This window comes from Solanum verrucosum, unplaced genomic scaffold, assembly GCF_900185275.1.
Source record: "Solanum verrucosum unplaced genomic scaffold, falcon-dt-bn FXZP01000231.1, whole genome shotgun sequence".
Classification (NCBI taxonomy): Eukaryota; Viridiplantae; Streptophyta; class Magnoliopsida; order Solanales; family Solanaceae; genus Solanum; species Solanum verrucosum.
The window spans coordinates 793,825-865,913 of NW_026020176.1; the positions used below are offsets into that span (position 1 = coordinate 793,825).

Here is a 72,089-nt window from a genome sequence, read left to right on the forward strand (position 1 = left end):
TAAAATTTAATATATTTAATACCAATCTCCTTATTTCTTTTGTTGTTACCGAATCTTGTATTTTTCTTGTTAGCCACCATTTTACTTGTGTATTATCTGTCCTTATAATAAATTTGTTATATACAATATATGGTTCAAATGATAATAAACACTTATACACTGAATATAATTCTTTTCTATTTATTTCCCATTTTATTTCTGTATTATTAAATGTTCCTGAATAATACCTGCAATGATGTTCTATCGTAGTGTCATCATACCTGTATTTTAATATTCCTCCATAACTTTTTTCACTCGCATCTGATTCTATTATATAAGTAAATTTTTTGTTTTCATCTGGAAAATATAACTTAGGTAAGTTTTTACATAATGATTTTACCTTTTGTATTTGTATTTGGTCTTTTTTATCAAACTGATATTCTATATCTTTCTTTAATTTTTGTTGTAATGGTTTTAAATTCTCTGCTAATTTTGGTATGTATTCTCTTACTTGATTTACTAGTCCTAAGAACGATTGTAATTTCTTTTTTGTGTCTAGTTGTTCATTTGAGTTAATTATTTTTTGTACTATATGTGTTTGCATTTTTATTCCGTTTTTATCAATTTGTATTCCTAAGAATTCTATTTGATTTTTCATTATATCAGCTTTCTTTTTACTTAGACTTATACCTGAATATTCTATTATGTGTATAAATTTTTCTAATAATCTTATATGTTCATCTTGTGTTTTGGAATATAATAATATATCATCAATGTACACTACACAATTTTCTATTTGTTTAAAGTAATTGTCCATAAAGTGTTGATATCTACCTGGTGCGTTTTTATATCCAAATGGTAATACATTCCATTCATAAAATCCTTGTGGTACAGTGAATGTTGTTAGTTTTTTAGACTCTTCTTCTAGTTTTAAGTGATAAAATCCTGATTTACAATCAAATTTGCTAAAATAATTATATCCTTGTATTTGTCTTATCTTTAGTATTTTATTTGGTATTGGATAATTATATGTTTTAGTTTTTGCATTTAAATTTCTATAATCAATAACCATTCTACTTTTTCCTCTTTTTTGTTCACTATGTTTATTTACGATAAATGCCGGGCTTGTATGCTTACTATTGCTTTCTTGTATATATCCTTTTTCTAGTAATTCATCTATATGTATCTTAAATTCAGTTAAATCATTAAAATTGTACTTTAATGGTTTTTGGGTTATTATACTGTTATTATCAATTAGCTCAATTTTTACTTTTGTTTTATGTTTTTCCCATCCTTGTAAAGGATCCTCAATATATAATAATTCTAACTTATCTTGAATTATTTTTACTTTATCTATAGAGAATATAATTAATTCTATTTTAGGGTCTTCTTCTTTTATATTTTCTAATTTTTGTGTAATTTTTTCACTTCCTTTTATCCATTCTGTTGTTTTTCGTTTTTTATTATTTACTCTTTTTGCTCCTATTTTTTGTTTACACGGTGTTGTAAACCACCAGTGTGTTTTTGTTATTACATGTGGGTATAATTTTTCTAAAAATGGCATTCCTAATAGCATATCTTTTGTAGTTAATTCAAAGTTATATATTTCTTCTATAGTTAATATTTTATCCCATATTTGTACTTTTATATTTTTTGCCTTATATGTGATCATGCTTCCTTCATTATTAAATCCTGTTACTACTATCGGTGTTTTTAATTTTTCCCATTTATCTTCTGGTAAACAATTGTATTTACATATATTAGCTTCTGCTCCCGTATCTATCATTGGTGTATAATATTGGTTGTAGTATCCTTCTATTATTATCTTTGCAAGTATATATATTTTCATTTTTTTATTATACTAAAGTCCTTTTTATTATTACTCTTTTATTTTCATAATTTATTGTTAACTGTTTGTCTTCTAGATTATATGGTTTTACTTGTTCCAACCATTTTATTCCTAAAATGATATTTTCATTTCCTTGATATATTTTGAATTTTATCACTATTGGTACTCCTCCGATGATTATTTCCTTTTCCGTAGTTTCTTCGATATACATTAATGCTTTTGGTAGTTCGGAGCATGATTGCTCAATAGTTATTATTTCATCTTCCGTTACTAATTCTCTTGTAATATAGTTTTCTTCTCGTCCTGTATCTATTAATATTAAATATTTTCGTTGTTCCATTATTCCCGTTATGTAGTAATGATGTGGTTTTATATCTTCTTCTATTGATTTTTGTGGGGTTTTATCTATTCTCCTTGAGGTACTCATTTTTGATGATGTTTGGGGTATCTCATCGTTTATTCTTTTCGATGTGCTTAGTCTTTCTTTTACTATTTCTAAATCTTCTTCTATATCAATTTCATTATAACTATAATCGTTTTTATCTATGACTGTAACTATTCTTTCAAAGGGATCTTCTATTTTTATTTTATCTATTTTATTTTTTGCTGTTATTTTGTGTTTTGTTGTTAGAACATATAAGTTTTTACATCTAGCTGTAAATATTTTACTTCCTGGGGCTAGTTCTATTCCTGACATTCTCCAATATAATACTAATGATTTATCTATATTTCTGTCATTTATTGCTACTGAGTAATTAGCACTTATTATAAATTTAAATTTTTGGTATATGAGGTTACCTCTTACTGCACTTATTACACTTTTTTCTATGGGTTGTATAATTCTATCATCCGCTAAGTATATTTCTATGGGCGTATCTATTCCTTCTCTAAAACATGCTTTTATTAATATTTCCGTTCCTCCTAAATGTACATATTTAATTGGATTTTTAGCCTTAATATCTTGTATTTCTTTATTTATTATTCGTTTATTTATTATTGGTATTTTGGCCTTTCCTTTAGTATATTTGCAATCTATGATATGTTCTCTTTGACTTACTACATAATATTCTTCTTTTTGTCGTTTAAACCAGTTTCTTACTGTTGGTATTTCGAATATTTTTGCTACGCTTAGGTCTAATTCTTTTCCTTTTATTTGTTCAAATATACTATTATCAAATATTATTTTTTGTTCTAAATATTCTTCGTCTTGATGCTTTTCTTTATTTATTGTTTGTATATCTGCTTCAGTCATTTGTTATATTATAGGATTCATTATCTGATTCTATTTCTATGTCATTATCTATTTCATTTTCCGATAATTCATATATACTATCATTGCTTTCTAATTCATAATCTACATATTCTATTTGTGTATATTTTTCATCGTCTATTATTATTTCTGATATTTGTTTTTTCTTTGGGTTTTTTGGTAATTTACAATCTCTAGCTATATGTCCTAATTTTCCACAATTATAACAAGTACATTCCGTTAGTTTTCTTTTTGGTCTATATGGTCTTTTGGTTTTGTAATTTTTTACGTAGTACCTTCTTCTTGGTTTTTTATATTTGTATTTTGATCTATATTTTTTAGTATATTTCTTTCTATTTTTATAATACCTATCCGTACAACCAAATTGGGGTGCTGTTTTGTTTTTGCAACATGCTAAGTTTTTTACTAATATTTTTTCCATTTTTATTTCTTCTTTATGTTTTTCACATAGTTCCATAAACCATCGTTGCAAGAATTTTATTCTAGCTCCTAAGGTATCTGTTAATTCTGCTTCATTCCAACTTTTTATTACTTTTGAATTAAAAGGTTCTGGTAATTTTGTAAAATATAATTTTCTTATTTCTTTACTTTCTTCTATGCTATATGTTCCTTTATAATAATATTCTCTAAATGCACATGTATATTCATCTATGTAACACATATTACATATTGCTAATTTTGTCATTAGATTTCGATTTATGATTTTTTCTTTATTTTGTTCTTCTACCTCTGTTGTCATACTGCTAAATTCATTTCTTATAGCTATTTCATATTTATATAGTATTTCCATGGTTGTAGTGGCTATTCCACCATCAAATTTTTATTATTTCTTAAAGTTGTTAAGCTTTTATTTGTTAAATTTTGTAGCCATAATTTTACTGTTCCTATAAGTGTTCTTTCTATGTATCCTGGTGCCTCTGCTATTACTATCTTGTTATCTATTAATTGTTTTGATACGTATCCTACCCATAATTGGATTGTTTTATTTATGTCTGCTACACAGTCTAAATCTAAAAATTCATGTTGTCCAGTTATTGGTTTAGGCGTCCATTTTTTATTTAATCTTTTATCCCATGTAGTTTTTTCTTTATCATATTGTTCATAATTTTCATTATAATATTTTGGATTAAAATTTTTTGGGTTTTTCACTCCTGATGTGCTAGGTTTTTCGCCTATGTCTACGTCTTCTGTATTTACTTCTAAATTCTTTGTATTATCTATGTTTGCTAAAAGTTCCGTATATGTTTCGCTTGTTTCCGAATGTTGTTCTAGATCATCATCGTTTATTTCATCAATTCTTATTTCGGGTAGATTATCTTGGTTATTCTCTTCTTTTTCTCCTAATTCATCTCGTAATTGCAATTTTTCTTTAAATTCAATTATCTCATTTTTTAATTTCGTTTTTTGTTCTTTTTCTTTTTGTTTAATTTCATACATTTCTTTTAATATTGCTAGCTCTTTTTCTAGCTCTATTATTTTAGTATTTTTTACTTCTTCTAATTGTTGTACTTCCTTTTTTGCTTGTTGTTTTATTTTTTCAATTTCCGTTCTTCTATCTATTTCTTCATTTTCTTTTGTTATTCTTACCATAGCAGTTAGACTATCTTCTAGTTTTACCGTTTCTTTTTCTAACATTAAACTTATATTGTCACCTATTTTCTTATATCTTCTTCCTAGATTAGAAAATATTATCTTTATTTTTAATCCGTCATAATTTTCATATGTTTTTTCATCTATTGCGTATTCTTCTTTATTCATTTATAAATTATGTTGTAGTTTATATTCTAAGTTATTTATTTGTATTTCTAGATAAAAAATAGTCTTTCTTTGTGCTACTATAGATTTGTGACAAATTCCTGCAAATATATTACTATTAAGTCTATTTTGCCTATGTTCTAATTCTTGTCGTTTTTCTATAATTACTTCATTAAGTTTTTGTCTATATTCACTATTCTTGTTATTCATTGTATTTTTAAGTATTTAATATATTTATATTCTATTTTAGATATATTATTTATTAATTGATCTAATTTTTCATTATCAGTCTTTGTGATATTAAGTTGTTTATATTCCGGATATAATTTATTTAATTTTCTTCTTATTTTTCTTAATTTTCTACTTGTATGTTTCTTACCGTGTTTCTTATTATCCATAGCTCTTGGTCAAGGTAGATAATTGTCAGACAATGTTATTTTTTTATGACCTTCTAACTAGCTAGGTGAAGAACATTTTTGTTGTCACGATTGCTATTTTTTCACTTGAATTATTTGAGGATAAATAATGTCATTTTAATAAATTTAGCACTCACAAAATGACATTTTTTTGAATTTGAAAAAGATAAATCATCTACTTTTAAAACTGAAAAGACGGTAAACAATACTTAGTAAAATTGAGTAAACTATCTACATTTACACATAAAATTGCAAGTTATAGTTTTAATATGTATGCAATTTTATAAATTGTTCAAAATATAAATAATTAGAAAACCACACACACAGAGAATTAAGAAGCATCATGTGGTGATATATTTACCTTTTTAATTAGTAAATGATAAATTCACATTTCAAAAATTGTATTGAATTTACTTAGTAACAAACAACTCTCTCTAAATAATTTATAAGCTAATTTATTTAAATTAATTTACTAATACAAATATAAAACATAAAATCAAAAAAATAAACAAAATGATTAAAATGATTTGAAGGATATTTTTGTCTTTACGTAGACTTATCCCATGGTATTAAATCCTATGTATTACTAATACCTCCAAATAGAAGGTATTAGTAATACATTACCATGTAGGGTGGATAACTAATCCATGGATTAATTATACATAGGCCCAAATTCTTACCAAACATAGTACTATATGATATCATACATAATACATGGACTATTTCTCCTAATACTTCCTACCAAACGACCCCTAAGTGTTAAAACATTATCTTGAACTTTGATATTTGAGTCTTGGAGTAAATTAATTTTTAAAAAAGATACTAAATTATTAAGAAATTATATTTTTAGCTCCATAAATGAATTTTTTTAAAAATACTTATTAGCTCCATTTATTTAATAAGAACACATATGATGATATAATATATAATTATTATTTTTTTAATAAAAGTTCAATTCTTCGGTGCACCGAAGTTCTGAGACCCTTACACTGACACCAAACCGAAGAACCAAACTTTTGAAAAAATAATACCGACATTGAACTAAAAAACTGAAGAATCGAATTAATTCAATTTGGTTCGATTTTTCAATTTTCTGGTATTTATGCCCATCTCTATTCCTAAATATCGATGTATGGTTTTGTTTTGACCTCTCATAGGACCAAGGTTGGAGGTCATATCAGAAAATTAAGGTACTTTGAAAAACATGGCCAGTAAGATGAATGAGGTCTTGTTTTTTTTTTTTTTGTGGTCTATTTTGCTCCTTCTATATTATGGATATTAATGATGATCCAATCTATGGAGAAGTTAAAACGGCAAGTCCCTCCGATTGATGAGATTGTGTCTAAGGTCAGAAAATCTTATCGTAATTACTTAAGTCAATTTAATGGAAAGAGTTCAAAACTTGTGCTAATTTGCTTTAATTTGTGGACAGATTTGTTAGGGTTTTTGCCTTAATTTTTTTCTTTATTTAAATTTTATTTTTTTCCTTAAAGAAAAGTTAAAATATTGTCATAAATGCTTGAACTTTTTCTAAAAGGAAAATACAATTTTCTTCCATATTTGGTTTATTATTTCCTTAGATGAAAAGTTTGGAACTCTATAAATTGAAGACCCCTCTTCTCATATCAAAAACACAATATCATCCACAATGTAGTCATTTAGAAAGTTTTGTTTATGGGAGATTTTCCCTCAATAGTTTTAATATTTTCTTTTTATTAGTTTTTCATAGGTAGACCGATTGGCTAAACCATATAATAATACTTTGATTTTTAGTATAAGCTTTTGTTATCTGATTTATCATGTCTATGATTTGCAATTGTAAGTTTCTGAATGACGCCCTAATCACCTTTCATAACCCAACAAGATCGACAAGGCTACATGTGACCTTGAAATATGAATGTTAGGCTTAAGGACACGGTTAACCAGGTAAACTAAGCTTCCACTATATTATGTCATTCTCTGTAAGTTTAGGCGGTCTGTGAGGTTGTACTTCTATCTTTTGGTGCACCAAATTAAACGAGACTCTTCCTTTTTCAGCTGAGATCAAATCGAAACTTTTGTAATTACATCATTTTGTTGTGCATAATTCTTAGAATTGTAGCCTATTTGTATAAGTTCTCATTCTAACAATATGTTAGAAACGAATGGTTTATTTCATCCTGGTTACGTTTAAGAATATTCAATTATTATATCCACGAACAACATTATGCCACAAATGTGAGGTATTGGTCAAGGAACCAAGACAGTATAATTTTGAGGCTTGCATGTCACAAATTTTATTTGTATTTGATACTGTGAAATCTAACACTCTAAGAATCAATATGATTGCTTATTGATGAATGTTGTACAATTGCAGAGTATTGAAGAAGTAAATTCTTATCGTGGGCATACCCACTTTCCTATTTGAAGGTATTAATTGGTTGACTCTAGTTGTATATTTGTTTGTGTACCTTGATAAAGTCTCTTTCCTATGATGAGGCATCAGGTATGTTTCTGGGTACTATCTATTGTATTTCTTCCTGTATTATTGAGAATGAACTTATTCTTTTCTTGTCTCCTAAACTTTGTATACTCATCCTACCCCTAAAAGGACAAGTTTTATATATTTCACAAACAATGATCAACGATTTCCAGTTGTATTTGTGGTAGCTTTTAGATGTACTACAGTATCCTTTCAACTATTATGGACTTTTCAGATTTGAGTTGGCTTACAGCATGTATTAGGCAGAAAATTCCCATTAGTTCAATCAATCATCATATATCTTATTCATTTCATATATATATTACTAAAAGTGAAAGATCTTAACCTCAAAGTTGGATTACTATTTTACACCTACAATAAATTAAAATTTTATAAAAAAATTTAATTAATTATAAATTAGATAAAAATTATACTATATCCTTCTATTTAATTTTCTAAAGTATTTAAAGCTAGGGAGAAAGTTTTAATTTATGTAGTCAATGTCTTTCAATTACATAAGGCAAATGATCAGATTTTTTAAAGTCTTTCTATTACTCCTATTTATTCATGCATCACTTAATTACTGAAGTTGAAAGGTTTTTTCAGCTTTAAATTTTGAACACACTACTTAACTTACATTCGATTACAATGACTACGGTAAATGAAAAGATCACTCTTTTGAACTTTCATATGTCACTTCAACCTTTCTAATTAACTTGAATTATTTTCATCCTCCACATATTATTGAAATGTATAGATATTTAAGACATGTAGAAAGAAATTAACAACACAAATCAAGAGCACTCAAAAGTACAAGAATTCATATTCCAACCTTTTTTTCTTGGAATGAAAATTTTCTTGGTCTTCTCTATTGCATGAAACTATATGATGGCACAGAAAGGTTCTAATACATTTGAAAGTGTTATTTGATATTTAGATGTACGTACAATAAATCTATTGAAAGAGTAAGTCACAATTTAGCTATCAATTTTTTCCTTGTTACTTTCCGTTTTTGCTTTGTTATTTATATAATTCTTCCTTCTATATTTAATGATTTGATTGTTATATTTAGATAATATATTGGTATATTAATAGAAAAGAGTAAGGTGGACTACAATTTTGGGTTATGTTGTTCATAATGTTTTTTATATTTCTTTGATTGTTTGTCATTGTATAAAAATGAATTTCATTGAGTATGTTCTGTTTGGCTATGATACAATCCTAATGCCTAATTTTTCTTTCTGATATGGTGTCCTCTCTTCAATCGTTTTGTGCTATATTACATTTGTGCGGTAAGTTTTGAAAGTAAAGAGGAGGGGAGGGGGGTGAATTAAAATTAATTCTCTAGTCGACTTCCTTATTGATCCAGTCGACTCACCTGCAGGTTAGTAACACAAAGTAAAAGAGAGTAAAAACAGAAAGTAAATACACACAAGAGTTTTATACTGGTTCAGAACACCGGTGTGGTGCCTACGTCCAGTTCCCTTGGGTTTCAAGGATTTCCTTAAGAGCAGCGTGGAACTTTTGGGATTATAGAAGGTTGAGAAAAAGTTCCCTATCTGATGTGAAAATCAGATATTCTATTTGACACAACCTCTACCTATATAACCTACACTCAGATCTTTCTTTTTCTTTTCTTTTTCAGTTGTATACTCTCAAGAATACAATGCTTTTATGAAAGATAATAGAAGACAATAGTATAAGTTCAAGTGAAGTGCGTAAGTACAACTATGCCTGAAAGAGGTTTATATAGCTTTGCTCTTTTGTGGAAACCCAAGGGTATTTGAATTAAGGATCATTGGTGCTATCCTTGATTTGATCCTGATTGATTTGATGAGTCATGTCCAAATTATATATGTGCATGAGTAAATCAAATCATTCCTGGAGAGGTGATCTCTTTCTTAATTTATGCAGATCTTGATTTCTTCCTTCGAATCCTTCCTTGTATCATGATCTTCTTCTTGATTCTTGGCTGATCTTTTTCTTGATTATGTCCTTGAATGATGCATATTGTACTCCTAGATTGATTTACTTGAAGTCTTCTCCTTATGCTGATTTTGGTTCCTTGTATATGTCCTTTGATATACGCAAGCTTGTCATGATTTATTTAAGCAAATATTCCCTTTCCTTTCTTGTGTGTTGTGTGATTGACTTCAATTAGCAGAATTCTTCCCTTAGTCGTTTGATGCTTGACTTGGTTCTTCTCTTTCTTTTCATGCAATAGTTAGTAAGTCAATTTAGTGTTTTCATTATTAAAACTTCTTCGATTTCAAGGGGCTAACAATTTCCCCCTTTTTGATAATGACAACTGACTTAATAAGAAGATTAATAAAGAGACAAGGAGACTTCCCTGATAAGCTGAAGCTCCCCTGTCTATAGCTCCCCCTGACTTTATGTTCTCCTTGGTAAGGTGAATCCATTCTCCCCCTTTGGCATAATAAAAATGAAAATGCAGGAGAGAAAGCACAAGCTAGAATATGCATTTTCAGAGCTAAAAGTAAAGCATAGTAGGAAGGCAAAACGCCTTCATAGTATAGTCCAAAGGAGACAGGGACATATCCCTGTTAGAAACTGTTCAAAAGATGCAGAGAAAAACATATCTAACGATTTTTACCCCAAAAGCATTCCATGGTGTTAATAACCTTTTCACTGAAGGAGTTGTAGGAGCTCTCCACAGTCATGGATAAGCTGGAGTATGAGTTCTGAACAGAGATAGCAAGTTGGAAGAGTTGACTCCAATTTTGAGAGAGTCGACTTGCCTGATCAGCTTGTTAACAGTTGAGATACCTTCTTGTTTAATTCCAGTCATGGCAATGAGAAGCTTACCTATATTTGTATTGGTATCCTTCTGAAGCCAGAATACTTTCTCAACAGCATCATGAAAGGTCTCCAGACCTCGTTCGACAGCAATGATGCAAGTTTTGAGTTCATCAGAATCTTGAAGTAGTAGAGCAGTTGACTCTGTAGAGATCTTAGTTGGTTTGGGAGTATCAGCCCTTTCTTGTACAGAATCCTTCTTAACCCACCTATCACCTACCTCCACATACCCCATACTAGAAAAGGTACGAGAATCATAGGTCGCATTGATTTCAATGGGTTTGAACATGGAGAGGTCCACTAGTCTGTCCACCAGGATTTGAGATATGAGCAGCCCATAAAGTAAGCTGGCAGAGGGGTTAGATTCCTCAGCACTTTCCCACGTGTATTCCTTAAACCAGACAACCCAATTTATTCGATATTTCTTAAGTAGGCAATAGAGCACAAACACATCTCTGTTTGAGATGTTGCTCAGAGAACCTTTCCTGGGCAAGAGAGTAGTAGCAATAATATGCGCTAAAATGCGATGCTCAAAACAGAGAGAAAAAGGACCAAAATCAGACATATTTGAACCGTTTTCAGCCACGGCTGACTTAGCACCTTCAAGGGTCACTTCAAAATCATCAGGCCAAGAGCCGTTCATTTACGGAATCACACCAAAGAACTTAGTGACAAACACATCTACAAATAATAAGTCATTAACGATAATACGAGTACCTAACACAAGGGTTTCCAACTCACCACTATCGCTTGACACACGAAGATTTGCATAAAATAAACGAACAGCTTCCTCAAATAATTCGAGTCCACACAGGCTAAAAAACAGAGAGAGTTTTTTAGCCTTAAGGAACGAACTTACCAGACAATGAGAGTCGCACAGCTGACTGAGATTAATCACCCTGCCAGGGACAATGGGTCGAGACTTAAACCTGTCATACCTGATTTTTTGCTCCATGCGCCAAAAACAATGCATGCCCATGGGTGAGAGAGTTCCAGAAGGGTTCAGTTTGGATCTCTTCTAAACCTTCTTCTTTGTCGCAGGGGCTTTTCGCTTTAGAGACTAGGAACGATTAGTAAGAGAACCAATATATGAGTCTGAGGTCAAGGAGAGAATGTTCGGAGAGTTTACAGATAGACGATCAGAGCTTTTTAGAGAAGCCATTGATCTAGTTTAGGCATACTGATAATGAAGAGAGAAAGAAGAGTAAGTAGGAAAGAGAGAGAGAGGGGAGAGGGAGGGTTTTATTCAAGAAAATTCAGAAGAGGAAGAGTGAAAAGATGGAAGGAAAAGATTTTATGGAGAAGAATAAAAGGCAAGAAGTAATGATGGACACACTGAACAAGGAAAGAAATAATTAGTCACAGTTTATAAAAAAAAAGGAAATAATTAACTATACTAAGAGTAATAATTAATCTTAAAAACAAAGAAACAACAATAAAAGGCAAAAAAATTATAAGGTAATTACTAAAATACCCAGGCGATTTCGAAGTACACAAAATCTTTCTTCCAGAAGGGATTTTGTGAAAATATCAGCTAATTGATTTTCAAAATCAACAAATTCCAACGAAAAATCACCATTTTCAACATGATCTCGAATAAAATGATGTTTGATATCGATATGCTTAGCCCTGGAATGATGCACAGTATATTTAGACAGACTAATAGCACTAGTATTATCGCAAAAAATAGGAACAACTTCAAAAGACAAATCATAATCAAGTAATTGATGTATCATCCATAATAATTGGGTACAACAGCTACCCACTGCTAGATATTCTGACTCCATGGTAGAAAGAGCAACAGAGGTCTGTTTTTTGTTGTGCCAAGAAATTAGGGATTGTCCCAAAAGTTGGCATGTACCACTTGCACTTTTTCGATCATTTTTATCACCTGCAAAGTCAGCATCTGAATAGCCAATAAGATCAAAGTGAGAAGAGTGAGGATACCATAGGCCCAATTCAGTGGTGCCAATTAGATAGCGAATAATTCGCTTTACTGCAGTGAGATGCGATTCTTTCGGAGCAGCTTGAAAACATGCACATTTGCATACATTGAACATGATGTTTGGTTGACTTGCAGTAAGATATAGTAGAGATCCAACCATTCCTCGATACATTTTTCATCTACTTCCTTTCTCGGTGCATCTGTTTCAAGACATGTGGAAGGGCTCATGGGAATCCCAAAAGTTTTTCCCTTTTCTAGACCAAATTTCTTTATTAGCTCTTTGGTATACTTTGTTTGACTAATGAAAGTTCCATTAGTTGACTTCTTGATTTGTAATCCAAGGAAGAAAGTGAGTTCTCCCATTAAGCTCATTCTGAATTCTCCTTTCATAAGATTTGCAAAATTATCACACAAAGAGGGATTAGAGCTACCAAAAATAATATCATCAACATAAATTTGAATGATGAGAATATATAAACCAGATCTATGAGTAAAAAGGGTTGTATAAATTTTCCCTCTTTGAAAATTATTTTGGAGTAAAAAGGTACTTAGTCTCTCATACCAGGTTTTTGGAGCCTGTTTGAGGCCATAAAGTGCTTTTGAAAGCTTGTAAACAAAATCAGGGCAAAAGGGAATTTCAAACCCGGGGGTTGTTTGACAAAAACTTCTTCTTTTATGAAACCGTTTAAAAAGGCGCTTTTTACATCCATTTGAAAAAGTTTAAAACGCTTAAAAGAAGCATAGGCAAGTAAAATATGAATCAATTCTAACCTTGCTACAGGAGCAAAAGTTTCATCGTAGTCAATACCTTCCTATTGAGAGTAACCTTGAGCAACCAGTCTCGCTTTGTTTCGAATAACTTTTCCATTCTCATCCAACTTATTTCGAAATACCCATTTGGTTTCGATTACTGAACAATTTTTCGGTCTCTATAAGGGTCCATACTTGATTTCTTTCGAATTGATCAAGTTCTTCTTTCATTTCCTGTATCCATGACTCATCTTCCATGGCTTCATTTATTTGCTTTGGTTCCATTTGAGATATAAGAGCTACAGAGGCCTGTTTCTTGAGTGAAGACCTTGTTTGAATTTTGTTATCAGGCTTCCCAAGAATGAAATTTTTTGGATAGCTGGCGTTATGTCTCCATTCTCTAGGAATGTTGGTTTTATCAGCTGGAGTAGTCGAATCCATCTCTGTAGCAGCTGATTCGTTAGTATTAGGCTCAAAAGTGATATTTGGGATATCTTCAGTTGGTTTGACAGCAGTAACCTCATCATCCCTAGTTTCATTTTCCTGTACTTTTACATTTGTGTCATCAAATACTACATGAACAGATTCTTCAACACTTGAAGTTCTTTTATTAAAAACTCGAAAAGCTCTGCTAGTAGGTGCATATCCTAAGAAAATACCTTCATGGCTTCTTGGATCGAACTTACCGAGATTGTTCTTACCATTATTATGAATGAAACATTTACATCCAAAAGGATGTAAGTAGCTAATATTTGGTTTCTTTCCTCTCCAGAGTTCATAAGGAGTTTTCTTTAGAATTGGTCTAATTAGACACCTGTTGAGAATATGGCAAGCAGTACTTACAACTTCTGCCCAAAAGTGATCAGGGAGATTTCGATCTAACAACATTGTTCTTATCGTATCCTGTAATGAAAGATTTTTCCTTTCCACAACTCCATTTTGCCGTGGTGATCTGGGTGAAGAGAAGTTTTGAGTGAATCCATTTTGAGCGCAAAAGTCTTCAAATGCTTTGTTTTCAAATTCGCCACCATGATCACTATGAATGGTTGTAATGAAATAACATGCTTCTCTTTGAACTTTTCTACAGAATACTTCAAAGTTAGTAAAAGCTTCATTTTTATGAGTGAGAAAAATTAGCCATGTAAACCTTGAGAAGTCATCAACAATTACAAATGCATACCGTTTACCTCCAATGTTGGCAGTTCGAGTAGGACCGAACAGATCCATGTGAAGAAGTTGAAGGGGTTTAGAGGTACTTACAATATCTTTCCCTTTAAAGGATGAACGAGTCTGCTTACCCAGCTGACATGCGTCACAAACATGATCTTTTTCAAACTTTAGTTTTGGCAGGCCGATAACTAGTTCAAGTCTAGATAGTTTTTCGAGGGCATGCATACTTGCGTGTCCAAGCTTTCGATGCCATAACCAAGGATCACTTGAAACTACAGTAAGACATGTAAGAGATGGAAAATCAACATTATTTAAAACATATATATTATTAACTCGATCTCCGATAAGGGTGAGCTTCTTCTCAGGATGTTTGATGATGCAACTAGTTGTATTGAAGTTGACTTGAAATCCAGCATCACATAGTTGACTAATGCTCAGGAGATTGTGTTTAAGTCCTTCAACCAGATACACTTCGATTAGATCACATGATGAGCTGAGAGTGATAGTCCCGACTCCGGTTACTTCTTTTTTAGCATTGTCTCCAAATCTAACACATCCTCCATCAATCTTTTTTATAGTTTTGAATTTTTCTTTCTTTCCGCACATATGTCTGGAGCATCCACTATCAAGTACCCATATTCCTTTTCTTTAGGTTTCTTTAGATTGCTCCTGCAAGACAACAAGATTAGTTTTTTTTAGGTACCCAAGTATTTTTGGGTCCTTGATGATTAGTAACTTTTGGTCTCCAAATCCATTTTTCAGAAGAATATTTTCTGCAGTTAAAAGATTTGTGACCAAATTCTCCACAAGTATAACAAGTAACTTTAACAACATTATCAGGAGAGTGAGAATTTAGTATAGATCTATTTGAACTGTTGGAGCTTTGATTAGGAGATCTTCTCCTATTGAGAATAGATCTGTTAGATCTGATAGAACTATGACTGGAAGATTTCCTGATATTGTTTAGCTGCATTTTTACTTCTTCCATTTCTTTCGTCAGTAAGTCGACTTCAATCTGACTTGCTTCAAGAAGAACCTGCCAATCTTTCTTTTCTTGAGCAACTTTGTAAATCATTAAAATTAGGACAGTTAAAGAGTCTTACCTCACTTGTTTCACCTAGTGCCATGAAACATAGATTTTCCATTTCATCATGATCATCATCGGTAGTTTCTCCTTGATCCCATGCTTCGAGACTTTTTGGATCTTCGTTTCTTTGATTGTTTCTTCTTCTCCATTCTGGGCAGTTTTGTTTGATATGACCTGGTTTTCCACAGTAGTAGCATCAATCTTCATTTCTTTTTGAAATCATAGCTTTTAAAGTCCTGTTGAGGTCTCTGTCTTCTCTGTCTAAGCATTTGTCTTACTCCTCGATTTATAAGAGCCATTCCTTCATCTTGATTTTCATCAGCCTCATCCCCAATTTCAAATGTCTCAGCAGTGAATGCCACTGTTTTCTTTTTGTCATCTTTGTTGTACCTGTTAATATGATTTTATTCGTAGGACATTAAGTTGCCTCGAAGTTCATTGTATGTCAGTTTATGTAGATCTCTATCTTCAAGAATAACAGCTTTAGTTTCCCAAGCTTTGGGAAGACTTCTCACAAGTTTTCTAACTTGTAGTCCATTTGAATGCACCATTCCAAGTGATTTGAGTTCGCAGGCAATTTTACTGAATCTTGAGAACATAGTTTCTATGTTTTCATCTTCGGCCATTTTGAACAATCCATACTCATTTACCAGTGAACTGATCCGAGCCTTTTTAACCTTGGTGGTTCCTTCATAAGTCACTTCTAGTTTGTCCCACATTTCTTTCGCAGTTTCACATGTCTATATCTTGTCATATTCAGCTCCACTTACTGCACAATATAACAAATTTATAGCCCTAGCATTAGTTTGGATTACCTCTTGTTGTTTTTTGTGATATCGAATGATTCAGGGTCAAATGGATTCTCAGTGCCATCTTTGTCAGTTAGTCCAGGAATAGGCATTGGGCCCTTCTTAATCACTATCCATGCCTGATGATCATTTGAAGAAACAAAAATTCTAAACTTGTCTTTCCAGTGAGAGTAATGTTGTCCATTGAAGTATGGTGGTCGGTGCGAAGAGTGTCCATCTTGAAGTGGAGCGTCAGGGATCTGATAGTGTGCCATTGGATCTTTGCTCACGTGTGGTTAAACACTTCAGAAGGTGAGACCTTCTCTGATACCAATTGAAAGTAAAGAAGGGGGGAGGGTGAATTAAAATTAATTCTCTAGTCAACTTCCTTATTGATCCAGTCGACTCACCTGCAGGTTAGTAACACAAAGTAGAAGAGAGTAAAAACAGAAAGTAAATAGACACAAAAGTTTTATACTGGTTCGGAACACTGGTGTGGTGCCTACGTACAGTTCCCTTGGGTTTCCTTAAAAGTAGTGTGGAACTTTTGGGATTACAGAAGGTTGAGAGAAAGTTCCCTGTCTAATGTGCAAATCAGATATTCTATTTGACACAACCTCTACCTATATAACCTATACTCAGATCTTTCTTTTTCTTTTCTTTTTCAGTTGTATACTCTCAAGAATACAATGCTTTTATGAAAGATAATAGAAGACAATAGTATAAGCTCAAGTGAAGTGCGTAAGTACAACTATGGCTGAAAGAGGTTTATATAGCTTTGCTCTTTTGTGGAAACCCAAGGGTATTTGAATCAAGGATCATTGGTGCTATCCTTGATTCAATCCTGATTGATTTGCTGAGTCATGTCCATATCAGATATGTGCATGAGTAAATCAAATCATTCCTGGAGAGGTGATCTCTTTCTTAATTTATGCAGATCTTGATTTCTTCCTTCGAATCCTTCCTTGTATCATGATCTTCTTCTTGATTCTTGGCTGATCTTGCTTTCTTGATTATGTCCTTGACTGATGCATAATGTACTCCTAGATTGATTTACTTGAAGTGATCTTCTCCTTATGCTGATCGTGTTTCCTTGTATATGTCCTTTGATGTATGCAGGCTTGTCATGATCTATTTAAGCAAATATTTCCTTTCCTTTCTTCTGTGTTGTGTGATTGACTTCAATTAGCAGAATTCTTTCCTTAGTCGTTTGATGCTTGACTTGGTTCTTCTCTTTCTTTTCCTGCAATAGTTAGTAAGTCAATTTAGTGTTTTCATTATTAAAAGTTCTTCGATTTCAAGGGGCTAACAAGTTTCCTTTAAGTTTTCATTGTATTTGTCCCTTTTTTTCCTACTAAGGTTGTTTTTGGTTGAAGGATAAAAAAGATTTAAATAGTAGAGTATAAAGTTAGATTATCATTTTATCTCTATGTTAAATCAAAACATTATAAAATATTTACTTAATTAAAGAGCACCATATCTTGACCCTTTTCTCGAATTGGTCCATTTCGAGTTGGCCCAATATTCCCCTTCGACCGGTCGTAAAAGGAGAAGAACTGAGAGAGTATGCTTATTAAATAGTAATCATTCTATATGCTACACTAAATATTAAAATTAAATCTGAAAATGTTAAGTCAAAAGTTGAAAGACAAAATATTCATAAAAAAATATTAGGCATTTCTGCCCTTTTAAAGACTAAATTAGTTCCATTTTTTAAATCTTTTTCTTTACACTAAAAAGTAAATTATTTTATTATGAGACCATTGAGTTAAATCAATATATAAAGACCATAATGCCCACTAAAGATTCAATGTTTATTTTAATCTCTAAGTGTAAATTATTCCTTCATTTTATTAAAGGAATGCTGATCGAAAAGAAGGAGGATCTTGCAATGTTTCATCGATAATAATTTAGACAAATTACTTGGTGCAGCTTTAATTGCTATTATTAATTTGAATAATAATTGCAGTCATTGTATTCTTTCTTTTCAATGTGATAAGGAATAATATATTCATCTTTCATAACTTATACTATCTAATTACTCTATTTTTATTCATATAAATTCATCATTATTTGTTTCATGAGGACCCGTTATTCTTTTCATTCTATAGTTTAAACAGTGAGTTAATATCTTAAAATGTCACTCAACTTTGAGAAATTATCTTGTAAAGTCATTAAACTTTGTTTTGTATCAATAAAATCACTCAACTTAGGTATTTGTATCAATAAAATCACTCAACTTAGATATTTGTATCAATAAAATCACTTAACTAAATTTTATTATTTAAATCAATTTAACATGACAAAATAAATTATTTTTTTATGCCACGTTCATTATTACAATAATAAAAAACCATCGATTCCAACGTTCACATTGAGGATCAATCGAAATTTATCCCGAACCTCACTAATTTGCACATTGAGGTTTTCAGTCAAAACTCACATGAAAGTTGAAACGTCCAAAAACCACAACTATGCATGTGGATTGTTATTGCAGTAATTATTTTTTTCATTTGCATATATGGGAAAACGCAAACAGAAAAATGAAATAATCCCTACGGCAGTTTGACGTCGGTGCAGAATGCAGATAAAAAAAGCATATAAAATGCATAAGTAGTAACATAATAGGTATAATTAAAAAAAAAATGGAAACAAACAAAGTTGAGGTGGTGGGGTTTTAATTTTTGATCTTAGAAATGAGAGTTGTAGAGCGATTAAAAATATGTAGAGTTGAGCCATTTATTTATTATTTTAATAATGAATATGTGATAAAAATAATTTATTTTGTTATATTAAATTTATTAATAATAAGAGTTCTGGTTTATTTACGTATTATTTTAATAAACATGATATAATAAAATAATTTATTTTATCATGTCAAATTTAATTATTTTAATAATAAATTTAGGTGAGTGATTTTATTGATATAAATGTCTAAGTTGAGTGATTTTATTGATACAAAACAAAGTTCAATAACTTTAGATAAATTCTCCAAGTTGAGTGACCTTTTGAGATATTAACTCTTTAAATAGTGTACCACTTATATCATTATTGTTCTATTTGATTCATACTTTAACTAAATGAAGAAGACTCTTGAATTATAATTGCTTATGGGAGAAGTGCCAACAAAAACTCGAAAAAATATATAGTGATTCTGTATTTCTTTTTCCATATACATATTGTTATGATCAAAGTCTTAAAAAGAATGTATATGTTGTTGCATGTTTTTTTCTTTGTTTATTTTTTGTATGTGATTTCTCTCTATTAATTTTCCTTAATTTGATTTTCTATAAATTTCTGATTGTTCTAAGTGTATTTTTATTTAAGCTAAAATTAATCTTTTGTGACTATAATGAAAATTGGCTAATTACTATCTAAAGTTCTAAATTTACAGTTTGTTACTTAAAATAAATTTTAAACATTAAAATAAGATTTCTCATTTGATGTTTCTTGTCACAATTTTAAAATTTTATTTATAATTGTTGCATTTTATTATTCGTTACATGCATGTACACGTAGAATTCTAATAGTTCTAACAATTATATAAAAATTAGCATGGGACACACGTGCAACGCACGTGTCCCCTGAAACTAGTACAATGATAAGAGGCAATACAATAGGTAATAATATGCAAAAAAAATGCAATGGCCAATGATCCTACTAGTATACATTACCTCCATAGAACTTTGTTGTGAGGTTGGGGACTCGCGAGGTTCATATATCTCGCCCAAAATCCTTTGCTAGTGGCAAACATCAATGACTTTCTCAATATAAACATGCTCGAACTTAATCAAGCAAAAATCAGTGTTTTCTTTTCAAAGAAATGTCTCTTTCATAGTATCATATTTGTGATCCATGAAAATGAATGAGTACGCATGATAACAATAAATACTCAAAGTTTTAAATACCAGTAAGATATAAATTTATTTTGCAACTGTGCCCCTGGCGATAATTCACCATTGTAGTAAGATTTATTTACATACGATGCCCATTTTGGTCTAATTACTCCTCTTATGTGATATAACATATGAAACTAAATACAACTAAACATTGATACAATTTCCAAGTCCCAAGCCATTAATAACTAACATTTTATTAAATTGAAAGAATCTTTCTGAAGTTTTATAATAAAGTATTGACTTTTTTCATATAGAATTACAAATCCTAAATGCATACAAAATGACTAGTTACTCGATAAAAACCAAATATTTGAGAGCATTTGGCGTTTAAGTGGCCTAATTGGGCTTGAGCAATCATAATCTCTATTATACCAAACTATCGAATGAGTCGAGAGAGTTGTATTATCACAATAACTATTTTTCTAAAATTTTGTTATGAAAATCAACAAAATAATTTTTCCGCAGTCTTAAACCAATTAAAATTTTAATACTATTTCAAAAAATATTATTACAAAATAAACAAACATATCGAGAGCCTATTGTTGTTGGTAAAGAGTTCGAGATACCTTTCATTGCACTACATCAAGTGAAGTGGTGCAATGCATTATGCATTGGGAGTTTTGCTTAATTGTATTATGTTTTATTCTATGCACCATTGAGATTGTATGCATTACCAGTTGTACTTAACGTTAATAGTAGGAGTTGGGTATGTATTTAGCATGGATATGTTGATGAGGTCGGTATCTACGTATATGGGTCTACATTATTCCTTTTCTAGCATCTTTATGGGCATGTCGTTTAGGACTTTGGTCTTGGATATCCTACACGGATAATTTTAGTTGTGTATGTATTCTTCGTTATTGTAAGGGTCCATTTGAGAGTAAAATTGTTTGTGTGGTTGTTATTTTTTTGAAACGGGTAACCTTTACCGTGTATATCCATAGGTATACTACAACCAAACAATATAGCTCCCCTTCAAAAGTATTACAATCTATCAAAAGCTCAAAATAAATCTATTTTGCCTACAAACAATCTAAAACATCAAAGATGTCTTCTGTTTGAGCTAATAAATTATGTTTACACCAAAAGTAAAATAGAGCTAGACACTTCATTTCGACATCCTGAAGACTATTTTGTACATTTTCAAATCTCCTATTGTTTCTCTCTTTCCAGATTGACCACCAAATGCATGCTGGGACAATCTTCCATCTCTCCTCTTTTGTAAAATCTTCAATCAAGTAAAATCTTCATGGTCTTGCCCTCAAAGTATGAGGACTCACCAATCCAAAGCAATAGGGAGCAATCGGAATCTAGCCACGAGCGGGAGGAAAGGAAGCGTTGAACCCTACATTATTAAATAATATAAGCACATGTATGCATTAGTACATGGAATGTACAAAGTATAAGGGATATGCATAAAAACATGAAGCATGATCATAATGGGACATGAAGGAAAACATGGTATGTATGACCAAGCTAAAACATATTGAAAAGCCTTTAAAGAGGAATCATAAATCTACTTCCCACGAGACACTTTTACGAGTCGTCGACCTTACTACGGCCCGTAGACCCTATCCATTTTGAAAAATAACCGACCCAAACCATCCTGTGAACACCCCTGGGCAGGACTTAGGGGCAGCAAAGTGCAGTTGAGGGTCTCCATGATTCTGTCTCTTTGTACAGTTTCTGGTAGGGTCTCCATGATTCTGTCTCTTTACCTCTTTTGTGTGAGTTAGCCATTCTCTGAAAGAATTGTGTGTTCTTATTAGCCTCCTTCAACCATAGGCATCTTGATTTTATTCTCCAACATACTTCTTCTGCAATTGCTTTCTCTTCAATTCTGGATTTTGTTTCTCTCATTAATTTCCCCTTTTTCATTGTCATGCTTTCTTTGAAAAGGGATATTGCATATATCGGCAAAATAAATTGGAGGCTTTAGAGTCCTTGAATGGGCAAGAAGGAAGTACTGAGTCAATGTTGTTGGAATCTCAGATTTTGTATCATTTAGGAAAGATGAGTGCATCTGTCGATATTTATCAAAAGCGCTCCCGAAATCTACTATAGATTCCTTGGAGATAAATCTTGTTGCTGGTCTGGTTTCTGATTGGAAGGTCTTCTGAAGTGCAGGGAACCTTGGATTTACTGAGAGTTAAAGCAACTAGCAGTTTTGAATTGGCTTACAATACTGCCTGCTCTTTAATTGAAAGGGAGAAATACAAAGATGCAGAACAACTGTTATTGTCAACTCGAAGGCAAGTTTGACTCTAATAAGCTCTTCATAACATCATGAAAAAATTAGATTCAGTTAGTCCTGACTTGCTTTATTTGTATGACTTTTATCCATTTTCTTAACACTTGATGAAGCATAATCTATGACTAGTAAAAAAGTATCAGATATTTCCTCGCTTGGAAGTTATTTTGGAGGGTTTAAGTTGGCATCAAGATGTGCTTAGTTTAGCAATTGATATATTCTTGTCTCTATGAACTTAAGGAGAATCTTAAGCATCTTTTATTTTCTTATTTGGGTTTAACTTTTTGTTGGTTTGTTAACTCTTTAGTAATGATAGACTGACAATTTAGAACTAGTCTAATTGAAAAGATGTGCCATTACAGTCAAAAGTGCTTGTATGTTGGGGGTTAAAATATCTGCAAAGCTGCTATATCTTCTAATTTGTTGTATGTAAAATGGAGTTTACGGTTCTTTATACAAGAAAGAAAGTTTTTTTAGCCATTCCAATTTTCAGGATCATGCAAATAATGCTTCTGTGTCTTTGATTGGTTATAATTGTTACTTGCCTTTTTCTTTTAAGTCTTAATGTCTTCTCTTTGATTTAGTTTGGGGGGGGGGGGGGGGGGGGGTTATTAAATAGGGGCCATGTTTATATAAGGCTGTAAATTATAAGTTGCGTTTTGTAGGATGATTTCCTCTTTATATCTTGTAGACAATTGTATGCAGTTTGTTATTTGATGCCAGAGATCATAGGGAGATGTCACAAGGGACAAACTGCATTCTGCATGTATTCATTTGGAACTATTGTATAATGATATTCTCTCCTTTGTCTTTTTAAACTTTATGCACTTTTAGAAGTGTCAAATCAAATGTGGTAAAATCTTCCACTTCTTTGCAATTCTCTGTCCAGTCAAATGTGGTAAGATGAATATATTATTGTGGACAATGGAATTACAGAATTTGTCAGGAAACACTAATGGAAGAGAATTTAGCTGATGATGATGTTGAAATTGAATTGGCACCTATAGCTGTTCAAATTACATATGTACAACAGGTAAATTATCTTATGACACAAGTTTGAGTAGTCTTCTTTTACTTTGATAAGTTGCAATGATGCAAGTTGTTTTTTTTCTCTCCAGATTCTAGGGACACCCAAGAGGCCGTTGCATCTTATACTGATTTTGACAAAAGAAATTTGGCCAACGAGTCTTCACTTGCAGTGGCAGTAAATAATCTCATTGCTTTAAAGGGTCCAAAAGATGTCTTTGATGGCCTAAGGAAACTTGATAAGCTAATAGAGAAAAGTGATGGACCAGAGAAGTTCCAGCTTGCTCGTGGACTGGACTTGAAGCTCTCACAGAAGCAAAGGGAAGCAATATATACGAATATGGTGCTGCTGCTACTTCATTCTAATAAGATGGATCAGGTATATTATCTGTAAGATTACATGTGTTTGTAATGGTTCTCCTTTGAACATTTGATGCATTAGAACAAGGGGACCCATTAATAGACATACAATTGCTACTGTTTATTCCCCGAGTCTTTTTCCAATGTTTATTTTTGTCATTGGATTGTTACAGGCTAGAGAACTTGTTGGCGCTCTACCTGGGATGTTCCCAGGTAGCCTGATGCTTGTACTTCTTCAAGCTGCTGTACATGTGAGAGAGAACAAGGCTGCTAAAGCTGAAGAAATACTTGGACAGTATGCAGATAAGTTCCTGACAGGTCCAAGGTTATCCTGCTTGCAAGGGCTCAGGTTGCTGCAGCTGCTGGCCATCCACAGATTGCAGCTGATTCCTTGGCGAAAATACCTGACATTCAACACAAGCCTGCAACTATTGCCACTATTGTCTCTCTCAAGGAACGGGCTGGAGATACTGATGGTGCCGATGCTGTGTTTGATTCCGCAATCAAGTGGTGGTCAAATGCCATGACTGAAGACAATAAGCTCAATACCATCATGCAGGAGGCTGCTGCTTTCAAGCTCAGGCATGGAAGGAAAGAGGAGGCAGCACACCTTTATGAACAGCTAGTGAAAAGCCATGGAAGTATTTAGGCTTTAGTTGGATTAATCCAGACTGCAGCCCATGCTGACATTGAGAAAGCAGAAGCTTATGAAAAGGAGTTAAAACCACTACCTGGTTTGAAAGCAATAGACGTCGACAGTTTGGAGAAAACTTCTGGTGCCAAGCAAGCCGAGAAAGGTCCAAATGCTGGTGCCACTGAAACATACGGAGGGAGAGTAAGGATAAGGCGAAGAAAAAGAGGAAGAGAAAGCCAAAATATCCAAAGGGCTTTGACCCAGCTAATCCAGGACCTCCACCTGATCCAGAGAGGTGGCTTCCCAAGAGGGAGAGGTCTAGTTACAGACCAAAGAGAAAGGATAAGAGAGCAGCTCAAATTAGAGGTTCTCAAGGTGCAGTGGCTAAAGAGGCAGCGCGCAGTAGTGATACGAAGTCAAACCAGCCAGCTAATCCAAAAGGAGCCTCTCAGAATGCAGTGCAATCAAAGGCTTCATCCAAATCAAGGAAGTAATCCAACAACAGATAACTGATGCTTCTTTGTTATTGTTTCCCTCGATTCATTTAGCATTTCTGTTGTACAACATGAGTTAGTCTCGGAGATGTCCATTTATATATTGTTAACTTTTTCATACATAAGGTTGTAGGGCAGGCATCTAAAGTTAACCTACCTTGATCACTTTTGGAAAGGCCTCATTTACTGAGTTCTCTTAGGTCTAGAGTCTAAATTATTAGGATTATGTCATCAATCTTTTTTTAAATTTCTTCTCTCCCTTTATATCTTCTATATTCTAAATTATATTTATATATTTACTTATTATTTATATTATATTAAAATCAGACACTTTTTGCATTGAAGAGTCGTGACTTCTCCGAAGATTTGTGACTTTTCCAAAGAGTTGTTACTTTTCCAACGAGTTATGATATATTCAAAGGATTGTGATTTTTCTGAAGGGTTATGATTTTTCAAATAAGTTACGACATTTTCGAATGATTGTGACTTTCTTTAGCGGTTGTGATTTTTCTGATAAGGCACAATAAACACATGTTCATAATACCCTTTGTTGGCACATGCTCATACTACCCTGTGTTGACTAAAAATAAAGAAGTTTCTCCACATTTTTAAACAATGGATTTTATTAAAAGTTATATATTCTTCTCCTTTTTAAACACTCAATTTAGTATATCTTCTATATTTTTAAATTTTATTTATTTATATTATACTATATTAAAAACAAACACATTTTCAAATTCAAGGGTTGTGATATTTTGATAAGTTATGGCTTTTTCGTGACCTTTTTTTGAAAGGATGAATTTCTTCAAAAAGGCTTTCTCCTGAACTCCTTTCTTTGTGGGAGGATTAGGAATATAATTAAGAACTTATAAATAATTGTGGAGAAAAGTTACTAGATGTTTAATGATGAACAATAAGCAAAAATGCTAAGCAACAGTAAGTCACAACTGTTTAACGATCTTTTTCTTTATTTTTAAGAAGACGTATTTTTCTTAAGCAGGACACATTTAATACATTCATGTGCATTATTGTTGATCATTCCTTGATTTTAAAGTTAATAAAAGAAATGATCAACAATAACTCCTTCGATGCTATTTTGTGATTTGAAGCAATGTAATAAATTTTATGTTTTTATGGTATTATTGTTGAACTTCAGAACCAATGATCATACTAGCAAATGTGTTTCCTTCTTCGGTTAGAAAACATTGAGAAATTAAAAAAATTCTTATTTTATTAGGAAAACGAATTTATCGTTATTCAAAGAAAAAATAATGATTGATTATTTTGATCTTTTATATTAAAATTAATGATGAGTTATAATATTTTTATAAGAAAAAAGAATATTTATATAAAAAAACAATATATTTATTAGGAAAAAACATGTTTAATCTAAAGATAGACAGCGGTATTTTATTTTCAAAAACCCTATTTTTGTAACCTCGACCGTCGTCAATGGATTTTCCGGCCACTGGCCAGTCCCCTCAGATGACTGGTCAGTTCTCTATAACCTCACCAGACCAATTTCCACATCTGTACCATCCTAAGAGTGCCAGCAAGTTAGATATTAATTTGCCTAGCGTACTTATGGAGATAAATAAGAGTGATTACAACCGACCAGATGACAAGGAGACTGATGCAGTGAAGTCGACTATAAACAATTCTGAGGAGAATAATACCAAAGTTAAATATTCTGATATGCTGAAAGGCGACAATTCATACATTGACAAAAGAAACACGTTGGAGCCGATCGCTATAAAGCCTGTTTCTTTCGTAAATGGAATACCTCGTGTTACTTGGACAGAGGAGGAGGTAGAGAAGATGAATATCATGGAAAATCTGCAGTTAGCCATAGTTGGGAAATTTTCATATGGTTGGCCCGAACTAGAAGAATTGAGAATTCAAATTCCCAAACAATGTGGTATAAAAGGGGATTGTCGGATTGGGCTTTTGAGGAACAGACACATTCTGATAAGATTAAATAGAATGGAGGATTTTGTGAATATCATGGCTAAAAATGTTTATTATATTATGGCAAAGGACGGGTATGCCTATCAAATGAGGCCTCTAATCTATGACTCCAAATTTAAGCCGGAGGAGGAAACAACTCAAGCAATGGCCTGGATTTCCTTCCCAGATTTATTGCCTACTTTCTTTGGAAAGGAATCTTTGTTTTCTATTGCAGCGGCTGTGGGTAAGCCAATCCACCTTGATAAAGCCACGATCAACAAGACTCGACCTAGTTGTGCGAGAGTGAAAGTACAAGTTGACTTAGCAGCAGATTTACCTAGGTAGGTGGAGATTGAAGTGGTGGACAATAAGCATAACATGGTTAGAATGGTAGCTATCACTGTTCAGTATGATGTTTTACCCAAATACTGTAAAACATGCAAACTTCAAGGTCACTCAGAGGTGGAATGTAGAGTAATTCACCCAGAATTAAGAGAATTGTTTGAATCAAAGCAGATTAAGGAAGATCAGAATGCAGATGAGGAGGAACCTGGAGAAGGGAAACAAAAGAAGGTTAGAAGAGGGAAGTTTCAATACATGAGGTGGAATCCCACAAAAAGAAGATTTAAAAAGGATATGAACACTGGAGAATATTTGCTTGATGTTGGGCAGGATCAACCAGAAGCAGCAAAAGGCATTCATCTAAACAATAATTTTAGCACTCTGCAGGAACAAGGAGAAGAAGGAACAATGATAGACAGTGATGATCAATATAACACGAGAGAAGAAAATCATACAAAAGGGAATGAAGAATTTACAACTATACAGGAGTCTCACATTAATAATAAATCGCAAATGATTATTTACAAATCTCAGGAGATGATTTCAGTAGTGGAGCAGCAGTTGAGGTCAACTGTAGTAAGAGATCAGCAGGTCCCTGTAGTGGTAAACAGTGAGTTAATTGATAAAGCTGTAAATGATGTAGAAGATGTTATGAGTAATACATTGAGAGCACAGGCTGATATAGTTGAAAGATCAGTAACATTGGGGACAGAAAATGAGCAACAAAGACGAGAGTTGATATTGTCTTTGGCAAATGCAAAGTATCCTGAACCTATTCAAATGTATGATGAAATGGATGGTAATGAGAATTTGGGGATATCCTCTTACCCTTCAAGAAGCATTGCTCATCACGTACTTCAACAGGGGGATAATATGCACACATTGACTAAGCCTCAAACATTAATTCCCTGCACAAAAACAAGGCCAATTAGCAATTTACATGAGTTAGTCTCTCACCAGATGCAACAAACTGAAATCAGTGATGACAAGGAACATGAGAGTATGAAGAAGGTGAAGGATAGGGAGGAACAAGCAAATCATGGGATAGAGATGCAGGTGCATCAGGAAGCAGACTTAGCACCTCAATCTTCCACAAAGAACAACAATTCAAGGAATAAGGTGGAGAACAAACCTACTAGGGTGAATCCTAAGAGGTCAGGAAAAGCAACATTTAAATGATAATGAAGGCTCTGTTTTGGAATGTGAGGTCTGTTAGAACTCAACATTCATTCCATAGAATTCAAATGTTGCACAAATATCATAAGTTTTCTATAATTGCTTTAATGGAACCATTTCAAGAAGCCAGGAATATTCACAAGTACAAGAGAAGACTGGGCATGCAGTATGCAAACTACAATATAAATGGAAAAATATGGGTGTTTATTAAGGAACACATTCAGGTTGGAGTACTATCAGATACAGAACAGCAGCTGACATTACAATTGACTTTCCAGGAGTCCAGTGAATCTTTGATTACTACCATTGTCTATGCCAAATGTGACAATCAAGAAAGGCTCAGCCTCTGGAATGATATCTACTCTATTTATCACAACATGAATCACCCATGGATTGTTGGTGGTGATTTTAATGTAATCTTGTCTGATGAAGAAAAGATAGGGGGGCTTCCAGTGACATCTAATGAAGTTGAAGACTTTTCTTTTTGTGTTAACTCTTGTGACTTACTGGACATCAACTTCAAAGGGAGCCCATTCACCTGGTGGAATGGCAGAGCTAATAGTGATTGCATCTTTAAAAGGCTGGACAGAATTCTGATGAATCAAGAGTGCATAGGCATGGCTGGTCATGTGGAAGTGGAGCATCTAGCTAGAACAGGGTCAGATCATGCCCCTTTATTACTATCTTGTGGAGGGCAGCAACTTCATATAAGAAAACCATTCAAATTTTTAAAATTTTGGGTGGAAGAGGATGACTTTATGAAGGTGGTGAAAAGAAGTTGGGTTTCTCAAGAAGAGTCAGATATTTTTATTGCTATTAAGCAGAAAATGAAGAATACTAAGTCTGCTCTTGCTCGTTGGAGCAAAGTAAGATTTGGAGATATATTCAAACAGCTGCTCATTAGAGAGGAAATTGTGAGACTCAAAGAAGAACTATTTGAAGAACATCCTACAACTAGTAATAGAATAGTTCTTCAAAAGGCTCAGGCTGAACTGAAGAGATATTTGCACTTTGAAGAGGAGTTTTGGAGACAAAAGGCAGGGATTCAGTGGTTCTCTGAAGGAGACAAAAATACTAGATTTTTCCATAGTCTAGTAAAAGGGAGGAGAAGGAGAATGTCACTATTCAGAATTATCAAAGAAGATGGGCAATGGGCAGAAGGGAATGAGCAGGTGGCTGATGAAGCTGTCTCCTATTTTCAGAAGCAATTTACTTGTGAAAATGACCTTGCAGACATGTTTCTCCTTAATCATGTGCCTACACTAGTTACTGAGGAGATGAACATGGGTATTACTAAGGAACCAGTAGAGGAGGAAGTGAAGAGGGTAGTTTTTGAATTGAAGGGAGAAAGTGCCAGTGGACCTGATGGGTTTACTGGTATATTTTTCCAGAGCTGCTGGGATATTGTTGGTGGAGATGTTGTTAAAATGATCCAGGCTTTCTTTGCAGGGAGCACTTTACCTAAGTCTATTACCCACACCAATTTGGTCTTACTGCCTAAAAAAGAATTTGTTCAATCTTTCTCTGACATGAGGCCAATTAGTTTAAGTAATTTTCTTAATAAGGTAATCTCAAGAGTGCTTCATGACAGAATTGAGGCATATCTACCTATTCTAGTGTCTAAGAATCAGTCTGGGTTTGTGAAGGGCAGAAATATCACAAAAAATATCTTATTGGCTCAAGAAATCATTACAGATATTCAGAAAAGGCCCAAACCTGCAAATGTAGTGATCAAACTGGACTTTGCCAAAGCTTATGACAGAGTGGATTGGAGATACGATGTCATTGAAGTTAGTGATGAAAACATTGGAGGACTATGAGCAACAGTCAGGGCAGAAAATCAATAAGGAGAAGAGCTTATTTTATGTTCATGATAAAGCTGCTAGAGCTGTGATCCAGGATGTGGAAAGTTGTATTGGATTCCCCAGAGGAAAATTTCCTTTGATGTACTTAGGGTGTCCAATTGGACATGCCAGAAAGAGAAAGATTCACTATTCTGATCTCATTAAAAAGGTGCACAACAAATTGCAGACCTGGAAAGGAAAGATTCTTTCTTTTGGAGGTAAACATGTATTGATAAATAATGTTCTGAATAGCATCCCTATATATCTATTGTCTGCTATAATTCCTCCTAATTGTGTGATTCATGAGTTGCATAGAATTTTTGCAAGATTTCTATGGAATTTCAAGGAGGTTGGCAGAAACAAGCATTGGGTTGCTTGGGATGTCATTTGCAGGCCTAAAGAAGAAGGGGGTTTAGGCATTAGATCACTTTTTGATGTATCCAAAGCATTATTTGCTAAGTTGTGGTGGATTTTTAGGACTCAAAAGTCAATGTGGACAATCTTCATGTGGAATAAGTACTGCAAGAGACATGCTCCTCAGGTGGTTGAATGGAAAGGGGGCTCTCAAACTTGGAAGTATATGATTGAAGCCGGAAATTATGTTGATCAAGAAATTTGGTGGGAGCCAAGGTGTGGAAATGCTAACATTTGGTATGACAACTGGACAATGCTTAGTGCTCTACAGTATTACCTACCAGTGTCTACCAATAGGGTTCATCAATTGGAGGATGTCAATCAGTTAGTTAATAATGGGAGGTGGAATCCTAATTTACTAAATATGTTGTTTACAGAGGAGGTTGGTAATCACATCCAACATAATCTTATGGTTGAAGAAGGGTCAACAGAATGGGACAAACCCTGGTGGATGCTTAATCCTTCTGGTAAATTCACAGTCAAGTCTGGGAAATACTAAGACAACCAGGTGAAGTTCTAGAGGATTACAAGAAACTGTGGATAAAAGGAATGCCTTTCAAAGTGTCTTTTTTGAGTTGGAGGTTGTGGAAGAAAAGAATTCCTATTGGAGAAGTGCTTGTAAGAAATCAGTTGTGTGATGAAGTGTTATGCAAATGTTGTGATGAGAATGAGAGGGAAACAATAGAACATTTATTCATTAAGTGTCCAATTGCTAATAGGCTATGGGGTAAATTTGCAGCTGCAGGGGGAATTAATGGTCCTGTTTTGCAACTAAGAGATTCTGTAATGAAATGGTGGAATGCAGAAAGAACACCGAAGTTGCAAATACTCTTCAATGCAGTTCCTTTGTTTATCATATGGCAGATTTGGAAGAGGAGAAACACTATTAATCATGGAGGAAGAATGACATATGTGGGTATGGAAATAGAAATGAACAGAAACTTGTTTTCGTTAGCTAAGTATAACTTCCCTTGGCTCAGAAATTTACCAACATCTTGGCCTGGGTTGGTAAAAATTTTTGAGGAGTACACTCCCACTCTTGGTTGCAGAATAGTAGTGTGGAATCCTCCACAGATGGGGTCCTTTATATGCAACTCGGATGGTGCATCTAAAGGAAATCCAGGCCCAAGTTCTGGGCCTTTTTGTATCAGGAATGGAGAAGGAAAGTTAATTTATGCTGAAGTCAGGAGATTATTTGATGGTACGAATCTAGTGGCAGAAGTGGTGGCATTAAGACTGGGTCTGGAGTACTGTGTACAGCATAATCTGCTCCCTGTTACACTTGAAACTGATTCCTTTTCACTGAAGAATATTTTGGATGGAATTTGGGAAATCCCTTGGAGCATAGTGATGGAGATCAAGAGGATAAGGATGCTTATGAAGGACAAGGAAGTGACAGTGGAACATATTCTCAGAGAAGGAAATCAGCTGGCTGACTTTTTCACTAACCACATTTTTTGTTTTGCAGGTACTCAAAAATTATCGTACTCAAATTTTCAAGATATTCCAAGTGAGGCAAGAGGTATCATCAATACAGAGAAAGCAAAACTTCCTAGCCTAAGGATAAGAAGATATCAAAATGGAAATTTTGATAACCATGATCATACGCAGAGAAGATAGCATGACAATAAACAGTATGATAGGGAATTCACATTACAGGCATTCAAAATTACAAACAGATGCAGCAATGACAATAAGGTGGAATCTTTTTTTTAGAATAATAAAGTACCTATCTTTCTTGAATTTCAAGCAGTGGTATCAGCTTTTAAGCTCAATCTGCTGAGAGGCGAGAAAATAGCGAAACATTGTACTAGAAAAGTAGATATATGAATATATGACGACAATCAAAAGGAAATCAACAAGGGGGAAATAGAGCGAGAAGAACAACAACTTACCCTTTCGAATTCTAGGTATATGCAGGTATTTGAGTGGCATGAGTTCAGCTGGTGATTAAATGCCAGAATCGATACTCACAAGGGACCTAAAGAAGGAGATTTAACAACAGCTCTTTGATTTGTGGACAATAAAAACTTCATAATCATCTGGAACTCACCAGATCTGCCATTGTAGAGTGAAGAAGTCTTCATTAAGATTGTTTTCATGGCATTCGTGAGACTTGGAATGTCTTAGGTGAAAACACCTTAAGCTCAGCAATTTTCAGGTTATGGACTCGAGATGGACTGTGATTTTGAAGCTCTTGATGTCTGCTCAGCTCATCGACGTTGCCCGTTATCGTTGAGAGGATGGAGATGAGTTTTTGATTCTTTCCCCTTAGTTTTCTTTACTGTCCGGACATCTGGTCTTGGACTTCTTTAGTTCCTTCCCTTTCTGTATTCTTATTGGGCCTGGGTTGGGTCAGGCTATGTAGGTTGATTTTATTTATGGAATAAAGGCCTGTTAATTTATTTTTATTTTTTTAAAAATAAAAATCTAAAGATAGAAAAAAAAAAAATTTAGACTAAATTATTAGGGGTTGTTTGAACCGAAACATCGACAAAAGAAAGATAATTTTGAATTAGGATGACATTTTATTGACCGTTTTTTCCATCCGTTATTCCAGCCAGTCTGTTCCAGCGTATATAGCACGGCAACGTCTCATCATCTTCCCATTAAACAGAATCTTAAATCTAAGCAGAGCAAAAATTCCATTTCCAAGAAGTACGATATCGACATCAATTACAAACTTTCTGGCGATGATGCTTTCGCCTGTCTTTGCACCGCCATCAATTTCGACATTGAAGCTGCTCTTCAGGTCACTTCAATTCTCACTGCTCTTTTATTTACTTCTTTTTTTGTCACAGAAAGCCTAAAATATCTAGAGATTTATTTTCTACTCCTAAATTTGAACATTTGAAGGCATTTGGGGTAGTAGAAAGCCGACACAGCTTTGAAAGAAAAAAATAGAGCATCTTCTGTGAGGATCAGTGCGAATATTCGAAGAATAAAGGCTAGATTAATTGAGGATGTTCCCAAATTGCAAAGATTGGCTGTGAAGAAGGTGTGTTCACTTCGTTTTCAGTTGATTTACTTTTCGTCTGACTTTTAAAATATATAATCTCCAAAGTTGGTACATTGTCCATTTTGTTATCCTTCATAATTTGGTCAATTGTGCCTTACTGATATGCGTTCTTGAAGAGGTTAAATACATGTTTTTGGGGCTAATATTTTACTTTTCAACTGTTCAGTATGTTTTCATACAATGTAGAGCTAGGGCTATGACACGTCTAGGATATATAGAAAGAAAATATTACTGACAAAATTTGGTTGATATGAGGATAATTCCTTGCTCGGGTCCTCTGGATATCTGCACATTGCAATCATTTTAGGTCTACGGCATCGAGAGCAGTTGACTCGATTTGTCTTGCTTATCGACTCAGAATTTTTCTCCAAAAAAGGAATTGACTCTAAACTAAGAAAACTTGGATTTTCCACAAAACGTAAGGTACCTTTTGTTCGTACTCATCGCCAATTAACTACCAATAACTCGATCATGATCCCAGTTTTTATGGGTCACAAATGATGATATGAATTTGTATGCATCGTCAAATTACTAGTGCAAAACAAGTGCATCTGAGTACTGAGGATTCTCGAATGATCAAATAAGTCTTTGATTTTATTAGCGTTAAATAATCTTCACTTGAGACATAATTTTTACCAATATAATTCCTTTTTATCTTCTTCTACACACATTTTTGTTTTCAATCTCATTAAGTTTAACATATGTCACTCTAACAAGATTATAGTTAACCAGCTGTAACTAAACATAATTGTCTGCATTTGTGGGAAAAAGGCTATATACTCAACTCCAGGATGGTTGCCTATAATTGGCTGCTATATCAGAAACTTATTGTCCCATTACTGCAACAACTTCAAGTATTACTGATGCACTGTTACCCAAAAATAAGAGAATTTACAGCAACGTCCCCTCATTAATCCAGTCAAGCTAACTACTTCAAGCAGCAAATCGTCTAGAGCTACACCCCAATTTTAATTTTTATCAGCCTACATTATGCTCCTTTACTTGGGGTATAAGGGCTCTCAGTTATTTTCTACTCAAGCTTGAAACAATGGACTGTGTACCACAAGATGAATTACATGGAAAAGTTATTTTCTTGAAGTAGAACCAAATAAGAGTTTATGGATATCTGTTGCTTAGGACTGAAATTCTGTTAGTCATTTAAGTTATCCTTCACTCCTGCCACTAATGGAGAATGCTGTTCTAGGGAGGATTCCGTTCTCATACTTGGAGGATAAGGTGGCTTCTAATGCTCCTGCCTATTTATGAATGATGAATTCTCAAGGGTAAGCATCAGCAAATGGAGTTCTTTTCAAGTAAGTAATCCAAGTTGGTGAGGCAAGTATCTTTACTGTTTACTTGCGCCAAAGCGCGTGAAGTTTAAGGATTCTTTGTTTCATCTTCATTTGTTTTCCTTTTATTTGTCTTTTGTTTTATCTGTCTTTTATGCTTCAGGTATTGTGTCTATGGATGCATGCATTAACTCTCCAAGATATCCACAGTTTATTAAATTATCAATGGTTTTATTTTCTTGGAAACTAAATAAGCTCCTACAGAACAGTTATGCATCAAGTTTCAATTGAGTTGCTGACTTCGGTGTTGCAAACGCGGTCGATGCCAATGCTAAGGCAATCAAGCCCATATCTGTTATTGCAGGGTCTTGTGGTTACATTGCTCCAGGTTAGTGAATTAACTTTTTCACTTTTCAGCTTCAGTTGCATGAGTTTGTGTTGAATTTGTTCGTATTGAGTTTTACTTGCAAATTGTTGCCTGTAAGTTTTTGGATTACTTTAGCCTTTCAAAAATGAGATCTATCTATATACTACAATATTTCCTAGATATTCCACATTTGTCAAGTACTCTAATAAACTTCTGATAGAAATTGGATCATATCTGGAGTACCCCCTAATACAGTAACAATGCACCATTGCTCTAGATCACAGTTAAGTAGGCTCCACGAGTTTCCATAACCAAGTTAAACGGTTCTGATTAAATCGTTCTTGAGTACAAAAGACTGTATTAGGACTGTAGAAAAAGATGTACTTAGCTTTCCACTTATGATGATTGATAGTTGCATAAAGATTAGAATTCCACTAAGTATCTAATTCATGAACTTTAAATTCTGGATCTGCATCTAATTTTAGCATTTGGTCACTGTTTCCCTCAACTTAAACCATGTTTATGCGTGTGTTTGTGTTTTGGTTTAGCGCTCTTTGTTGTTTGATATGAGAAAGGACCAACTTTTGTGACTTCAAAGATCATATAGAAGCTAATTAGTGTCGTCTCATAATCTGGTTGGCCCAAATATATACCCTTGATTCCATCTGCAAATCTCACAGATGATGCCTTTCTGACTTTCCTAGTTCACACTTATTTTAACGAGCATCTTGCAGCACTTCCTGAAAGAAACATTGTTGGCATTGGAAAACTTATGAGTTGATATTTTATGGATAGCTGTTGCTTAGGACTGAAAATTCTGTTAGTCATTTAAGTTATCCTTCACTCCTGCCACTAACGGAGAATGCTGTTCTAGGGAGGATTCCATTCTCATACTTGGAGGATATTCAGATGAGGTTCATGAAGAACTATGGTAAGGTGGCTTCTTATGCTCCTGCCTATTCCATGAATGATGAATTCTCAAGGGTCTTGCATCAGCAAATGGGGTTCTTTTCAAGTAAGTAATCCAAGTGCAGATATACTAAATCGTGTCAGAGGAGAAGTTGGTGAGGCAAGTATCTTTTCTGTTTACTTGCGCCGTATCTTTTCTGTTTACTTGCGCCAAAGCGCGTGAAGCTTAAGTATTCTTTGTTTCATCTTCATTTGTTTTCCTTTTATTTGTGTTTTGTTTTATCTGTCTTTTATGCTTCAGGTATTGTGTCTATGGATGCATGCATTAACTCTCTATATCTATCCACAGTTTATTAAATTATCAATGGTATTATTTTCTTGGAACTAAATAAGCTCCTACAGAACAGTTATGCATCAAGTTTTAATTAAGATAATTTGAAGTGTTGAACTCTCAATCATTTTTGATGATTTTCCAATATTCAATCACTGTTAAAATAACTTCTCCTTTCCCTTAATAACCTTTGATGTCTGAATGCCTCCTCTTCAAGTACTATCAAGCTTTTATCTCCACTTCATAGAACTCCAGAAGCAATTAATGATCCTAACATCTCATGCAGGGACAATCAATCATCACCTTTGTGAACTATAAACGTCCTCTAAGTCTATTTTATATTTTGTATGATACTCTTTCCTTTTACTTCTTTCCAAAAAGAATAATATTTCTCTCAGTAGGAAACTCTTTAACTTTATACTTCTCATTTTGACTTTGGTGGCATAGAAATATTATGTCATGTTTAAGATAACTTTGTTTTATATTATACGACAATGTTTTTTATACCGGTATCATTCCAAGCAGATGCAATATTTCCTTTAAGCCCCGTTGCCCGCTGCACATGTTGCACTTTGGTATTTGGCCTTCACTGTTTCTTTGCATCTGGGGTTGTGCATGGATTTATGTCAATCCCAATTGCACTCTCCACCTCAATTGGATCACAAATAATTAACACCATAATTACTATCATTAGCATAACTCCAACACTCCTCCAAACAAAAATAAATGCAGACCATAATATTGGAATATCCTAGTATTAAACAAAAATAAATTAAAGATATGAAGACATTCCAATAGGCAGGTACCATTTCTAATGTACCACTAGGTCACGGGGGTGCCTCGGGGTAGCCTCAAGGCACGGGGGGTGGGGGGTGGGAGCAGCCTCGTGGCATGGGGGGAGGGGCGGGCGGCCTCGAGGCACGTGGGGGCGGGGGTTCCTCGTGGTGGGCAGACTTGAGGCAAGTGGGGGCGGGGGTACCTCTGGGCGGGCGGCCTCAAGGCACGTGGGGGGTGGGGGTGCCTCGTGGCGGGCGGCCTCAAGGCACAAGAGGGGCGGGGGTGCCTCGGGGACACCCCGAGGCACGGGGGGCAGGGGGGGGTGCATATATCTTAATTTTATTGTTTACTTTTTGCTCTTCTCTTTATGGACAAAACAATACATGTATCCTTAAATTAATTTTGTGATACATGAATTAAGAAGGCCTTTTCTTTCCAATGCAAAGCTCATTCTCGAACACCGTAAATCTTGTGGTTGGAATTCACAAAATATTCTTCGACATTTCAATTTTGAGTTTCAACTTCTTCCTCCTGGAGTGCCAATAACAATGTTGTCTCCTCCTCTTCTTCTTCTTAATCACCATCATTAGCCTTTGTTTCTAGAAACCAAACTTTTCCATCCGGTGATTTTTTTGCAATATCTACATTTCAAAGGGGGTGGGATGATGGGATCCTTTTGTTTCAATGGTTGTGAGTGAGATACATTTTTCTTCTTGTATCTTTTGCCTTTTTCCCAAAAGCTAAAGACCTTTTTTGAAGAGCTTGGGTTGATCATATTATTGACTTATAAAGCTAGCTCATGAGCGATTCCATGATATACCTCATACTTCTTTGTTCTTGTGCCTCAAGGGCACTAGTAAATTTTGCAAAAATCATCTTTGCAATACCCTTCGGGGTGGCCCAGTGGTTTGGGTTGGGACTTCCATGTTGTCTCAAGTTCGAAACCCCTTGCCAGCGAAAGCAAGGGGTTTGCCTTCTGGGTCGAGCTCGTCGCACGGGCTTGCCTAGTACGGGTTACCTCTCCTATGTGGTTTGTGAGCTATTGCATAGGAGCGAGAATTTTACCCTGTTCGCACCCAAAGGGTAGCGGCTGCGAGTTTCCCTTGTCAAAAAAAAAAAAAAAAAAAAAAAAATCTTTGCAATATCCATAAAATCCTCCGAGGAAGAGATTTTCAATGCAAAATTTTTAGGCGAACTATCGAGGACTTTCTCGACAATCCTTTCTTTCAAAAGATCCTTACCTAATATTTGGATTTGACTCGCAAGTTTCATCAACTTGTTTGGGTATTACGTCTCTCCATCTCTTCCATTTTAATTTTTCAAGTTGTCTCTTCAAAGTGATAATATTAATATTTCTAATTCTATTTGACCTTTGATTAAGTCTACCAATCTTTTCATATTTCATTAAGAGAAAATCAAGACATACTCTTTACAAAAATTGCTTTTGACAGTGAAGTATGTATATGTGTTAGAGCCTTTTCTTGATGCATCATAGTTACAAAAGCAAAGTAGAAAAAGGTTAGCTCTCCTCTTTACATTGTTAGTTAAGAGCCAGAGAGCTGACAAAAAGTTAAGAAATGAATCAGGGAAATCTAGAGGGGATAAATAAACCCAACTATACAAATACATGAGGCAAATTAATTACCTTTTCAAGATTGGTAGGTAACAAATTTTCCATCAAAGCATCTTCTATTCCTTTCGTTCCAGATACTCCGAAAAATGGCTGCAGGTATCATCTTCCAGATTCTCTTGATGGTGCTATCAACTTCTTGCAATTCTAGCTTTTATACATCCCTGATAATCGATATTCTGAGGCATGACCCATTTGCGACCAATAAGACCTAAAAACATACTCCATAGGATCTGCTGCAAATAGGTGGTTTGTGTGTTTCTGCTTCCTTCATGCACATATAACATCTGTTAGCCATCTGAAACTTCCTTCTGGCCAGGTTGTCTTGGGTCAGGCAAGCTCCATGAAGTGCAATCCAACTGAAGCAACTAATCTTTGGGGGCAACTTGATCTTCCATATAAGCTTCCAAGGCCAGTGGCTGTATTTGCATTTTGTGGGCCTAGAAGCTTGAAAGCTGCTATAACTGAGAACTTCCCATCCCCTTTTGCTCCCCAATTGAGTTGATCTAGTGTTTCACTGTTAACTGCAACATTGTGAAGTGTTGCTAGTATGCTGACCAACTCCTCCATTTCCCAATCCGGTATGTTCGTTCTACAGATGATGTTCCATGAGTTCCCTTTCTCTATATTGCTCAATTCTAGTTTGGCTCTCTTGCTATCTGAAACGTGTTAGATCCTTAACTCTTTTCTTTTTATTAGCTTTAGAATTTGGAGGTGACAAACTATCAGATTCTTAGACAACTCAAGTGACTTCCCCTGTCTCCATTACCTCCCATAAATTTTAGCTTAAAGCTTTTATCTTCGCTATTACCTTTATTTATCGAAAAAAAACTTTGATTTTCACTACCCATGGTTGGTAGTTCTCTCTGCATACATGTTGCTGACGTGAATTTGATGAAGACATGTTTTTTAGTTCTTTCAAAATCTTTCAACAAGATCTGGGCCTTAGTTTCTCAATTCTCACAAGTAATTTAAGGCAAATTGGCTTTGATAGAAAATGTATTTCAAAATGCTAAACATTTGGGGTCCAGGGTTTGGGGGGTGGGGTGAAGGAGTGCACTTTAATCACTCAACTTCTCTTGAAGACAATTAGAGGAGGTGATTCTTCTTTATTTCACTCAACTTGCTTAACAGCCAATGTGCCTAGGTATTTATTGGACTTCTTTTAGCATGTGTATAGATACTACATGTACCTTCAATTCTCAATTTTTTCTCTTTCCTAGTTCAAGAACAAAGATAGTTACACAAATTAATATAATTCATGTATCACAAAAAATCTGAGAAAGCAAAAGTTTATTCACCAACAAAATGATCTAAGGTGTTCCTGCTATTAAATACCTATGTAAATTGTCGTTGTTACTTTACCTCACACATGTGCATTATTATTGAAAGACATCTCTTCATTGCTTAAAGAAATGATGCATAGGTGAAGCCATATGTTTTAGTTAATGTGCCATTCAACTATGACTTGCAAACTAAAAAAGATGAAAAATATTTTTCTTTGAATCTCAAATTTGTTAAGTTGGAGTGATATCAATATTATCGAATAATGGGTGTTGAAATCAGTTGTTTAATTAGAATTTAATTATTATAATACTAAATTCATATACATTGATACTCCATATCTGAAAAAAGTGCACACTTTAAGCTCTAAGGAGCTTGGCTCTTTAAGTCCTTTTCACATTTAAAAATAATTATTGACTTTAGATTCATACAACTATAACATATTTTCGCCATTTTTATTTCTCTTCTTTCATTTATGCGGGTGGTTCAATTCATAACATTCCTTTCTCGTTTGAGATTGATTGTCTGTAAGATCTTTGCTAGAAACTCGAGGAACTACTATTTGATGTTAGCTCCATTATTCATAAATATTCTTATTTTTGGAACAACATGTGTCCAACAATCAACACCTGTTAAACTACATCGTTATTTCCTTTCTCATGGCTAGCTAAGTTACAACTTTATTGTGTTCCTCTGAGATTGTTATGTTGATGTTTCTGGTAATTTTTCTCTTGTTCAAAAACCATATGGATTAATAACTTATATTGGAATACTGCTTGTGAATAGGTCCTCCAACGCAGACAGGGAACGGCTTCTGCTGGGCTAACAATTAAAGAACTAAATGATTTTCTTGATCACTTGGGTATTAAAACAAGTGATGAAGGTTTCGTATTTGTGTATATTTTTTATCTTTATGATTTCCATTGCTATAGATTACCAATTTTTTTGGATGAGTGTCGAAGTATGGAATAATATGGGTTTCTAGTTTTTTCATGTTTGATAAGTCAAATGTTTTTGGAAAACATTTTCCTTAAAAATAAAAAAAAATAACTGTTCTAGAAGTAGGAAAAATAAGTTGAATAAATGACAACACACGCTAAGTAGAGATAAGGAGGTAGGAGTAGGAGTAAGCAGGAATTAGGAGGAAAAATAAGTTGAATAAATGACAATTGTACTAAGTAGAGATAGGAGGTAGGAGTAGGAGTAAGCAGGAATTAGGATGTAGGATTAGGAATAGAAATAAGATTACGAGGTAGGATTAGGATTAGGATTAGAATTAGGATTAGGATTAGGATAGAGGTTACGGATTAGGATTAATATTAGAGTTAAGATTTAGGATTATGATGTAGGAATTAGGATTAAGAGGTAGGATTACAATTAGGATTAGGATTAGGAGGTAAGATTAGGATAAGGAGGTAGGATTAGGTGGTAAGATTAGGATTAAGATTTAGGATTTAGGATTAGGAGGTAGGATTAGGATTAGAATTAGGAATAAAATTTAGGATAAGGATACCGATTAGGTGGTAAGATTAGGATTAAGATTTAGGATTTAGGATTTAGGATTTAGGATTAGGATTCGAATTAGGACTAAAATTTAGGATTAGGAGGGTAGGATTAGGATTAGGATTAGGAGTAGAGTAGGAGGTAGTATTAGGATTATGATTAGAAGGTACTTAAGAAGTAGCATCAAGAGGTAGGATTATGATTAGGAGGTAGGATTAAAAAGTAGGATCAAGAGGTAGGATTAAGTAGCAAGGGACAGTAGCAGTAAATGGTAGGATTATGATTAGGAGTAGGAGGTAGTATTAGGATTAGGATTAGGAGGTAGGATTAAGAAGTAGGATCAAGAGGTAGGATTAGGATTAGGATTAGGATTAGGAGGTAGGATTAAGTAGCATGGGACGGTAGCAGTAGATGGTAGCTGGTGGCAGGTAGAAGTAGCAAGGGACAGTAGCAGTAGATGGTAGCTGGTGGCAGGGTAGCAGCTGCGACAATGGTGGTAGCAATAGCAGGAGCTATTAGCATAAGTTGGAGGAGGTAGCAGATAACAGTAGCAGGGGTGGGAGTAGTAGTAGTAGTAGCAGCATGATTTTTAGGTGGTAGTAGGGGACAATAGCAGTAGTTGTAGCAGGAGCTTTATGAGGTAGCAAGGGATAGTAGCAGTAGTAGTAGTAGCAGCAGTAGCTGGAGCTGTAGGATGTAGCAGTAGTAGGCTTATCAGTAGGAGTAGAAGTAAGACTATGAGCAGTAGAGGGAGGTAGGAGTAGTAGGGGACAATAGCAAGAGCTATAAGAGGTAAGCAGAGAACAATTGCAGTAGCAGGGGCTGTAGGAGGTAGCAAAAGCAGGGGGCAGTAGTAGTAGGTGGTAGCAAGTTGCGGAGTATTAGGGACAATAATAGTAAGTGGCAGCAGTAGCAAAAGTTGTAGGAGGTAAGCAGAGAACAATTGCAGTAGCAATAGCAGGAGCTGTAGGAGGTAGCAAAAGCAGGGGGCAATAGTAGTAGGTGGTAGCAGGTATGCTGTATTAGGGACAATAATAGTAGGTGGTAGCAGGAGCTGTTAGCAGAAGTTGTAGGAGGTAGTAAGGGACACAATAGCAGTAGTTGTAGCAGGAGCTTTATGAAGTAGCAAGGGATAGTAGCAGTAGTAGTAGTAGCAGCAGTAGCTGGAGCTGTAGGATGTAGCAGTAGCAGGCTTATCAATAGAAGTAGGAGTAAGACTACGAGCAGTAGCGGGAGGTAGGAGTAGGATTAGGATTAGGCAAACAGTAGTAGTAGCAGTAACGGGAGTTGTAGGAGGTAGCAGTAGTAGGGGACAATAGCAAGAGCTATAAGAGGTAAGCAGAGAACAATTGCAGTAGCAGTAGCAGGAGCTGTAGGAGGTAGCAAAAACAGGGGGCAGTAGTAGTAGGTGGTAGCAAGTTGTCGGAGTATTAGGGACAATAATAGTAGGTGGTAGCAGTAGCAAAAGTTGTAGGAGGTAAGCAGAGAACAATTGCAGTAGCAATAGCAGGAGCTGTAGGAGGTAGCAAAAGCAGTGGGCAATAGTAGTAGGTGGTAGCAGGTAGCAGTATTAGGGACAATAATAGTAGGTGGTAGCAGTAGCAGGAGTTGTTAGCAGAAGTTGTAGGTGGTAGCATTGCGCAGTATTAGGGACAATAATAGTAGTGGTAGCAGTAGCAAAAGTTGTAGGAGGTAAGCAGAGAACAATTGCAGTAGTAATAGCAGGAGCTGTAGGAGGTAGCAAAACCAGGGGGTAGTAGTAGTAGGTGGTAGCAGCTAGCAGTATTAGGGACAATAATAGTAGGTGGTGGCCACTGCAGGGAGCTGTTAGCAAAAAGTTGTAGGAGGTAGCAAGGGACAGTAGCAGTAGCAGGAGTTGTAGGAGGTAGCGGTAGCAATAGTAGTAGGGGATAGTAGTAATAGCAATAGAAGGAGCTTTAGATGGTTGCACTAGCTCTAGATGAAAGCAGGAGCTGTAGAAGGTAGCAGGTAGCACTAGCATAGGACAGTAGCAGTAGCAGGGGACAGTAGCAATAGCAGTAGCAGGAGCTGTAGTTGGTAGCAGGGAAAGTAGAAGTAGCAGGAGTTGTAGGAGGTAGCAGGTAGAAGTAGCCGCGGGCAGTAGCAGGAGTTGTAGGTGGTAGCAGGGTACAGTAGCAGTTGTTGTAAGAGGTAGCAAGTAGCAATAGTAGTAGTAGGGGATAGTAGTAATAGCAATAGAAGGAGCTTTAGATGGTTGCACTAGCAGGAGCTCTAGATGAAAGCAGGAGCTGTAGAAGGTAGCAGGTAGCACTAGCATAGGACAGTAGCAGTAGCAGGGGACAGTAGCAATAGCAGTAGCAGGAGCTGTAGTTGGTAGCAGGGAAAGTAGAAGTAGCAGGAGTTGTAGGAGGTAGCAGGTAGAAGTAGCCGGGGGCAGTAGCAGGAGTTGTAGGTGGTAGCAGGGTACAGTAGCAGTTGTTGTAAGAGGTAGCAAGTAGCAATAGTAGTAGTAGGGGATAGTAGTAATAGCAGTAGAAGGAGCTTTAGATGGTAGCAATAGCAGGAGCTCTAGATGGTAGCAGGAGCTGTAGGAGGTAGGGATACTAACAATAGCGGGAGTTGTAGGTGGTAGCAAGTAGCACTAACAGAAGACAATAGCAGTAGCAGGAACTGTTGGTGGTAGCAGGGGACAGTAGCAATAGCAGTAGCAAGAGTTGTAGTTGGTAGTAGGGAAAGTAGAAGTAGCAGGAGCTGTACGAGGTAGCAGGTAGAAGTAGCCGGGGGCAGTAGCAGGAGTTGTAGGTGGTAGCAGGGTATAGTAGCAGTTGTTGTAGGAGGTAGCAAGTAGCAGTAGATAGAGCTGTAGGAGATAGGAGATAGCAGGAGCAAGGCATGCTTATTAGTAGGAGTAGGAGTAGGAGCGGGAGGTAATAGTAGGACTATTAGGATTCAGATTAGGCAAACAATAGTCTAGCAGTAGAACTTGTAGGAGGCAAAAATAGTAGGGGGTAGCAGTAGAAGGCTAATGAGTAGGAGTAGAAGTAGGAGTACGATTAAAATTAAGATTAATATTAGGCGAACTGTAGTAGCAGCAGCAGGAGTTGTAGGAGGTAGTTGTAGTAGGGGACATAGCAGTAACATTAGTTGGAGCTGTAGGGGTAAGAAGGGGATGGTAGCAGTGGAAGGAGTTGTAGGAGGTAGCAGTAGCACGGGACAGTAGCAGTAGGTGATAGCAGGGACAATAGCAATAGGTGGTAGTAATAGCAAGAGCTCTTAGAAGAAGTTGTAGGAGGTAGCAAGAGCTATAAAAGATAGTAGATAGTAATAATGCAGGGGACAGTAGTAGTAGCACTAGTAGGAGCTTTAGGTGGTAGCAGGGGATGCTAACGGTAGTAGGAGCTGTAGGAGGTAGCAGTAGCAGATTTGTAGTTGGTAGTAGGGGACAGTAGCAATAGAAGTAAAAGGAGATGTATTTGGTAGAAGGGGACAATAGCAGTAGGAGCTTTAGGTGGTAGCAGGGGATACTAACGGTAGCAGGAGCTGTAAGAGGTAGCAGTGGAATGAGTTGTAGGAGGTAGCAGTAGGTGATAGCAAGGACAATAGCAGTAGGTGGTAGTAATAGCAAGAGCTCTTAGAAGAAGTTGTAGGAGGTAGCAAGAGCTATAGGAGATAACAGATAGTAATGCAGGGGACAATAGTAGTAGCACTAGTAGGAGCTTTAGGTGGTAGCAGGGGATACTAACGGTAGCAGGAGTTGTAGGAGGTAGCAGTAGCAGATTTGTAGTTGGTAGTAGGGGACAATAGCAATAGAAGTAAAAGGAGATGTATTTGGTAGAAGGGGACAGTAGCAGGAGCGGTAGAAGGTAGTAGTAGCAGGAGCTGTAGGTGACAATAGCAGTAGCAGGAGCAGTAGGTTGTAGCAGGGTACAATAGCAGTTGTTGTAGGAGGTAGCAGTTGGAGTTGGAGTAGTAGGATTATTAAGGAATGGATTAGGCAAACAGTAGTAGTAGTAGCAGTAGTAGGAGTTGTAGGAGGCAACAGTAGTAGGGGGTAGTAGCCATAGCATTAGTAGGAGTTGTAGGAGGGGGCAGTAGCAGTAGCAAGAGCTTTAGGAGGTAGCAAGGGACAATAGTAGTAGTAGCAGGAGCTGTTGGAGGTAGCAGTAGCAGGCTATGAGTAGGAGTAGGAGTATGAGTAAGAGCGGGAGGTAGTAGTAGTAGGATTAGAATTAGGATTGGGATAAGGACTAGGCAAACATTAGTAGTAGCAGTTGTAGGAGTTGTAAGAGGTAGCAGTAGTAGGGCACAGTAGCAGTTATAGGAGGTAGCAGGGGACAATAACAGTAGTAGGAGGTTGTAGGAGGTAGCAGTAGCAGGGAGCTTTAGGAGGTAGCAGTAGCAATGGACAGTAACAGTAGCAGTAGCAGGAGCAAGGGCAAGGGGCATGCTTATGAGTAGAGTAGGAGCAGGGGCAGACTTAGGAGTAGGAGTAGGGGAGGAGTAGAAGCAGGGGTAGAATGTAGGAGTTAGGGGTAGAAATAGCAGTAGGAGTAGGAGTAGTAGTAGTAGGAGGTAGCAAGTACCCGGTAGACTAGTCAATGTGCATGCAAGTTGACCTTCGCAACTACTATTATTGAAAGAAAAACTATATCCTAGTGAAGGGATTAATGGATATTCATCCCTTTTTGTGATAACACCGTTGGATATCCTATCTTAGATTTGACTCATTGGATCTGGTTGTGAATTTGTTTTTCATTAAAAGATAACTCAATATTGAACAATGTAAAATGGAGTAACAAAAAAAGAATGATAAGAGCGGTTTATGTCCCAAAAGTATCGGAACAATCTATGTCCCAAAAGTCAAGGACCTTAAAAACCCAATGAGTTGGCTTTGATGGGATTTTGCATTCCCACTTCCCATTTGATAGTACTAAGTTGATCTACGTGAAACAAGTGTTGACATGGTTTCTGGGTGATTTCAAGCCTAAAGATCAACCTCAGTAAAATATGAGATCTTCCTCATTGGCAAGGTAGAGAATATTGAGGCCCTACCCTTCGGGGTGGCCCAGTGGTTTGAGCTTGGGACTTCCATGTTGGAGGTCTCAAGTTCGAAATCCCTTGCCAACGAAAGCAAGAGCGCCTTCTGGGTCGAGCTCGTCGCACCGGGCTTGCCTAGTGCGGGTTACCTCTTCTATGTGGTTTGCGAGCTATTGCATAGGGGAAAGGGTTTTACCCTGTGCGCACCCAAAGAGTAGCGGCTGCGGGTTTCCCTTGTCATAAAAAAAAAGAGTATTGAGGCCCTAACTTATGTGTTAAATTGTGAGGTTGGGCCTCTTTCCATGACTTATGGCTTACCCATAGGAGCATCTACAAAGGACCAAGCAACTTGAAACTCGGTGATAGAAAGGGTAGAGAAGTCGCTTGCTAGTTGGCAAATAGGTACTTACAAAAGGGGGAAATGAAGTGTTAATCAAGAGCACGTTAGTATACATATTTTATGTCATTGCTTCATGCTCTGCTCAGTGTTACGGGGAAGTTGCATAAGCTTCAAAGGTTTTTCCATGGCATGGTTTAGGCGGGAAGGGAAAAGTTCCGCCTAGTAAATTAGGAGTTTGCACCACTCCATAGTGTTGGGACTTGGGATTATTGATCTAAGGGGTTGTTTGGTTCGCTGTCTAAGTTATCCCAGAATTATAGTCTTGGGATTATAATCATTGGACTAAATCATCTCACCTAGGAGATGGGACAAAATAATACCAAGTTGGAAACAATGAAGAAACTCATAAATTTAATTTTTATCATAGTAGTGGAAACAATGAAACTCATGGAAATGAAGTAATGAGATTTCAAGGATAAGGGAGGGATATCATGACACTCAGAATGTAATACATGAACACTTCACCACTTTCATGCGTAATTGAAGGCAGAATTCACTTATTGAAAAGATTAGTCAGATTTGAAAAACCTTGCCTGGGGAGAACAAATAGAAATTAGTTTTACGGACCTTAATCGCTCTAATAGATCCAAAGGAAAAACCCAAATTTTAAAGATCCCCCAAATCCTCATTTTAACCCTTGAGAAGGGTTTTCTTGAAAACCCTATGTTGTAGAGTAGAATCTCATTAAGAACCCATATACGAGTGTAAGAATAGAGAATAGTCGTGCTAGGGCTTGGAGAAGTGAAGAATGGGATAAAAATGTGAACTAGTGAAACTTTCCATCACCTGCTGTACAAAGATGGAAAGAAATGCCATGACAATCTTTCTAATCTTTGTGATATTCTATACTAAACTTCTTTGTTTTAATGAAATTTTTCTGATACCTAAGAGCTCAGCATTTCAGTTACCATAGTTTCAGACATGGTGCTACTTATTCACACCTAGACTTGTTGTATTGTTAAACCTTAGATCTGTCATTTGTTGCATTGTTAACTTAGAGCCTAGCTTGTGGAATGCATACTTCAGTTGTAGATTATGAATACTTCAGTTGTAGAGTTCGGTTGCTTCTTTTAGTGACCATTATTTTAGAAAGAACTTGATCAGATACTTTGTTGCTCCATTATTTACAATTCACCTAGCTTATTATCCTTACGCTTCACGAAGGTATATTTTATTGTTTTATCAGAGCAGAGAAAGACTTCAATTATGTTTGATCTAATCAGGAAAACAAATGCTCAAGAAATGAAATGGATTATAATGATAATTCTCAAAGGTTTGATATGTTTTTGCCAATGCTTAAACTCTAGGATCTCCTTCCATGGCCAATGATGTCAATTTGCCACTAATTTTGTATCATTTAGATCTGAAGTTGGGAATTAGTGAAAAGAGCATCTTTTACGAAAAGAGCAGAGGACTTCCTCAATGTCACATGCGATTTTAAACTAGTTTGTGAAAAGTTGAGGGACATAAGTCAACGGCATAAACACCAGGTTTGCTTCCAGTTCTCATATTTCCATATGACATACTTTTTATCGTGACTTGGTACTTTTGGTAGAGATATTGGATCTTCCACCAGTTGATTTTAAAGTAAATTTTAAAATCTCATCGTTTTTACCTTGGTGACTAAGGTACATCTTGGCCTACAATTTGGTAGATATTTGTTCATTGCTTGCATTTGGCGACAATTCCTATAGTAACTTCTTGTCCAAGAGATGCAAATGCTTTATTTCCTTAATGAGAGCTATGTTGCGCGGACTCTTCATATTTGCAGGCGAACCCGTCTCTACGCGACACTAGTGCGGGTGCAGGGTGTGTGTCGGATTCGGTAAATCCAAGCCGAACACTTTGACGGAAGTTGAGAAAAGATTTGGGGAAGAAAAAAATAGTTTCCGGCGACGTAAAGAGGACAAGGCTTGAAAAAGTACAAAGAAGAGACAATCAGTTTTCGGCGACGTAAAGAGGACAAAGCTTGAAAAAGTACAGAGAAGAGAAGAAAGAAGAGTTTTTTCTTGAAAAAGTAAAGGAAATACAGAGTCTTGTTTTTATCTTTCTTGAAAATATATGTACACAATTACTTACATACACCCCTCTTGAAAAAAAGAAAGCTCAAAAAGTCTTCCAAGTACAGTAGCGTCAGAAAGATGACATCCCATCAGCCATCAACTAGTCTAAAAATCTTTTCATTCTCACCAACTTACATGTATAAAAAAGAGATGTTAGAAAAAAGTTTTTTTTTTCAGTTGGAAATACCATATATATATAAAGAAATGAAATGAAGAAATATTACAATTTACATGTATAAAGAAAATAGGAAAAGAGATGTTAGAAAAGGAGAGAGGGAACAATATTTTAAAAGATAAATATTTTGTCCATATAAATAGGACAAGTTGGATTGAAAAATGGGATCTAACAATATTATAGAGATTTTTATTTGAAAGGTGCTTTATGTGTAAATATTTACTTGTATGAAATAATTACTGATTAATATTACTATTATTATGTAAATATTTTTTAAATACATGCTAATAATTTACATTAAATTTGAATCGAATTCTAATTTGGATTAATTTTTTTTATTTAATTTTGGATTAATATTTATATTGATTGATTTCTTGTTTTGGTTTCGGATTCTAGAAAAAAGAAGGGAGAAACCGAAAAAAACCAAATTATATATATATATATATATATATATATATATATATATATATATATGCAAATATAACTTTGATTATGTTTCTAATTATTGACATAACCAAATAATATAATCGAAAAAATTCAAATCGAAAAGAGAAAAATCAAATCAAACAAAATATAAGTATGATATATATATATATATATATATATATATATATAGTTTCACGCACAATATCATATCTAGATCAAGGATCATGTCTCTCTAGATCACTTAATTCTTCCTATCAATACAAGCGCTTTAAGGATCCCGTCTTACTAGATCTTTTGATTATTTCTATCATTACAAGCTTCGAACTATCGAAATACTAGATATGTAATATATATATATATATATATATATATATATATAATATATATACTAGTTTTTCGACACGTGCATTGCACGTGATTACAAATTCAGAAAATATATGTTATAGTAAATAGTATTTCTTATTTAAGCGAAGATTTGAATAATAAGTTTTGTACAAAATAATATTGCAGATTCTTTTGTGAATGTTCAATGCGGATAACCATATATATCTCTTATTCACGAGAACCTATGAAGATGGTTAATGAAGTATTTTATTAGTTAAATGTAATAATGTATATATTTATTTCAAGTTGATGAGGTTCAATCATGTAATTAGTCGTATCTTACTAATATTACCTTATAGACAATATTTGTTGTGCATTTTTCTTGTCAAGATATTTTTAGTTTAGCAAAGATTCTTATCAAATCACAACAACAACAATAATATTATACTCAATGTAATTCCCCAAGTGAAGTTTGGTTCTTATCAAGTTGAATAATATAATATATAAACAAAGTTAATTCAGAAAGCAAGGTGAATTTTGAAGTTCTGATTTTGGTATTCAGTTTCTCTATCTTCTTACTTTTAACCACTTCCCTTTTTCTGATTTGTAAGTTAACTTTTCACTGAAAGGAATTTTGTAAATCCAAATATATTTACGCTCCAGTTACCTCACTTTCCTCAAGTGCAACATCCTCTATTGGCCTATCTCCTTCCAAATCAACATCTTTTGAGTAATCACCATGAATCTCTATCAAGAACCTCTCAGGAAAGGATCACAAATTCTTATTGTGTTGTTCAATACGATAACGATATGAACAATCAAGCACATAGTGTTTCCACTATAATCAATCAACACCTATCATATATCTAATGTCATCCTAATAGGCACCCATTGTTATAAAATTTAATTAGCTGGAGTTTGGGATTTGGCTAACCAACCTCTTGGTAAAAAGAGATTAGTCCTTGAAACCTTCTCTGTTCATCTTCGCTATAATCTAGGATGATTTTTCTACTAATTAGCTTGTGACTCCCTACTAATTAAAATAAAGGGCTACAGAAAAATAGAAATTAAGATACTTTGGTAAATTAAGAAAGGAATGAATATCAACAGTTATGTTAAATTTTGGTAATGTTTATATATTTTTATCACAACCCAATCAAAATCATAACATAAAGATGTCATTAGAAAATGTTCATTTTCTTTATTAATAAAAAAAGATAAGTTACTGTTTAGACTCAACCAATATCAGGAACATGCAAAAAGTAAGTTGACTAGAACATCACGAAAAACCAGATAATTTGATGCAATTTCATAATTGAAGAGGAATTTTTTTTCAAGTTTTATTACTAAAAAAAACAAAAAAGATAATTTTGTTCATCAAATATCCTAAATTTCACACACGGCATTCAACCTAGCATGTAGATATCTGCACATATAAAAACTTCGACAAGAAATGATTTTAAAGAATAAAATATGATCACCTGTAAGTATTCAAAAGTATAAATTTTAATAGAATAAAGGAGCAAACCTGAAAAATTGAAGGAGAAAAAAGGGGCACTGTAGTTTAGGAGAACAAATATGGACTAAGAACGAAAAATTAAATTAAATTAAATCAAATTGGACTAAAGTAAGAAGTACCATAATCTTCACTTATATCAAACTGAAAATTATATTCACACGTTGTTCTTCTAAAATCTTAATTAAATGCAATATATCCTTGCAACAAAAATTTCTGAAAATGCAAATACATAAGGGGAAATACCAATTATCACTTATTTTGCGTGGGATCAGAGCATTTTTCTTTCACAATAGACCTGGACGATTATCCCTACCTTCGGTAGCTTACGAGTTTACGTCCATCCTTGGTCGGGTACAGTTTCCTTTCGATTTCTCCCTTGTAGTCGTTACCTGAATTCGCGCAAGTGTGTCCACACCCCGGGTATTCCCACAGAGAAGTCTTGCTCTGGCTTGCCCAATTGAACATAGAGAATGTTGGTTGTCTTACATACACACTGGTGGAATTTCATTTTATTCCGCTTTTCAAAATAGTAAGAGGGGAATTGAGTGTTAGTTTCATGTCTATGATCATGTACAACGTTTGGGATGTCAAGCTCAAATTGTAATTTTTTGGACATCATGATTGCTGAACTTTAAAAAAAAAAAATTAAAAAGAGAAATTAAAGAGAGAAATGCAATGCTTCCCAATTCTTTTTGAAGACACATGTTGAAGAGAGAAATACAATGCTTCCCAATTCTTTCTGAAGACACATGCAAATAAAATACTTAAATTTAAAGAAAAGTTCATCAAGTAAGTATATCCAAACCTAAAATTGAGAAATAACATGCTAATTAGCTGGAAAATTTTATCAAATCGTGAAACTTTAAATTCAAAGTCATGCAAAATGGAAAAGAAAAAAAATTATCTATAGAAACACATGAAGAAACTTCAATGTGACAATTCAAATTCAAATATAGAAAATATGTGAATAATGATGATTGAAGAGGAAGACTACCAAGTGTGAGGAGAGGATGAAAGAAAAATCAGAGGAAGCCCCTCTATTTATAATAAACAAAGGGCAGTATGAACAAGTGTTTTTTGTGTCTTATCTAAAAAGTCATGACCTTTCACATAAGTCACAACCCTTTGGAAAAGTCACAACTCATCGAAAAAGGCACAACCTAAGTTAGGAATATTATAGTAATTTTAACATTCAAGTTAGAAGTTCATGCTTTTAAGGTATATATATATATAGTTTCACGCACAATATCATATCCAGATCAAGGATCATGTCTCGCTAGATCACTTAATTCTTCCTATCAATACAAGCGGTTTAAGGATCCCGTCTTACTAGATCTTTTGATTCTTTCAATCAATACAAACTTCGAACTATCGAAATACTAGAAATATATATATATAGTTTCACACACAATATCATATCCAGATCAAGGATCATGTCTCGCTAGATCACTTAATTCTTCCTATCAATACAAGTGCTTTAAGGATCCCGTCTTACTAGATCTTTTGATTCTTTCAATCAATACAAGCTTCGAACTATCAAAATACTAGAAATATATACAGATATATATAGTTTCACGCACAATATCATATCCAGATCAAGGATCATGTCTCGCTAGATCACTTAATTCTTCATATCAATACAAGCGCTTTAAGGATCCCATCTTACTAGATCTTTTGATTCTTTCTATCATTATAAGCTTCGAACTATCGAAATACTAGAAACATACATATATATATAGCTTCACGTACAATGTCATATCCAGATCAAGGATCATGTCTCGCTAGATCATTTAATTCTTCCTATCAATAGAAGCGTTTTAAGGATCACGTCTTACTAGATCTTTTGATTCTTTCTATCAATACAAGCTTCGAACTATCGAAATACTATAAATATAAGTATGATATATATATATATATATATATATATATATATTTATATATATATATATATATATATATATATAGTTTCACGCACAAGATCACTTAATTCTTAGATAAAAACATTCTATCCAAACAATCTCACATAAATTAAAATTAGATAAAATAATTTTATTTCTATTAGAACTATAAAAACAATTCAAATTAAAATAGTAAAAATATATGTACACAATACATACACCCCTCTTGAAAAAAAAGAAAGCTCAAAAAGTCTTCCAAGTAGAGTAGCATTAGAAAGTTGACATCCCATTAGCCATCAACTAGTCCAAAAATCTTTTCATTCTCACCAACTTTTCCCTCCTAAAACCAAAAACACCAATGTTTCTTCTTTGTTTTTCATTCAAGTTTCCTGTAAGCAAAAAAAAATTTCATCTTCCTTTGTTTAACAAGATGGCATCAAGTAGTCAAAAAGGAAAATATTTTATGAGACCTAAAAAAGTGTTGGAGTAGATTTTGATGATAAACCTCTATGGAATCATGTGAAAGTTATTTTGATTGCTCCAAATGGGGGTGGGAATAAAACATGGTCTTGTAACTATTGCAATAAAATAGTTACGGGATCATATAATAGGGTGAAAGCACATATTTTGAGATTATCGGGTCATGGTGTTCAAAAATGTAAAGAAAGTAGTGGTGATATATATGCGACTTTGAAGATGGAGCATGAACAAGCCGAAAGAAAAAGAACCGTTGTTCAATGTGATGCAAGAAAAAAAGCTGATTATATATCACTTCCGGAGGGGACTGATTTAATTCAACAAAAAAAAAGAAATAGTTCGAGTAGTGGAGCTATAGGAAAATCATTCGGCATCTATGAGAGAAATACGGCCGATAAATTAGCCGCTAGGATGTTCTACGCATCAGGTTTATCGTTCAACTTTGCAAACTCTCCTTATTTTAAAAAATATTCTAAGTTTCTTGCCGAAAATTCCATTCCCAGTTATATTCTCCCATCATATAATAGATTGAGGACAACTCTTTTAGCTCAAGAAAAAACACATATTGATAGAAAGTTGCAACCAATTAAAGGTACATGGAAAAAGAAAGGATTGTCGATTTGTTCGGATGGATGGTCTGATACTAAAAGATGACCTTTGATCAATATAATGGCATCATCTAGTGGAGGTCCAATGTTTTAAAATTCAATTAATTCTAGTGGAATCGTAAAAGATGGTGAATATATTGCTAACTTATTTATTGAAGCAATAGAAAATGTAGGTTCAAACAATGTTGTTCAAGTTATTATGGATAATGCAAGTATTATGAACTTGCCGGTACTATTGTGGAGCAAAAATATCCTCATATATTTTGGACTCCCTGTGTTGTTCGTTGTTTGAATCTAGCTTTGAAAAGTATGTGCCAACCTTCGGAAAAATCACCTCACTTTACTAATTGTAAATGAATTTTAGAGTTATTTAGTGGATTAATTTGAAGAACTTTGCTGTGAACCATGACTTGGCACTTGCACTTTTTCAAAAATATTCGGATTTGTGTTTGTTGAAGGTTGGTGAAACAAGATTTTCCTCACACATCATTATGACCACCCGAATTCGCAAAGTGAAATCTTCTATGGAGAAAGTGGTCATGGATGATGAATGGAAGAATTATAAGGGGGATAAGAGAATTGAAGCCAAAACACGTGAAATAAAATCCCTTATAATGAATGATGAAAAATGGGACAGTATTGATTATTTCTTGAAATTTATGAAACCAATTGTTGATATGCTAAGAAGTGCCGATATTGATGGTCCAAAATTACATCTCATCTATGATATGTGGGACTCAATGATTGAGAAGGTCAAGAAAGTCATCTTTGAGCATGAGGGGAAAGATCTCATTTCCGGTCAATCAAATTTTTTGATACTATTCATGATATTCTTGTGGCTAGGTGGAACAAAAGTAACACACCTCTACATTGTATGGAACATTCTTTGGTTCCCAAATATTATCATGAATCATGGCTTCAAGGAGAGAATGGAATTCGAAAGCTAGCTCCTAATGAAGATAGTGAAATTTCATTGAATAGAGTTCAAGTGCTTTCAAAGGTACTTTAAAGATTCTAATGAAATGAAACAAGTCTCATTGGAGTATGGATCCTTTTGTAGCGGAAGTGGCTATTTTAGTGAGCCTCATGTGATTGAGGCTATGATGTATGAAGATTCTCTTTCTTGGTGGGCAAATCATGGGGTCTTGGCTCCACTTATACAACAATTAGCTTACAAGTTGCTTACTCAACCGGCTTCTTCCTCTTGTTATGAAAGAAATTGGAGTACATATTCTTTGATTCACAATATCAAGAGAAATAAGTTAGCAACTTCAAGAGCCGAAGATTTAGTGTTTGTACATTATAATCTCTGGTTGTTGTCTCGCAAGAAAGAGAAATATATAAATGGGCCAAGCAAATATTGGGGTGTTGGTATGTCTATATTTTCTTTACTATTTTCTTCAATTATTTAGTTTAAATGATGTTTTTTTCTTTTTATATAAAATCTTCTAATATATTTATTGTTTTTAATTTATTTTAGGTGGAGATCGGTTTGACATTGATGAGACAACTAATGATCTAACCGAGCTTTCAATAGATGAACCTCAAATTGAAGGTGTGATATTTGAGGAAGAGTTTGAAGATTTGGAAGAAGTTGAAGAAGATGTGGAAGAGATAACTAACTTAATTAAATAACTTGATAATTGACAATATTTTGTTGTTATGTTACTTTTAAGTTATGGATTAAGTTGATACAATCTCTTGATTTTTGTATGTTTTACACTTTTACTTGGTGTATTGAATATTGATTAGTAATTATGAATATCTAAATTGTGGAAAAATATCTTTGTGTATATCTTAAATTTTAATAATTGCAGTATTTTCACTTCACTTTATTTCAAGAGTTACTATCCATGTTCTAAGGTTAGTTCTTCTTTTCAATTTTTATTGATTCTTTTAGTTATATTTATTCTATTGTAATTTGTAAATGCTTTTAATGTTTAGTTTCTATTTGTTGCGTCTTTGTAGGAAGAATGGAAGAGTAATCTCATCTTGAAGAATGGAAGATTGAATTCTACAAAATACATGTAAGTTTATCACAACATATCTCTCAAATTTAGAAATCTTCATAACTATATTTTTATAATATTGAAATTTTTTAGCCGTATCCCCGCATCCGTATCCATACTCAGATTCGCACCCACGAATCTTAAAATTTGGATTTTGCCGAATTCGACTCTCGGATTCGCATCTGTCTCGGATACCCGCACCCGAGTCCGAGAAACTTAGAATGAGAGTGCTTATGTTGATGGTCTGCTGTTCTAAGTTTGTCTCTCGTTTCCTTTTCTGGTCGATCAGCCCACTCTTTTTTTAAATCTTGATTTAGAAGTCACAGATAGGTGATTGGGCATTTTGGGAAGAAAGGATAAGATGACAGGTTTTGTGAAGTGTTGAAAGCTATGTCTCAAGCATGATTAATTGATTTTCCTGGAGGAAACACCACAAATGGTCTTGAACTATTGGAGTAGGTTTAAAATAGTTGTTTAACTATATATTTACCGAATTTAGTCCTTTAACTATCCCAAATCTTATCAGGTTTGGTCTTTTAACTATACAGTTACCGAATTTAGTCCTTTAACAATCCCAAATCTTATCAGGTTTGGTCCCTTAACTATACATTTACCGGATTTAGTCCTTTAACAATCCCAAATCTTATGAGGTTTGGTCCCTTAACTATACACTTACGGATTTAGTCCTTTAACAATCCCAAATCTTATGTAAATAGCTGATAAAGGATTAAATCCGATAAATGTGTAGTTAATGAACTATTTTAGACCTACTCCAATAGTCCAGGGACCATTTATGGCATTTTCTTTCTTGTGTGCATATTAAGATTTAGATTTCACCATCAGCAACTTGACACTTGGTTGAAGGCATTGGAATTTCTATAGTAGGTGATCTTTGTATCTTTTACCTTAGTTCAATGTTTATAAATTAACATTTATTGATTGTGCAAGCGTGTTCCTTCAACTAGTGATGTAGAATGTTGATAGGAGCAAGGATAGGATTAACAACAAAATAGAAAGCATATAACGAGAATTTAGAGAATAACCAACTTTAGTGCATAAAGTAGAACATTTATTTATGATTATTTAATCTATAAGAATACCATCAAGTAGAAGAATTCTACCTATGAACACACTTTCACAAGTTGAAAAGCAATAACTAGAACTGAAGGAATTGTTTTGAAGATTTAACTTCAAAATGGGAACCAAGTGATCGGAGTGGAAAATGGCTAAAGTTGAAGACTGATTATGTTTGACCTGGCTCTGATTTGGATGTTCTTATCATCGGTGTTTTATCTAAGGTTTCTGTTTGTCTTTTGTGCCAAGTAACCTCTTGTTCTGGGCTAACTTTACATCATCAACAGGAGGCTACTATGGTTCTGGGCAACATGGAGGAGAGGTGGAGGATTCCACCTGCTAGTTAGGAGCTGTTTTTGTTCATGGATTTTTTTTTTTTTCCTTTTTCTCAATTCTTTTTTCAAAAACAGCATTTGATTATTCCTTGGACTGATTTTTTTGATTAATTTTTTTTAAAGATGGGTTTCAAGTTTGAGAGAGTGGTATTGGCCAGTTTTTCAAGTGAAAAATCTTTTCCACTCGCAAAATTTCCACTCTTTATCAAGTTAAATGCATGTCCAAACACAACTTCTCCAAATAAACTTTTTCAATTTAACTTCAAATACTAATTCTTTTTTCAAATATCACTTTTTTTTACATCCAAATGCTACTTAATTTTTTTGCCCACTTATTTGCTTAAATTTGTTATGAGTTTAACTCTAAATTTTCCAATGGATATTAGGTAGCTCAATTTCTGGTGGGTCTTGCTGAGCTTCCGGCTCCAAATACAGCTCCCAGAAGGTATATATATGTTTTTGATGGTCTTGTAAATGAAAGAATCAGCATATTATGTCAATTTTTTTAATTATCTTCATACCTCCTGTGATGTGTGCTTCTAAATTTTGCAATTTCTAGAATTTCGGTGAACGCTAGCCCTTTGAGCAACATATGCAAAGAGCTCATTTGAAGACTTGATCGAAAAATTAGTCTGTTGAAGTTGAATATGTGTTTGAGTATTTATAGTTTTTTGATGATTTGCAAATGGAACAGGAGTTTTTGGAGAGCCTCCTTGAAAAGAAACTGAAAACCACAACTACAAAAAACAGTGTTTGCCTATAAAATTTCAAAGAACTTAAACAAATTACCTACTTGATATTTTTTTCACAAGTTTTGTAAAAACAATTTCCTTGAAAGAACACCAGATGTTCCAAATTGGAACCATGTTTGGCCGGGAGGTAATGTTTAGGTCAATTTGTCTATGTACCAATATGTACTCTAGCTAAGATATCTATTCTTTCAATCTATTTTTTGAGTTGTTTCCTATTCCCAAGTATAGCAATTCATAAACTGAAAGGTTGCACAGACTTAAGCAAATGCTAACTTGACCATGTTTCTCTGTTAATTTTAATCGAGGGTCATTTGCATTTTAAAGAACAAAACGTGTCTAAAAAGAAATATATGAAAGGATTGTTTTCAGGGGTCAGGTTGTTACAATTCTTAGTTGGATGCTTTTCTTCTTTGACGAAGTCTGGGAGCATGTTCACTGGTTTTCATTTCATTTTCTTTGTTTAAATCCAGTTTTCAATTCGTCTTTTTTTTTCTTTTCTTGTCAATTTTGACACTTAATTCAGATATTGTAAATTTCACTCTTATTTGGTTGTTTGATAAAGTTTTACACATTTTCCATGTCAACCTTGAATCAGTGATCATGTCCATATGAATATAGATCACTTTATCATTAGCCACGTAGTGTTTTACTCGCTCATTTCAAAAGAGTATTCAAGTCAATCTTGCGTGAAGGTTTGGGAGAATGGTGGACAGTCCAGATTTATTTAAGTGTGGAATCTTTGTGTTTTGCAGTGATCTTGACTTCACCACTTATATATGTATATGTGGAATAAGATTATTGAATAATTTCATTCATGTCATTCTATGTCATGTACATGGCTTTATATATACATAAAAGATTGTGGAATAGAATCACCTAAATCTTTACATTAAGAGAAAGAATCAAAGATATGATATTCTAGATTATCACAATTATCCTAAGATCTTAGAGGATCATATCTTGATATGAAGAATATCTTCTCATCTAGGATCACATCTTTGATGACAAGAATATCTTCTTGGAAATCCTCCATCAGCCAACACTCCCCCTCAAGCGGGTGAATGGATATCTTCCATTCCTAGCTTGCTTATTAGATCTTGAAACATATTGTTTGGCAATCCTTTTGTTAAAACATCAACCACATGATCTTTTGTAGATACAAATGGCGTACAAATGAGACCGTTATCTAATTTCTCCTTAATGAAATGTCTGTCTACCTCAATATGCTTAGTGCGATCATGTTGTACAGGATTATGAGCTATACTTATTGTTGATTTATTGTCACAATATAGCCTCATAGGTCCTTCCCATCTCATCTTCAAATCATCAAGGATTATCTTTAGCCATAACAATTCACAAATTCCCATCGCCATGGATCTAAACTCAGATTTTGCACTTGATCTAGCTACTACATTTTGTTTTTACTCCTCCAAGTCACCAGATTTCCTCCTAAGAAGGTGCAATATCCAGAACTTGACCTTCGATCCACTAATGAACCAGCATAGTCCGCATCTGTATAAGCCTCTAAAACCATGTCTCCTCCTCTTTTGAATAATATTCCTTTTCTTGGACTTCCTTTAAGATATTGTAGAATCCGGTTGACAGCTTGAAGATGCATTTCTCTAGGATCATGCATAAATTGGCTAACAACACTTATAGCAAACGCAATGTCCGGCCTTGTATGGGACAAGTAAATCAATTTCCCTACAAGCCTTTGATACAAGCCTTTATCTACCACTGATTCTTCTGGAGCATTGCATAATCTATGATTGTATTCAATTGGTGTAGCCACTGGTTTACACCCTAATTTTCATGTTTCTTTCAGCAAATCAAACACATATTTTTGTTGGGAAATAAAGATTCCTTGTTTTGAGTGTGCCACTTCGATTCCCAAAAAATACTTTAATTTCCCAAGCTCTTTGATGTCAAATTCCTTGAGTAAACACTTCTTCAAATTTTGTATCTCCTCTGAATCATCACCTGTTACTATGATGTCATCCACATAAACCAACAATGCTGTCACTTTTCCTGTTTTTGAGTGTCGTATGAACAAGGTGTGGTCTCCTTGACTTTGTCGATACCCTAGCTTGATCATAACCTTTGTAAATCTTCCAAACCATGCACGAGGTGATTGCTTTAATCCATAGAGTGCCTTCTTCATTCTACACACCATTCCCTTCTTGCTTTCAAAAGCAGGTGGCACCTCCATATAGATCTCCTCATCTAAGTCTCCATGTAAAAAGGCATTTTTTACATCAAATTGTTGTAGGTTCCAATTAAAAACTGCAGCCAATGATAATAAAATTCTCACTGTATTCATTTTTGCCACTGGGGCAAAAGTCTCCAAATAATCAATTCCATAAGTCTGTGTATAACCCTTTGCTACCAAACGTGCTTTATATCTTTCTATGGACCCATCTGACTTATATTTCAGAGTAAACACCCATCTGCACCCGACCAACCTTTTTCCTTTTGGTAATTCCACAATATCCCAAGTTTTGTTTTTTTCCAACGCTTCCATTTCTACCTTCATAGCTTTCTCCCATTCTTTATTTCCTAATGCTTCAGACAAATTTCTAGGGATAGGAATTGTGTGGAGGTTACAGAGAAAAGCTTTATGACTTGGGGATAGATTTTGATATGTCATGGAGAGGCTCAAAGGATGTTGTGTGCAAGTTCTGGTTCCTTTTCTGAGTGCAATGGGAAGGTCAAGGACATTAGGTTGGTTAAATTCTTCTTCATGATCAGTTTGGTTTGGTGTTTCTGACGGTTCAACAGGTTCAGGATGATTATCAGGAGCAGTAACCTGAGGAGATGATTGCAACCGAGTAGTTTGATCAGTTAGTCTCTTTCTTCTGGAATATACCTGCAATGGTAGATTATTTTCTAGAATTCCATTATCTATATTTGGATTAGGAGACTCAATGGGTTCATTTGGATTTAGAGACTCAGGTGACTGTAGAAATGGTGACTCAGACAAGGATTTGGCACGACTAGAAATGGACAAATCAAATAGTGACAAGTCTAGATGTTCCTCTCCCTTCAGTGGCTCCCCCTATTGTAAGAATGATTAAAAAGGGATTCACTCTCATCAAATGTGACATCTGCGGAAACAAAGAATTTCTTTGATGATGGTTGATAACACTTGTAACCTTTTTGAGTAGGAGAATATCCTATGAAAATACACTTAAGAGCACGTGGGTCTAATTTGCCTCTATTTTGAGAATGAATATGAACATAGGCAACACTTCCGAAGATTCTAGGAACCAATTTATTAGAAATTTCAAAATTTGGAAAGAAATTCCTAAGAGTATCAAGCGGACTTTGAAATTTCAGAATTCTTGATGGCATTCTGTTACTAAGATGTGCAGCAGTTAGGACAGCTTCCCCCCAATACTGTTTTGACACCTTTTTGTGAAACAATAATGATCTAGTAATGTCAAGTAACAGACCATTTCTTCTCTCTGCTATCCCATTTTGTTGAGGAGTATTGACACATGAAGATTCATGAATAATTCCCTCTTTTTGGAAGAAAACAGAGAGGTTTTGATTGAAGTAGTCCTTGGCATTATCGGATCAAAATCTTTTAATTGGCACATCATATTGGGTTTTGATCATATTAAAAAAGGTAGGAAGAATTTGGCTGACATCTGATTTTTGCTTTAGCAAATAGATCCACGTAACTCTTGTACAATCATCAATGAATGACACAAACCATCTAGCACCAGAAATATTAGGAATGGGAGAGGGTCCCCAAATATCACTATGAACAAGAGAGAATGGAGTTTGACATCTTTTGTGACTAATTGGAAAGGAAATAAGTTTGTGTTTTGCAATTTCACAATCATCACAATGAAAAGACTCAACAATCAAATCTTTGAACAAAGATGGGAACATCCTTTTGATTACATAAAAGGAAGGGTGACCTAACCGACGATGATAAAGCCATACTTTCTCTTTATTGGACATGATAGATTCAGACAAGAATGAACTAGACATGGAATTCTTAGATATATATTCACCATTGTGGAAATCCAAACAATAAAGACCACCTTTCTCACTAGCACGCCCAATCATCTCCTTCGTGTTTTGTTCCTGAAATAAGCAATATGAAGGGAAGAAAGTTACTTGGCATTTGGAATCTTTGGTGAGTTTCTGGATAGAAATGAGTTTTGCAGATAACTTTGGGATATGAAGGACATCTTTAAGTATCAACGATTTTCCAAGTGGTATGTCTCCTTGCCCAGCTACAGTAATAACTGAACCATCTGCTATAGTTATTTTTTTATAGCTAGGACAAGGGGAATATGATATGAAGAGATGAGAGAGACTGGTCATGTGATCAGTTGCCCCGGAATCAACCACCCACGTTGGAGAAAGTTTGTCTGAGACATTAGTAATAAAAGAGTAAGAAATACCTGTGAAGGCCAATAAACAACTACCTGTTGAAGCTGAATGTTGCAAATATCCAATTGAAACTGTAGAGTTATTTTCTACTGTTGCAGAAACATTTTCAGAGATTGGAATATTTGTGGCAGTACCATTTTCAGACATGGTTTGGGCAGATAAAGATATCAAAATGGGATTTTTCAAGATAGGATGAATAAAATTGGCCAGGAATAAGCCTAAAGCTTTGATACCATGTGGAATAAGATTATTGAATAATTTCATTCATGTCATTCTATGTCATGTACATGGCTTTATATATACATAAAAGATTGTGGAATAGAATCACCTAAATCTTTACATTAAGAGAAAGAATCAAAGATATGATATTCTAGATTATAACAATTATCCTAAGATCTTAGAGGATCATATCTTGATATGAAGAATATCTTCTCATCTAGGATCACATCTTTGATGACAAGAATATCTTCTTGGAAACCCTCCATCAGCCAACAGTCAGTCAGTCTTGAGTAACAAGTGTTGTGCTCTTCCTGCTGCAATTATTCTTTGATTGTAGGAAAGGGGCTTTCATTTATGTAGAGAACTGCAGTTCTATGAGAGGTCTTTGAACGTACTGCATTTCATTCTCTATATCTGAATTCATTCTCTGAAGTAATTCAATATGGTTATGAGTCTTTTCAGTTTTCTGAAAAGTTTTTCAATGCCTTTTAACACATAGTAAAAAGAATGTAAATTATGTGGATTTAGGATGACTAATGTGTATTTCAAATACTTCAGACTCGAATTCTGATTTTAGTGTATATTTTTGCAGGTTCATTTCTTTTTGCAGAGTGCGCAATACCATAGTAACTCCATAAAAGCCCTATTTCAAGCAATATTTCTGTTGATGTATAGCTTGAGTTGGGACACTGTTTTCTGTTGTACCTTTTAGTCTTGTGAAAAATGTACAATATTATACTTTTGGCGACTCTCTGAGTTGCAACAGATATATATTTAGGCATCGGTGTGTTTCTAGTCAGTGGACTTCTGGTTGTCCGCTGCATTAATCTTTGTGAGAAATAAAGGAGAGAAGTATTATTGCATCGTGTTGACTATATTATTACACTGAGCCATATATATAGACGCTAAATATAATCCTTTTCCATGTAGGACTATTCTTACACTCTCCCTCAAGGTGGTGCATATAAGTCATATGTATTGTGCTTGTTATTGATGTAACTAATACAAGGACAGAGCAGTTGTTTGATCCAAACTAGCTCGCAAGTTGCTATGACCATTGCTCGATATTCTGCTTCTGCACTAGATCAAGCAACTATGTTTTGTTTCTTTCTCTTACCGGACACCAAAGTACTGCCTAGTAAAAACACAATATTTAGATGAGAAATGTCTATAAAAAAGATCACCTGCCCAATCGACATCTGTATATCCAATGATCTACAAATGACCTCGATCCACGAAGAGGTCTTTGTATATTAACACCAAACCAAACTATGAGTCATCGAGTTTAATTTTTCAGCATACCAATCAAATCAAATAACAAGTCAGTTTTTTTCGATAATTATACTTGTTTCATTGGTTCGATTTGACTTGTACTGCCATAAAATAAAAAACACAATGATCATTCACAAGAGAAAAAGCTGAGAGCAACTCTAATTCTCTAGATGATTAACATTGAAAGGCTATCCATCCACAACCTAAGCTTCCCCTTAAGTATAGAATCAAAAATTAAAAAAAATGTCATGCTACATTATTAGATCACAAATTCACCGTGATTGAAGATAAAAATGAGAACGAGGAGGATGTTATCTCATGTTTAGCAACAATTATGAGGCTGAGAGTTAAGAATTTCGACTTCAATAGCTCCTTACTGAAGAGAAATTGAACTCAGTAATACCAAAAATAAATAAAAGTGCTAAATTATGTTGGAGAGAGTAGTTGAAATGGGAGGAGGCGACATCATGAACGGTCTGATTGTTTAGTTGCACGGTAACAAGCGTATGATCACTTAGAGCAATCGTCATGAGGAGGACATGAGAGATGACATAGCATCTTCAATGAAACCACCAATTGCGGGAAGTGAAAAATAGACAAGAGAATGGAAATGCAGAGAAAAACAAAAGCATTAGCGAATTGTTTACAACTTTAAAGGACAATATTGTTCAAATATTTTTTATCAAATTAATAAATGTAATTTTTGATAGATTATTTTTTGTAGGAATAAAATATCAAGACTAACTCTTGTAAAGATTATTTATAAACTTTTTTGAAAAAACTACAGAATATGGCAAACATCAATATACATTTAAAATAAATAGCTACAATTTTTTTTATGTTATATGGATATAACTACACAATAATTTGCAAAGTTAACTATATACAAATAATTAGGAAAGTTATTATTACAAGCATAATTAATTATGTCTAGGCACATTTTATGTGATCAGTTTTCCATGTTTACCCTCATTAATATTTTGGAAAAGGGTCAAAATTACCCCCGGACTATATGAAATAGACCATTTATACCCTTCGTTACATTTTGGGATGAAAAATGCCCCTGCTGTTATCCTAAGAGACCACAAATACCCTCAAGAGTTAACACCCCAAATTTTTGTTGACGTGGCAAGCCACGTGGGACTAATCCTTCCACCTAAGCGTTGCCAACTAGGATTCACTACAAAAGAACTAGACCTTTAGCGGCAACAACAGTCGCCACAAAAGCCCAGAAAATCGTCACTAAAAGTTTTTAACATTAAATTCTAATTTTGTGTTTTTTTCTTCATTGTTTTTAAAAAACCAAATATGATATCGATTAAGTAGGAGTTTGAAGACACTATATGTTTTATTTTTATGTCGTATGTAAATGTATAAAATGTACAATGATGCATTATATATATATATATATATATATAGTAGGAGATTTGAATCGAGAAGTAATTTTGATTATTTTTCGTAATAATATTGGATGTTTTTAATATGGATATTGCAAGTTATTTATTTTAGAAAATTAGGTCGCAATTGAAAATTAATTATCATAATTTTTTGTTGAAAAAATAGATTTTACTAGCGAATGGTTGTTGGGGCCTTAGTCACCACTAAAAATCACTCATAACACTTAGTGGCAATATTTTGGGATTTTGTGGCGACTTTGTCGCCACTAAAAGTCAAGTTCTTTTGTAGTGAATCTTAGTTGGCAATGCTTAGGTGGAGGGATTAGTCCCATGTGGCTTGCCACGTCACTAAAAAATTGGGGTGTTAACTCTTGAGGGTATTTGTGGTTTCCTGGGTTAACTGCGGGGGTATTTTTGATCCCAAAATGTAATGGAGGGTATAAGTGGTCTATTTCGCATAGTTCAGGGGCAATTTTGACCCTTTTCCGTTAATATTTTAAACTCTTTCACCAATATCCCTATACCACATATCTTCAATATCCCCCCCCACCCCCCCACAAATACCTTCCAATTTAAGATCCTCTTGATGATTATAGGAACATTTTTTGTGATTTGAAGCCATCAAGTATCTTTTAATTGATTTTTTCTCATTTTTATGAAGATTATATTTGTATCCATCTGTATTTTCATCTATTTTTATAGGATTTCGATTAAAAAATTATTTTGTTTTCTCTATTATGATGGCTATAGTTATAAAAAAAAAAGTAGTACAGGAAGATCATGAGCAAAAAGAGATTGAGGTTTGTGTGATTGTCAAATTTTTATATAGTAGAATACTCATATACATAGATACTTTATTGTAATATTAACACAAGTTGAAATGGTAATTTGTGAATACAAGCATATCTGGATACATAAGTAATCTATCCAATTTAAAAGATTGATTAGGCAATACAAGTATAATTGGATACATTAATACTATATTTTTATAAACAAATACCTGAGTTAACCCCAATCCTCAAGTATTACAGGAAAAATTTGACCAAAAAAAAATTGACGTTTGTATTACAGGAAAGACTTGACAAAAAAGAGATTGACGTTTGTTGGATTTATCATGTTTTATACAACCAAATACTTACACACTTTGATACCTACACATTTTATTATTTTTCATTTTTCTTGTTTCTAGGTTATCAATGTATCCATCTTTTGTTTAACAATAATGTATTCATATATATACAATATTGGCGTATTCATTTTTTGTTTAACAACAATGTATTCATTTTCCAAATTATCGTGTTCATAAGCTAATTGTCATACTTTACCTTGTTTGATATATTAATACATTAAGTTTTTATAAATATTTGTATCCTTGATATATTAATACTTTAAGTTTTATAAATAGAGATACCAATTTGTAATTAATACCGTATTAATGTATAAATAGAAAAATAAAAACATATAAAGAAATACAGCTAGAAAAAGATATAAATAGGGGTTAAGAAATGAAAAAATAGACAAAATGTCCAATAGGTTAATTTTTTTTTGCAAAAATAGCCCACTTAAAAAAATAAGCCAATTATTACAATAAGTGATCATTCGACACTTTTGTCTTCTTTCTTCTCCTCCTCCTCCTTTTTTGTCATTCTTCTTTTGCATCTTCTTCTTCTTCATATCCATCTTCTTTTGTAAAATAAAAATAAAAATAGACGTACTGTAAACATGAATCTCTTCGAGAGAATTACGTATTAAAAGACTCAAAACATCGAAGTGATTTCATATCTAAAATGTGGGACTTTTATAGGTGATTTTGAGTTGATTGAGATTGAATAGTATATTCCATATGCATATAGGGTCGAATTTGATGATTTCTAATTGTATACATATTTGCTTAGATCAGTTCTTAAGTGTGAGAAGTGTATTCAATGTGAATTAAGGTCATAAGAGACTTCTATAATATGAAAAAATTTATGGCCTAAAACCAACCAAATGAAATATCTTGAAGTCTTCTTTCCAACTCCTTTTATAGTTCGTCGATTCAAATTATGTGCTAAAAATTATTCACGTTTGACTAGATACTATACAATCTGCATGACCCCCTGCGCAGAAAGGATGCCAACTAGGTGACTGTGCGGTAGGACCTGTGCTTATTGCCAAGGTTGCGGGAACAACCACGCGTCCTAGGCTCCAGGTGCGCGATCGCGTATGTTCTATGAAATTCTTTTAGTTTTCTATTCTTTCCACATTCTATTATGGGTGTTTTCATCCTTTCATCATCCCATAATCTCAACCCACGTCTATTAACATCTCCCAAAAGTAATATTTAATCAGATTTTATACGTTACAATAAATTTTTCTCTCTTTTTCCAATACTTGAAATAACAAGATCTACAAGGATTCTAGAGATTTAAATTACGATTCTTTTCTTAAACTTCAAATTTAAGGTATGTAGGACTTTAATGAATATTTCCTTTCATTCTCATGTCCAAAACTTCACAATTTTCATGAAGTTAATTCCATAGTTAGGGTTATCAAACCCACTTTTGAATTTACCATTTTTATGATCCGAATTATGTGATTACTTGAACTATTTATTGTATATAATTGAAACTAATTACTTTATGGTATATATTAAAAACTAGCTTATTAAAAAAGATATTTCTGAAACTTGGAGGGTTGTTGACTTAGTCAAAGACCTAGTGAATTAGTCAGGATTTTGAATTAAGGGTGACATTAAGGTGTCAAAATTAAATTACGATGACATAAGTTTTAATAATTGAGTGTAGGTGACAATTATGTAATTAAAGATTAAGGATTTATGAGGCATTTGTAAGAGTTTCCCTCAAGTTTTTAACTTGACATTTTGGTCCATTGTATTAAATGAGAGGTAAAAAGGTAAAAGACTAAAATCTAATTTAATCAAATATGGTGGGAATCAAAGATGGAGGGAAGCCAGCGCACCAAAAGGGGAAATAAAAGCTGCAAATCTCTCTGCCTCCTAGCCGGTTTCCTCTCTTTTTCTTCTTCTTATTGTTCGTTCTTGCTTGCTTTCTTCTTGTTCCCATCATCTTTTTCTTGTTGTTCTTCTTCTTGTTCATACATTGTTGCTATTGGCTGCTATTCCTTGTGCTTCTTCTTCTTATCTTCTTCTTGAATCATATTTAGCTAATCAATGGACTAGATCTCGTTCTATATCAATTGGCATTACTTCATAAGTGATTGTGTTCACACACCATTGTTTGGTAAGTAAAATTAATAGTTCTTTGAATCATCCATCATTATCTGGGTATACTTATAATTCTTTCAAAAATTTGCATTCGCGTTTCCAACATATGGTTATATCTGTAGCAACAGTTGACTCGTGTTGAATAAGTCAGATATTGGAACAGATGATAGTCTTATATTGCAATAAAAAGGTTATATTTTGCAACATATGATTTACATGTTGCAACATATGACTTCCCTCTTAGAGATATCGCAACAGAATAGCCATATGTTATAACATATGATGTATCAATCGCAATTGAATAGTCATATGTTGCAATATATAACTTACACATGATTTATGTGTTACAATAGAACATTTATATGTAGCAACACATGACTTTTATGTCACAACAGAATAGACATATGTTGGAACATATGACTCAAATTTTCCAATAGAATAGTCATATGTTGCACTAGATGACTTGCACCTCATCCTATATGTTATTTATGTGTCGCAACAGAACAATTATATGTAGCAACATATGACTTTTATGTCGCAACAGAATAGTCATATGTTGGGAACATATGACTTACATGTTCCAACATAATAGTCATATGTTGCACCAGATGGCTTGCACCTCTTCCAACATGTGATTTATCTTTCGGAATATAATAGACATGACTTTTATGTTGCAACAGAATGGTCATATGTTGGAACATATGACTTACATGTTCCAACAGAATAGTCATATGTTGCACCAGATGACTTGCACCTCTTCCAACATGTGATTTATGTGTCGCAACAGAATAAATAAATGTAGCAATGATGAGTCCATGATTTAGACTCATTTAGCGCTTTATTTTAATAGATTTAGTGTACTCAAATGCATATTTTGTGTCAATAACTGATGTAAATCTTTAATTTTTAGGTATTTGGATTGAGGAACAAAGCATGGGCACGAATGAGCAAAAAGGAACAAGGCAACTAAAAGAACGAAGTAAAGAAGGTTTGATGATCGCCTAACCCATTGGGCGAGTCACCGAATTACCATTATTTTGCCTAAAGTTCCAGCGTGCAAAACCATGAAGGAGAAAATCAAGTCGGCGATAGACAGGAGCAGTCGTCGAACGGTTCGGTGATGCATTGCTTGATCGCCCAAAGTTATAGAACTTGAAGATGCTGAAGGCCAAAGCAAAGAGGCGATGGAGTTGACCAAAGGGCGGATCACCGATCCGACTTACTACGTCGAATGGTCCTTCACAGCAATTTTTAGTATCATTTTTAAATTCTTAGTTTAGTATCTATCTAGTAATCAATCAATTTTTAGTATCCATCTATCATAAAATCAGTTTTGAGAAGAGAGTTTGGAGACAATATTTTCCTTTTGCTTTGAAGATTTGAAGATTTCCATTTTGGAGAAATTTGAAGTGGGTCTTTGAGATTCTTTAACCTTGACCTTTGTAAAGATGAAATTAATCTTACCCAGTTGATGGAAACACAATTTGGTAACAATTTTTATCTTTTTATGATGTCTAGCTAAAACCCTAATTCTAGGGGTGTGATTATGGGTTGATTTAGCTGCTGGATATTGCTATTTGATAGTCTAAATGATGTTTAAAAGTGATTTCATTTAGAAATTGTGGGTTAATCTAAAGGGTTGTAGTTGCAAATGCAACTCTAACTTCGCTTTTTTGGTTTACTCGAGAGAGGGTTTTAAAACCAAGATTACTGATTTGATGGTCTGTGGGTATTGGGTTGCCATGGGTTCAAATCGAGAGAGTGAATCCTAAACCTTTTTCCACACATTCAGCACGATAGAGTGAATGGACTAAAGTGAAGGTTGTTCTTAATTGCTGCTTATTGGTGTTCGAGAGAAACCAATTTGATTCGGGGTAAATTGTTCGAGAGAAAGTTTTTCCCCACTAAAGGCTAGCTTAATCACTGATTTACAACTATTTACTATTAATTGCAATCACCCACTTGTCTACCTTAGCCCATAATCCAATCACATCCCAAGAACCCATCTATTTACTTGTTTATTGTGTTCTTTGCTACTGTAGTTGATAATTGAAATCAAAACCCCCCTGTTATTTGACACTTGTGTCACCCAAAACTTGAATCATGCTTTTATTCGTAAATGTTTTTACCTATGATTGACTTGAACATATTCATACTTTTCTATTGATTCTCAAATACGTACCACTCCCTATGGGATTCAAACCCAACTCACTTAGTTGGGTTATGTTACTGACTAACGATCGTTGGCACTTAGTATTGGATGAAGTGTCTTGATACGTGAAATTAAAATGGCGCCGTTGCCGGGGAGTGGTGTTACTTGAGAATTTTTAGTTAAGTAGGATTTTTTTTCTTGTTGATTATAGTTGAACTTTCCTTTATTTTTAGTTTTGGTTTGTGTGTTGTTAATTAGAGCAGCATAAAGGAGCATGTCTTGTAGCAATGGTGACTAAATGAACCTCTCCCTTTTGAGAATGATGATTCTTAGGGTTAACATCCTAAGTTTCAGACAAATGGAGGGTGAGTCAATCTGTGAGTTGTGGCTGAGATTTAAGTAACTATTGTTGCAGTGCCTAACTTATGGAATCTCAGATAACATGCTACTGGACTGCTTCTATAGAGGTCTTGGTCCAGAAAACAGAGGAGTGGCTGACCAAATATCTCCGGGAGGTCTCTCACGACTACCCTATGCAATAGCAGTCCAGCTCC

General features: G+C 34.3%; 1 pseudogene; it reads left to right on the plus strand.

The window, feature by feature from the left end:
- The first annotated feature begins 21,632 nt into the window (after positions 1-21,632).
- LOC125828979 (uncharacterized) lies at positions 21,633-24,951 on the plus strand (annotated as a pseudogene).
- The last annotated feature ends 47,138 nt before the right edge of the window (positions 24,952-72,089 follow it).